This window comes from Glandiceps talaboti, chromosome 18 (assembly GCF_964340395.1).
Source record: "Glandiceps talaboti chromosome 18, keGlaTala1.1, whole genome shotgun sequence".
Taxonomy (NCBI): Eukaryota; Metazoa; Hemichordata; class Enteropneusta; family Spengelidae; genus Glandiceps; species Glandiceps talaboti.
Genome location: NC_135566.1, coordinates 17,032,501 through 17,102,500, shown reverse-complemented (window position 1 = coordinate 17,102,500; position 70,000 = coordinate 17,032,501). Strand labels below are relative to the sequence as shown.

The 70,000-nt window shown below is 35.0% G+C and overlaps 2 protein-coding genes across 12 annotated transcripts in view; one reads left to right on the top strand and one right to left on the bottom strand.

Annotated features, from left to right (window-relative positions):
* Positions 1-12,505: 12,505 nt before the first annotated feature.
* Positions 12,506-50,981, bottom strand: LOC144449838 (protein rogdi homolog). Its single transcript, XM_078140412.1, has 13 exons — positions 50,946-50,981; positions 49,503-49,574; positions 48,123-48,160; positions 28,023-28,057; positions 21,877-21,925; positions 21,138-21,195; positions 20,528-20,611; positions 19,358-19,453; positions 18,909-19,007; positions 17,956-18,069; positions 13,448-13,491; positions 12,925-13,051; positions 12,506-12,714 (listed from the first exon to the last, which is right to left on the bottom strand). The coding sequence occupies exons 1-13, from the start codon at positions 50,979-50,981 to the stop codon at positions 12,676-12,678; spliced, it is 891 nt and encodes a 296-aa protein (XP_077996538.1). The 3' UTR covers positions 12,506-12,675.
* Positions 50,982-55,560: 4,579 nt separating this feature from the next.
* The window catches only part of LOC144449162 (uncharacterized), a 66,268-nt gene continuing 51,828 nt past the window's right edge, over positions 55,561-70,000 (top strand). For 10 of the 11 annotated variants that reach the window (XM_078139645.1, XM_078139643.1, XM_078139639.1 and 7 more), the window contains exons 1-3: positions 55,561-55,803; positions 62,217-62,445; positions 64,927-65,000. In XM_078139645.1, coding sequence (XP_077995771.1) covers positions 55,596-55,803; positions 62,217-62,445; positions 64,927-65,000 — 511 coding nt within the window. In that variant the 5' untranslated portion in view covers positions 55,561-55,595. Of the gene's footprint in view, positions 55,804-62,216; positions 62,446-64,926; positions 65,001-69,675; positions 69,826-70,000 lie in introns of those variants that run through there. The other variant, XM_078139647.1, reaches the window with a different exon arrangement.

Sequence of the window (70,000 nt, the reverse complement as noted above, 5' to 3'; positions counted from 1 at the left end):
CATCTATTTTTCGATTATGAAATGAACATGATGTGAAAATGGTGGTTCGTTGTACCTGATTATAAACATGCCGACATTCGTTATGATCACGTGACCATAAAAGGCATGCACGTTGTCAGTTTCATGCAAATACGAGGATTTATTCGGAAGAGCTCTAGAGATTATGATTGTCTTTAAAAGCTTCAGATATTATTTAGATAACACTTTATCACTTTGTCTGGGTTTATAAAATCGGTGCGGTTATTTTATCGGCCATTTTTTTTCAAGCAATATATTCGTTCATAAAATTGAATTTCACATCTAAATACAACTACTAACAGGTCATGTGTTTTCCTGTTGATTACTTATTTTTCGCTGATACATAGTTGTGTAATACATTAGCTGTATATAACAGTGATAACAATGACTACACATACAACACACGTATTCTTCATCATTTACATCACTAATTTCTTGAATCCCACTAGGATGTTGCCATGGTAACCACGGATGATTAAACCAGGCTCGTTATTTTCCTTGAGACGAGTTCTCTGTTGGGGATTATGCTGTGTTGCTGTTACCATGGTGATCGTAACAGAAATAGAATAACAATTGTATGATTGATGGAAATGTACATCTTTTAGCGAGAGAGATAATGGTAGCCTGGGGGAATATGTATGGTATTATCTAAAGCATTACTACCCATAACACGGAGGAATTTTTATTTTGCCATCAGGGGTATTTTTCTCCGATGAGTATTTGTCGACTGACTCACGTCTTCGACTGAATATGATACTATTAAAGCTGGCTGTAACTGAAGTAATTTTTTTATCAGACAACTAACAATATCGACTTCGCTGAAAATTGTTAAATTATACAAATAATTAGAGACATTGTATATGTTAATTAGATTAATTGGCTATAAGTAGTATAGTAATAAGTTGAAATTGTGATTCATTTGTGGTGACGATGTTTTCTTTGCGTACCCCAAATCAATTTGATTGTACCATATTTTGTGTACTGTTATATACAAATACATTTACCCACATGTGATTCAATACTGTGCAGGTTGTATAATATTTCAAGTAAGTCATTGAGTCTAACAAAATAGTTTCAAAACCGTTTCAGTGGCCGCTAGTTCAGCTTTGAAGGTGGATAGGATTGTGGTTTATCCTTGCATATCCATGACCAGGAACAGCCATTTGAGGTTTTGCTTATTTCAATCTTGTCTTCCTATATATCTTTATCAAAATTGGACAAAATTGCGGAGAGAAGTAACATTCATTATTAAAGCAATAAAATGCGATCTTAGCCCCTCGTCTTGGATGTAAAATTTATATTTTAGCATTCTTAACTCAACTATATTTAGTACCAATACAATATGAACAATCCCTCAAATCAAATTGATGAGCAAGTGATCGACATTAACTTGTAAATAGTAATCTATTACTAAGAATACTTAGACAGAGAGACAGAGATATGTGCGACAGACAGACAGACAGACAGACAGACAGACAGACAGACAGACAAACAGACAGACAGACAGACAGACTTCGTCGTTATTCGATCTTTATTGTACGTGTGCAATGATTGGTACTCCCTCTTCCCCCGAACAAGGTAGGCCATTTCTGATAGTCCAAAATAGTTCATTATTACATTATCAGCGAATTGTTACAATTAAATTAACGATACTAGAAAAGATGACAGGGTTGATACCGAAAATAACTACATTATTTCAGTTTAGCCAGCAAAACTGGCTGTAATTGTATCGACCCCTCTTCAAGTAGAGTGTCGAATTTTTGCGGCAGCGAATATTTAGCGATGATCTGAAACGCACCATGTGGTAATCGTTATATTTGTTGTGCCGATGCCCAGGAAAAACAATTATCCGACTGAATGACGAAACATTTAGTAAATACTTATTGTAATTTGTACTGTTTGAGGGTTTTTTTTACTCAATGTCGTATTCATATCAACAATTTGTTAAAACGCACGACATCAGAAAAGTAAATCCAGAATGAATGTCGGAATTTTATCCCATATAGACGCTGAAGGAGACGGGCATTTACATTGCGCGTTTCAACAAGAATCAGCTATTACGGGAATGTTATGGACAAGTGGACAGAGAACCTGAACAAATACAACAGAGTGCATAGACCGGTGTTAACTTCTCACGCTACAGTAAATATCAAAATAAACGAATGTCACTAAATACACAATACTTATTGTGTATTCGAATTTATCCACGATGTCTCTCATGAATTTTATACACAACTATTGAGGACATTTAAGTTTATTTTTTAGGGCTACGCGCGCTATATTGATGTGCATATTTTTCACTCTGTCAAATACTAACCAATATGGCGTAAATAGGGCGAATAGTTTCCCGCTCTGAAAATTGACACTTTTTTAGGCGCGGAGGTTTTTTGCCACTTTCCATTATTTTATTTCATATTCTAATCTCACTACAGGTTATTTTCATCAAATAAATTCAAAATTATTTTGATATTCGCTAAAATTTTGCTAAAATAATGAACAGACTCTTTCGTCAGAAAAATGGAGGGAACCTGTCTACGTCTGAAATCGTCAGAATTTACCAGTCTGACAAAGATTAGATATTAAATGTTTATCTATGTTGACAGACATATGATGTGATACGAAGATTAGTAAAAACATGCCACAGACAAACGAAGTTTTTGTTTTTTTTATCGTTCACAAGTCCTTCTGACGGTATGATAATCTCCCCGTCGTCTGCAAACGACACCTACAATACAATAACGCATAGCAACCTCTCTCTCTCTGTACGAGCGTTGACGGACAGGTGCCCTATATTCAATTTTATGACGAGTGTATTTATCCAATTCTCAATAGTGAAGTACTTCTTTTTTGTTGATGTCGCTCATTCACAATGCAATTATTCTTACAGCGCCAACAATTCCCCCTCGACAAAGAACACGGTCTGCCATGTTGCCTCCACAAGTATAGAGCTATTATACAATGATAATTGCAACACAACTGGCTCAAATAATTGTAACTCTCTGTTGTGTTGCTTAGCAACACTAGACTGAACGCAACGGTTCATTGCTTGACCAAATCGAAGGCTCTCGGCGATGCTCACTGTTGTTAATAACATGAACAATATTATTGTTAAAACGGCGAAGAAACAATTCTGCTGTTGTCATTTTACCTTATTATATCCGCTTGCTTGTCTTTTGCACACTTTCGATTCGCTTAGTAGAAAAAGAAAGAATGACATATACGCCGTAGAGGGCGCTCACACGTTCACTTATAGAAATTACAAGGAGTACCAGTTTTCGAATTGACACTTTAATTGTGATATATATACAAACACAGATGCCTTTCAAAGATATGTAAAACTGTCTAAAGTACAACACTGAAAGTACAGTCATACAAATATTGCTTCTTTTTGACATCATTTTATCTCGATAATGAATATCATACAAGATCATTAACTCTATGGCGTATACATCTAGACAATTCCTAAAATGTATGTTACAAATTGACTACAGTTTTCTTTTTATGTGTGTGTGCAGCACATCAGGAGAGTAAATGACAACAATTATGTACATCTTGAATCAGGGTCAAGTACAAAAATATATAACACTATACAGTCCCACTCTTGGTCAAAGGTCAATTTCATCACTGGGTGAATAATAATGATGCTGACAAAAAACTATGAAAAAGCTACCACAGAAAAGGTGGGATTCTGTTACTATTATCTGTGTGAAATACAATACTGGGTATATATATACATACATGCATTATGACTGCCTTTATCAATCCTGCCCAAACTGATTAAAATTTGAACAACGAGGCAACTCAATGTGTTTCCTTTACTAGTCTGGAATCCTGTCGTATGTGGATTATTGTTTTTGTTTTTTCCCCTACCACACCTAGTAGCACTTCGCTAGCAGCCATGTACTTTAATGAAACTACAGAGAGAAAACATGTGCATATTTTGATTGGGGTTTTCATCCTTCCCACTGTGAGATGTCAACAGCATTGTCACCACATGATTAGAACAACCTGGGAGAGAGTTGAGATGTATGATTAAAAAACATGATTACCATTTCAAACGTTGCTGCAGGAAACTAATTTTTGGCTTGGATATAGCAAAATGCCAGGCGTGGTAGCAGAAAAGTGAGAGCAAAACCCCCATGACTGGATTCTAGGCTATACATTCAAAGTCTACTCGGACTGTCTTCTTTTGCCATGGCATTGACCATCTATTTTGATTAGAATGGTTGGACAGACCAGGAGTCATCTGGTCCACATGCACACGCAAAATTTTGTTTGCGAGCAGAAATTGAAATGAGGTAAAATTAATGAAAGGGACTGTGTCGTCTCTTTGATCATATTTAATCAGATTGGGCTTCTGTCATGCAAAGTGGAATCTGTACCTAATAACCAGCAAAAGTACCTAGCAACAAATAAATGTGCCTAGCAACTAGAACATGTTTCTCTATCATTTACTATTGGTTTTCTGTACACACAAGAATAGCCCAAATCTTATGTACCTAGCAACACACAAAGGCACCTAGCAACTAGAACATGTTTATCATTTACTGTTGGTTTTCTGAATACTTAAGAATGTCCCAAATCTTACTTGATCACAAAATTATGCAGGAATAAAAGTACAAAAGGTTGCACTATTGCATTTGGAGTTAAATCTTCAGACAGAAAAAAAATTATAAATGTCGGGAAGACAACCCTAGTGTTCTCAAAGGTACAAGGTAAATTAAAAATTGCAGACTGGAATTTGCACAAAGTGGCACTTCTTTTAATACTATCTATACATTTTCAGCTTCATATGAAAGATATGTAAGACAGAAACATAATGTGAGGACTTCGACTCGACTGATGAGCGTCTGCATCGATACCGACACATTGTCACTGACTCCAAGGAGTGGTCAAACTAGAAGTTTATGGTGTGCTGATTTGGGAGTGCCCTGCCCAAGCCTACCTGTAGTCTTGAAGGACTATTGCGATTACACTATTTCAGCTTAGATTTTCACTCGTCCTCCAAGTCTACAAACAGTCTTTATATATGGCTGTATTTAAAGAGGTGATAGTTTGGCTTATTCAAATGAAATAAACTTGTCTGTATATATGCAGATGTTGCTTGGGAACCCAGAAGGGACTGTTTGTATATATATATGCAGACATGGCATGGCATTGTAAGGGTTAAACACCATCATACCACAACAACATGTGCAAAAGATTAACAAAGAATGTAATGTTGCCCATAAAACCTCTCATGACATTTAATCATGGATTCATCATGTGACCTGCTTATGCAATTTAAATGTTCAATTATATATTCGACCAATCAGCTTCTGTGCAGGGATGCTATTCTTGACTAGTAGATCTAAAGAGTGTTTGCAGACTTTAGGAGATGAATTAATGTTCAAAAAAATCAAAATGGCAGATTTAGGATAGCTGAAATAATGAGGTAACATTAGTCCTTCAAGACTACAGGTAGGCTAGGAGTGTACTGGTGTGTGTGTGCAACTTTGACAAAATTATCAAACTGAACACAAATAGATTTATCCTTGTTGTCTGTGTGTGGTTGTGTCACTTATACACTCTACATTTCAAAGTATGAGAATACCGCCTCACAAAGCCGAGTTCACAATAGTTTAGTTTTGAAATTGCAAAACAAGGAATGTATAGTAATATTTACATACATACATAATCACTGCACTGATCTACTATATAAGTTACTGTCTAAACTGTATGTTTAACTTCGCATTATACACGAACCAAGTTGAACAAAAAATATGGAATTTATATTCTGGTCATTTACGTCATGATAACGAGTGTCTACGTCACTGGTTTTTCTGTTTGAAATATGAGTCACAACGTTCAAAATTGCTATATTACTGGTGCTGGTATAATTATATTATTCCCCAATATTTTTCTTCATTCAGCCAGAAAATACTCATGACCTAAAGGTTGTCACTATGAGTCACTAGACGAGTAGGGACAAAGGCCCCTTAGGTCACTCATATTTTCCTTGGCTGAACGAAGAAAAAAATATCTGGGAATACGTGTACCCAAACATTTCATTTCAAATTCTACTTCACAATCGCTAAAAACTTCTCGGGCAAAAAAGTTATCTTCTTGCATTTACAGTTGGTGATATTACCCGCGCAGTGAAAAATAAGAGAGTGCTACAAATGCTTCCATGCCAGCATTATTACATTGTACTTTGTACTTTGTGTATTTGTAGCATTGGGACTATGAGGAAAGACCTGATATCACAAGAAAAATAATGTAAACAAGCTTGTGTGATTCATCCAGTACTTATACCATTGGATGCAAACGCACAGTGTTAGTAAGTAGAACAATAAGACATCATCATTATACAAACAGAAATACTGACAAATGTGACTACAGTTAAATATTAACAACTGTGTCTTGAAATCTGAATTCTGGATTTTTACAAATAAAACAAACATAACATACCTGACAGTCCTGTACCTGTGATTTTGAATGAAACTACAACAGTGGAAACCAAGCTAACGGTTAGCTAAAGATAGACACACACTAAAACTACTGTTGCGACATGTGAATGGCACTGGTTTAATTGTAGTCACAGTAGGGTGGCATTTCTGATAACTTCTATTATCTCACAGTGTACATTTTTTTGTGACTTTCAGTGACTACCTTAATTACAGGGTGATTACATTTAGAAAACAGAACGCAGGAACCCGCTATCCCCAACTTGTGAAATCTGCCACACAGAACAGCAATGGTTTTAGTGTGTCTTTATCTTAGAAAGCTAGAAGCTTGGTTTCTGCTGTAGTATGATCAAACACTACTACATTTCCAGTAAGTACTTTTGAATCATAGAATGTAAAGATATTAAACTTGTAGGCTAATGAGTTAAAGGGACATGAGCCACCTTCACACTATTTTTTTTATCGAAGGCTGTGTTTTTATGGCATCGTTTTCAAATAACTATGCTACAAATCAATAGCACTGTTTTCATTTTAATGCATGTCCATGTGTTTACACTATTGACTGGTAAAAGCTTTTGACCATTTACATGTAAATGCAAAGACAGAACACGCCGAAAAGGAAGCTGTTGCACATGCCCAAACACAACGACAGCATTTAAGCAAGTGGGGAAGTATGTCATTGAAACTTCAAGGGTCATTCCTGAGGTCAAATATGTGTGTTTTTGAATCATTGCATTTTCAGTCATTCACATTTTTTTATTCTTTCTTTTCACTTGTTTACAGACTCTGTTTTTCAAATGAAAATGGATTATTTTGAAACGATCACTTCTGACAGCATTTTCAAATTGTTGCATTTTCATATGCGTTTTTGTCGTCTCTGTACAAACACAACAAATAGTTACACTTTCATTTGAAAACAGCATTATGTAAACAGACGCTACATAAATGATTCCGATAAAACTTATCTGGTACATTGTATTCAAATTGAATCAGTGCCTTTAAGTTAATCAGTCAGAAATCACTGGCCTGCCAATGCTCATTGCAAGGTCTGTAGAGCAGCAACATGCATCGCCGAATTCACAGATCATTCATGTGAAAATTTACTGTTCAATTGACATGAAACTTTGAACACAAACTTAAAAATACCAAGTGAATCGATATACAAAAAAATATTGGGCGAGTATCAAATCTCTTTATACCATTGCTAGGTTTATACACGTGCGTTTTCTCTATGATCCTGATGTTAACGTTCATTTTGAGTATACCTAAAACTCAAATCATGGAGTTGTTATTCAGTTTTCCTAACTGTTATGCTGTAGATCTTACAGCTATGAATGATACTCACATGTTTTACCTAGAGCACAACATATACGATTCTTCGCAAAAAAATAAAAATTCACAAAAAAATGTTCCGATTTGGCCCATGTCCCTTTAAGATTAAACCTGGTGGTTTGAGATCATAATGAGAGAGGTATACAGTTTGTATATGTTGATATGTAATGAAAATAAACCATACTTTATATGGATGTCTTGAATTCATACACTGAAACGATATCTCTTTCCTAAAAACATTAAATTGAATTTGACTGTCTACTAGAGTGTAGTAACAATATATGGTAAATGTATGTACATGTATTTAGGTCCTGAAATAAATAAATAAAACTATATTGTCTACCAACATCAGCCAAGACTTGTCATTTTCTTGTCTATGTTAAAGCCTGTGATCAGTGTGTGTGAACCTTGTCATTAAATATTCATAATGAAATGCTATGTGGAAGTTGATTGGTCAATGCATACATTACATCATATTATTCAAATGTGAACAGTTTGAAAACAAGCTATGCAGAAGTTGATTGGTCAATATATACACTGCATCATATTATTCAAATGTGAACAGTTTAAAAACAAGTTCTGCAGAAGTTGATTGGTCAATATATACACTGCATCATATTATTCAAATGTGAACAGTTTAAAAACAAGTTCTGCAGAAGTTGATTGGTCAATGTATATATTTCATTATATATTTAAATGTGGATGATTTGAAAACAAGATTTACCACACTTTACTGTCAGCTGCATAAACAGATTAGTTTACATAAATTTAAATATTTGTACACATGGTTTTCAAACAGCAAACTTTGCAAACTCTGAAATGTGACCATACACCAAGAATGCTTGGTGTGAAGAAAACTGCCAAAGATATGCTTAAAAAAACCAAGATTACAAAAGTTGAAAAAAGTTAAGGTATTCTTCATGGAAAATATAACTGTCTACATTTACAGTAACATTTCTACATATCCACAAATGTTTTTCAGATTCATCTAAAAGTACATCTATAAAATATGCCATGTCACGCTGCAATGGCACATCAGCCAAGCCCTCTCATGTCTGTATTAAATGGGAGTCATTCCTAGCATACTGCAACCAGTTATGGTTGCAGCCAATCAAATATAGTTATGAGGTAAAAGGTGATGACATCAGACTTTTTATGCTAATTCATGTTAATTATACTGGTCATCCGCTCTATAAAAGTGGCCATATGGATGAGGATTGGGTATTTCTTTTGTATTTTTACTTTATAAAACAATTTTATCATAGCGTCGTACTTGGAAAATCAACATGAAACAACATACATCGTCTTTGTTTGTAACTCAATAAATAGCAAAACGTTAATAAATGTGTAAAATGTTTGTTATTGTACGTACAGTACCAACCTTTATATGTTTTTGTAGGTTTTTGAAATGTATGGAGTTACAACCTCAGACTTGGTTTGAGGAAGTTTCACATTAATTCTTCACATAGAAAGCCATGATAAAATTGTTTTATAAATCCAAAATCCAAAATAAATACTCAATCCTCATCCATATGGCCAATTTAATGTACTGACCACTCACCCTCACTTAAATGAGAGCCGAGTAGGAGTAAACAACACGATGTATCTTACACTGTATCTAAATGTATGCAGACATATTGATGGCTCAAGTAAAGGAAGATATGTGACTATGTTACTATACTGGCAGACTGGAAGAAACGTAATCTTGGTTACCCAGACTCTCACCACTGGGAGCTTTGCCTACAACACCTCCCCAAGTGAGAGTCTGGGGAAACGAGATTCCAACTCGCCCGTGCAGGAAGTAGCTATTAGAGCAGTGCATGCTGGGGAATATGTCATGTCCAACAAATGTAGGCTAAACGATTTAGGTATTTTTGTGACAAGTTATCACTTCTCAAGCGAGTGATATCTAAATTACAACAAACAGGCCTCATAAGGCCATTCTTTATGACTTGGAAGAAATGTACGGTGAAACTCCTGGTGTGGGGTAGTTGAAACGTGGTTTCCCCAGACTCTCGTCTGGGTCATCTCGTAAAAGAGCCCTCAGTGGTGAGAGTAACCGAGACTAGAAGAAACGCAGACCTTCAAATTACTTTGGTATCACTATTGTCTAATATTTACCTGAAATAATGTTCATGGCTTTCAAAAACATCATTTTTTTTCCATATGAAGAAATTGATGGAGTGTGGAACTAGTTCAAGATTCAAGCTGTTTTAGTATTCATTAAAAGAAAATTGATGATAACAATTCTTATATCATGCATGAGCCAGGTTCAACAAAAAATATGGAATATATACACTGGTCGTTCTATGCCACAACAACACATGTCTATGTGTATGTCACCAACAATGCATGTCTACATCACTGGTTCTGCTGTGTTCAAAATATGATAAAATCAGCATTACTTTCCCAGATTTTTCTTTGATGTTACTGGCACTGGTATAATTATGTTATTCTCCAATATTTTTCTTCACTCAACTGGAAAATACTTGAGAATAACATCTAAATGTATAATATTAGGAATAGTGCGATTCTGATTACTATCTATTTCTGTGAAATAAACCAACATAAAAACATCTCGATGTAAGATTCTCAAACATGTCAACAAAAATATCTGGTACTCTTTTGCATGAAATGGTGATGTTTTTTTGCTGACAAAAGTATTTACAAAATCAACAAAATATCATCCGTGTTAACAAAAAATAAGTTTTCTTTGATCATTACAAATTGTGTGATCAGTTCAGGATAAGTATCAGTACGACTACACTTCTACAAATCTAACTTTTGAATTTGTTGTTGATGATTAGAGAAGTTAAGTGGAAATATCTTGGATCTATGACAGAACATACTATTTTACACCTCCAAAAGTAGACACCCCCCCCCCCTCCCCCCAACTGACACGATGTTACCGTAACAGGATCTGGATATTAGTATCAGGATAAAAATTGCATCAGCTTTGTGAAAGAAAGCATTTTCTTGATAATAACAGAACTGAAAACAAATTTATGAAAAACAAAAGTTCAAAGACAACTAGGTCTCATGAATAAATGCTTGGGGTTTGTATATTTAATACATGTAAAATCAATTTCTAAATAATTCCATATTTTATGAAAACTATTCTCTTCATTGAATAGAAATATGTATCTTGTGCATGTGTACCTAGCAACTAGAAAGTGTACCTAGCAACTAGCAAATGTACTTAGCAACTAGCAAATGTGTCTAGCAAATAGAAAGTGTACTTAGGGACTAGAAAATGTACCTAGCAACTAGCAATAAAGTACCTAGCAACTAGAAAATGTGTACCTTGCAACAACCAGGTATTTAGGCTGGAAATAGTTGAGTGTACCTAGTAATGACAGTGTACTTAGCAACTAGAATATGTACCTAGCAATCAGAAAGTGTGCCTAGTATTAATGACAGTATACTTAGCAACTAGAATATGTACCTAGCAATCAGAAAGTGTACCTAGTAGTGACAGTATACTTAGCAACTAGAATATGTACCTAGCAATCAGAAAGTGTACCTAGTAGTGACAGTATACTTAGCAACTAGAATATGTACCTAGCAATCAGAAAGTGTGCCTAGTATTAATGACAGTATACTTAGCAACTAGAATATGTACCTAGCAATCAGAAAGTGTGCCTAGTAATGACAGTATACTTAGCAACTAGAATATGTACCTAGCAATCAGAAAGTGTGTCTAGCAACTAGTAAATGTTTATCAAGACACTGCAGTTATTATATGCTCACTACCTGCTTATAATACCAGATAAACTGATGCAATAAAATCACTTTTCCCTCATGTTACATCTTTAACTTAGTACTGTGCTTTAGGTGGCATTTTTTGTGGCAGTTTCTGACTCATATACATTGCACTATTAGGCCTAAAAAAAAGAAAGAATTGTTTCTGGTCAGCGCGTGCATCGCACCAGTCTTTTTGTGTGTGTGTGTGTTTGTCCAGCCAATGCAGTCTGCAGAGCCGTGGGGAAACACAAAAATAACCCTCCTACTTCAGTGAAGACAACTGCAGAGCCAACCATGAACAAGCAAATCACATCTGCCCCACATACACACTTGCTCTTGAGTGACAGGTTTTTTGAGAGAAAAAAATAGCGCCATTGCACCATTTTAGACAAACTGTCCTGACCAGAAACAATTCTCTTTTTTTGGCACGGTATATAATACCACACTAAAACTTAAAAATAATCTTTTCCCGCCACTAAAATTATTCATAGTATAAATTGCAAACTTCTTTTGCTGTCTTCCTTTTTTCAGTTCAAATAGATCGGTACTTTACGCCTTCTGAATAGACTGTCTAATTTTAACAAAGTGACAGAAATAACGATATATTAAATTCATTTTTATTCACAGTGGGAAGAAGGTAATTTTACTTGGAGGAGTAAAATGGAGTACTTATATTATAATACTATATGATAGTCAAGAGGAAGTGCATTTCAAAGGTATTAACTTACAATATTTCCGACAGACAAAAAGTGTCGTACAAGTAGTTGTACTGTTAGTTAGTATGATTCATAATCTTCTACATTACATGTTGTATAATTGCTGATTTGTTAGTTTTGATACAATTAAAGTTGACGAACCAATCAAAATGTAGATCACAACACCTTATTGCATAGTCACAATTGCTCCAGTTGCACTGTTTCTATGGTAACACAATCATGGAAGAAACACTCTAGAGACACCTGAGATATACATTTTTTTTTTTTTTTTACAAAACACATCACACTCTTCTTCCTCCCTGTTACTTCTACCTTGTGCAGCTGCCTATAGGTTTCTTGGTGAACCAGTCAGCAGCCATTCCAATCTGAATTGTATTTTCAGTCACCACAACGTGGCTGCTTTCTGTTGCACACAGTCTTCATAAAATGTCTGCGCCATAGGCACCAAAAACTGCTATCTGTGAAAAATATGCAAAGGGACTAGAATGAGATATAATAGTGTTGAGGGCGCCCTTCATTTTAAAAAAAGAAAAGAATTGTCAGTATAAACAATGAGGGCGCCCTTCCCAACCAAATCTTCAGGCATGCTATGGTCCAGTACATAAGACACATTTGAAAGAAACACTACACAACTGTATTGACAGTAGTTTGTGAAATATATCCTGTACCTTGTCCTTCAGTTGTTGACATGTTTGTAACGCCACAGTGAATAGTGTTATGACATCATTTAACCACGGCACAGCACACTCCACTTGATACTGTGCTGCAACTTCATATCTATACTGACCAACCTCACTAGAACAAAAAACAACAAGAACTCTGTTACTAAAATCAACAAGAACTCATTACTAAAATCAACAAGAACTCGTTACTGAAATCAACAAGAACTCATGACATAATGACCTTTTTATGGACTGTCAAAAAGATGAGAATGTGTTTTCATGTGAATCACTCGCATACTACGGGATAGGAGAACATCAAATCTTGGCGTGTGACAAGAAATTGCTTAGACTGTAAGATACATCATGTCATGCCACCCTCACTGGTCTGCTCTATCCAAAGGGGTTGACCGATGTGTGAGGGCGCCCTGTCATGGCATACCTTACAGATTAAAAATTTGTGTACATCCCTTTTCTTTAGAGGACGCACTACTGATGTACATCTATTAAAGTCTTATCAAGTTCTACTTACAATGTTGCTCCAAGCTTAGATTCTATTGATGCAACTGGTGGCCTCTGAATAAAAGATGAAAACAATAATGAAAATTAAGTTGTTAATCACACAATTCTATCAATTTAGTTCATAACAGAAGTTCTGAACATTTACATTTTTAATATTTAGGTTACTCTTTGTCTTTTTATAAACTTCACTTAGGTCTAAGAATTATATTACTTGTTCTCGATTAATTTCATCACCACGTCTGCCTCTACACAGAGAGATTGTAATTGTGTACACTCCTTTACACCTCATATCTGTATCTATATAATACCAGCTAAACTCCTTATTATGGATATCACATGCTGTCGCTAGATCTTCTCAATTCTTACAATATCCTTTTACTAAGTCTGGATCCCAAATGGGGGAAGTATATTCTGAGATACCGTAGAACGACACATTGATATGCATGCTGTTTCATGTAACTTTGGTGGACAGTTACGATGGTTTCTCATAAGAAAGACCAAGGTAGGACGAGCTTTAGAACAAATATTTGTGATGATAATTTTCACATATACATATATACCAATTAATCACAGGATAATGATGACACTTCAATGTTTATGGTACGGTTTGGCAACCTCAAACTAGATCTTGAAAACTTAGTAAAGCATATATTTAATACTAATGTTGGTTTCTATATAGCACTTTCCTACTCTGTGCTCAAATCACTTTACAATTATTACTGCTGGCATGGATCTAAAGCAGCACAACAGCCCTTTACTTCCTCAACTCCCTCAATCCATTTAATTGCAGCCTCTACAAGCGCATAGGATTAAAGCATTCACATTGCAACCTCTATCCTACCAGGTACCATGTTCTGTAGTTTGGTCTATAATTTTGGTGTTGAAACCCAGTAAAATAGCTAGGAGTCTCACATACACTTTACTTACTTACTTACTTACTTACTTACTGCCCTAACAAAGGAAGTACGTTGATATTTATTGATGTACATACATACATACATACATACATACCTGTGGTCTGATGCCTTGTGCAGGAGTTAAGTAGTACATTGCTATTTATTGATATACATACATACATACCTGTGGTCTGATGCCCTGTGCAGGAGTTAAGTAGTACATTGCTATTTATTGATGTACATACATACATACCTGTGGTCTGATGCCTTGTGCAGGAGTTAAGTAGTACATTGCTATTTATTGATATACATACATACATACCTGTGGTCTGATGCCCAGTGCAGGAGTTAAGTAGTACATTGCTATTTATTGATGTACATACATACATACCTGTGGTCTGATGCCTTGTGCAGGAGTTAAGTAGTACATTGCTATTTATTGATGTACATACATACATACCTGTGGTCTGATGCCTTGTGCAGGAGTTAAGTAGTACATTGCTATTTATTGATGTACATACATACATACCTGTGGTCTGATGCCTTGTGCAGGAGTTAAGTAGTACATTGCTATTTATTGATGTACATACATACATACCTGTGGTCTGATGCCCAGTGCAGGAGTTAAGTAGTACATTGCTATTTATTGATATACATACATACATACCTGTGGTCTGATGCCCAGTGCAGGAGTTAAGTAGTACATTGCTATTTATTGATGTACATACATACATACCTGTGGTCTGATGCCCAGTGCTGGAGTTAAGTAGTACATTGCTATTTATTGATATACATACATACATACCTGTGGTCTGATGCCTTGTGCAGGAGTTAAGTAGTACATTGCTATTTATTGATGTACATACATACCTGTGGTCTGATGCCTTGTGCAGGAGTTAAGTAGTACATTGCTATTTATTGATGTACATACATACATACCTGTGGTCTGATGCCTTGTGCAGGAGTTAAGTAGTACATTGCTATTTATTGATGTACATACATACATACCTGTGGTCTGATGCCTTGTGCAGGAGTTAAGTAGTACATTGCTATTTATTGATGTACATACATACCTGTGGTCTGATGCCTTGTGCAGGAGTTAAGTAGTACATTGCTATTTATTGATGTACATACATACATACCTGTGGTCTGATGCCTTGTGCAGGAGTTAAGTAGTACATTGCTATTTATTGATGTACATACATACATACCTGTGGTCTGATGCCTTGTGCAGGAGTTAAGTAGTACATTGCTATTTATTGATGTACATACATACATACCTGTGGTCTGATGCCTTGTGCAGGAGTTAAGTAGTACATTGCTATTTATTGATGTACATACATACCTGTGGTCTGATGCCTTGTGCAGGAGTTAAGTAGTACATTGCTATTTATTGATGTACATACATACATACCTGTGGTCTGATGCCTTGTGCAGGAGTTAAGTAGTACATTGCTATTTATTGATGTACATACATACATACATACCTGTGGTCTGATGCCCTGTGCTGGAGTTAAGTAGTACATTGCTATTTATTGATGTACATACATACCTGTGGTCTGATGCCTTGTGCAGGAGTTAAGTAGTACATTGCTATTTATTGATGTACATACATACATACCTGTGGTCTGATGCCCAGTACAGGAGTTAAGTAGTACATTGCTATTTATTGATATACATACATACATACATACCTGTGGTCTGATGCCCAGTACAGGAGTTAAGTAGTACATTGCTATTTATTGATATACATACATACATACCTGTGGTCTGATGCCTTGTGCAGGAGTTAAGTAGTACATTGCTATTTATTGATGTACATACATACATACCTGTGGTCTGATGCCTTGTGCAGGAGTTAAGTAGTACATTGCTATTTATTGATGTACATACATACATACCTGTGGTCTGATGCCTTGTGCAGGAGTTAAGTAGTACATTGCTATTTATTGATGTACATACATACATACCTGTGGTCTGATGCCCTGTGCTGGAGTTAAGTAGTACATTGCTATTTATTGATATACATACATACATACCTGTGGTCTGATGCCTTGTGCAGGAGTTAAGTAGTACATTGCTATTTATTGATGTACATACATACATACCTGTGGTCTGATGCCCAGTGCAGGAGTTAAGTAGTACATTGCTATTTATTGATGTACATACATACATACCTGTGGTCTGATGCCTTGTGCAGGAGTTAAGTAGTACATTGCTATTTATTGATGTACATACATACATACATACCTGTGGTCTGATGCCCTGTGCTGGAGTTAAGTAGTACATTGCTATTTATTGATGTACATACATACCTGTGGTCTGATGCCTTGTGCAGGAGTTAAGTAGTACATTGCTATTTATTGATGTACATACATACATACCTGTGGTCTGATGCCCAGTACAGGAGTTAAGTAGTACATTGCTATTTATTGATATACATACATACATACCTGTGGTCTGATGCCCAGTACAGGAGTTAAGTAGTACATTGCTATTTATTGATATACATACATACATACCTGTGGTCTGATGCCTTGTGCAGGAGTTAAGTAGTACATTGCTATTTATTGATGTACATACATACATACCTGTGGTCTGATGCCTTGTGCAGGAGTTAAGTAGTACATTGCTATTTATTGATGTACATACATACATACCTGTGGTCTGATGCCTTGTGCAGGAGTTAAGTAGTACATTGCTATTTATTGATGTACATACATACATACCTGTGGTCTGATGCCCTGTGCTGGAGTTAAGTAGTACATTGCTATTTATTGATATACATACATACATACCTGTGGTCTGATGCCTTGTGCAGGAGTTAAGTAGTACATTGCTATTTATTGATGTACATACATACATACCTGTGGTCTGATGCCCAGTGCAGGAGTTAAGTAGTACATTGCTATTTATTGATGTACATACATACATACCTGTGGTCTGATGCCTTGTGCAGGAGTTAAGTAGTACATTGCTATTTATTGATGTACATACATACATACCTGTGGTCTGATGCCCAGTGCTGGAGTTAAGTAGTACATTGCTATTTATTGATATACATACATACATACCTGTGGTCTGATGCCCAGTGCTGGAGTTAAGTAGTACATTGCTATTTATTGATATACATACATACATACCTGTGGTCTGATGCCTTGTGCAGGAGTTAAGTAGTACATTGCTATTTATTGATGTACATACATACATACCTGTGGTCTGATGCCTTGTGCAGGAGTTAAGTAGTACGTTGCTATTTATTGATGTACATACATACATACCTGTGGTCTGATGCCTTGTGCAGGAGTTAAGTAGTACATTGCTATTTATTGATGTACATACATACCTGTGGTCTGATGCCTTGTGCAGGAGTTAAGTAGTACATTGCTATTTATTGATGTACATACATACATACCTGTGGTCTGATGCCCAGTGCTGGAGTTAAGTAGTACATTGCTATTTATTGATGTACATACATACATACCTGTGGTCTGATGCCCAGTGCTGGAGTTAAGTAGTACGTTGCTATTTATTGATGTACATACATACATACCTGTGGTCTGATGCCTTGTACAGGAGTTAAGTAGTACATTGCTATTTATTGATGTACATACATACATACCTGTGGTCTGATGCCTTGTGCAGGAGTTAAGTAGTACGTTGACATGATAAGTTTGTTGTGATGAACATAAAAATTGATGATAGAGTCCACTGGTAGAGGTGGATTAAAAGCTCTCTGTAAACAAAATCACAATTAAAAAATAGACAGTAGGTTAATTTATAAGATACATTGTCTTCTGGATTTTCTATTGATTCAAATACTGCTTACGTGGCTAGGCCAAAAAAAGAAAGAAAAAAGAATTAATTGTTTCTGGTTAGGACAGTTTGTCTATTATAAAAGTGGTGCAATTTTTTTTTTTTTTTTAAAACAAACCTGTCACTCAATCTACTATTTATGGCAGTTACTGTTCTTTTTATTCAGTACTTTAAATATCTGACTTTTCAACACCAAGTTTGCAGGATGTGTGGAGAGAATGCCTGCCAGATTGACAATCCAGGCAACTGTACACCCTACAACTAGTAAAACCTTCTGTACTAGCCAGCTAGAAACAAGGAATGGGAGAAAAATGTGGGTCATAACCATTATGATTTATAACTGGGGAGAAAGATACCAACTTAACTCTGAACACATAATACGACAGAACCCCATGACATGAATGCGGGTATTTGCATGAGTGCTTATACTGTTCTCTGTGGTCATACTTCACGAGTGTAGCGAGTGAAAATGCAGCAGAAAACACTGTAAGCATGAGTGCAAATACCCCTGAGTACCCACACTAGCACTCATGCGGCATGGGACTCTGTTATTATTACATATATGTTCCGAAACAACAAATTTCCATAAAAATGACACTATGCGATCACATGCTTTCATGTAGAATGAACGACCACATCCTCATTTGCATGCAGGTATGCAGTAATGTTTACAGTATTGCACTGCAGTGCAAATACCACTTGTGTGTGCATGCACTGGTGCAAGTAATCTCTGGTATATATGTAATAAAGTTTACTTACCATACTTTTATTTCTATAAAGTTCTTCTAGTGAATACTTTCTAGGAGATAATAAACTACTTCTTGCCCATTGTAAACAAAGTATCAATTCATCCATTAGCTGTCAAGTCAACAAAAAATAATTAATTAACTAGGCCATGTATTTGATTGCAGCCAACAGTCTCAACTAGAAAGTGAATCTATAGAATATTGTCAGAGCATCTGATAAAGTTTATATATACTGTACTGTACTGTTTTGGATGTGCATGTACATGTATGGCCCATATAATGGCTACATTGATATGTTCACTTTTCATTCTTTGAATATTTTAAGGGATGAGGAGCAGATATTCTTATTTGTCTGGTGGTGATGTAAAGATGAACACAGTATGGTGTATGGTGTGAAGATGAACAGATTTCAACCAGTTAGTTGGTGAACAGATGTAAAGATGAACTGAGTACATTACTTACAGCTATTACCTCCTCTGCCGTCTGGAAATCATAATGATCACCTTTGCTAGCTATAAAATCCATGGCACACTGTAGATGATTACCAGCATCCTGTACCTGCAAACAGAGAAGATATTATACAACCAATGCCATGCAGGCAGTAACATGGAAAGTAAACAAATGAATTGGGTTTAATAACAGTTAACAAAGCACGTTGTAACTATGGAAACATGTATAACATTTCATCATTTGATAAGAACGGTTTTATGGCATTCCGAAAACCAGAACTTGTGCGACACATTGAATTATGGTCTTTCTGGGTGGACATGAAATGAAAGAATGAACTGAAATTCATGATTGAATGTGAACTATTATGTAAAGAGGCCATGCAGCTATTCTTATCAAATGATGAAATGTAATACAAGTCTCTGTACTTTCAAACGTACTGTGCCAAGTGTTATTAATCCAATTTAGTTGCTTACTTTCCAAGTTTGTTACAAGTTCCACTTCTTACTGCTTGCATGTCAACAGTTGTAATTCAGTTTAAATTATATCAATTATATTTTAAATGATCGTACGTGACGAAGTGAAAGTACAATTTCAAATCATCCATTTCAAAGAACTGTCCCTCATTTGATCTGCATCTTCTCTTTCAGACAATGCAGGGGTTTTTCAAACTTCAAGTAAGAAATACTATATTGATGCAAAAAATCTGGGTCTCTGTAAATTTCGAAATGTTTCAAATTCAAACTCTTCAAACCAGTCATACTTGTACTGTCCTCAACTGAAAAAAATACTGCGGGGAGTCTTCATTTGGGGACTTGCAAACCACACATATTGAACAATCTTGAATGATGCATCATGGGAAATGTGGTATCATGCCATTGATATACATTAATCCATCACTTGTAAACAATCTGCCAAATTGAATAGTGCATCATGGGAAATGTGGTATCATTCAATTGATAAACATGGATCCATCAATGTTGTAAACAATCTGCCATATTGAATAGTGCATTATGGGAAAAGTAGTATCATGCCATTGATAACTATAAGCAATTTTATCACATTCCTAAATCCATTCCAGGTATAACTGCAACTCCAAGTAATCCGACACTAATCCAAAAGTCCTCTGTATGTGTGCGAGTGAAGTTTGGATTGAAAATAATTGGCTATCCCTAAAACAACTACCTGTTGTAATTTCCATGGAATGTCTTCCTTTATAAATGTTCTATATATTTGAGTTGCATGCCGATGTAATCGTATTGTGATGTCCTGGAAATGAAACACAAATAACATCCTTAAGTAACTACAAGACTCTTTGTTGGTATGTTAAATCATATCTGGGTAGATCTGTATGGAATACACTTGTTATTTGCCCACTATCGCAAACCTACAGTCTTCTACACCATTTTCTCTAAATAGCGCCCTCATGTGGCATAAAGTTATACTGTTTGAATTCTGTCACCCAGATGCTAATTACGAATAAATTCATTTGTATTACACTGTGACCCTGCAATGACTAACTCCTTTACAATATCACATCTGCTACATCATAGCTTTACAGTGTCCCATTACATGTCAGCTCTCCCACTGCCAACCTCACCCACCCTGATATGAAATGTGACCTCAACAAATGCTTCACAACAGTTCTATAAAGACGTACAAGAATTATGGCTGTATTTTTATAGCAGTCCGTAATTAAATGACACCTTTTTGAATCAATTTACTTTATGAATACATATAGTATGTGACTGACCAGCACACCTTTTAGGGTAGGGAGAACCCTGATTATACTTACAGCTTGACATATATTATCACCAAACACGGTGATAACGCCTTTAATGTTATCACTACCACTGTAAGAAATGAAAATAAGAAATCAGGCATTGAATTGTAAATATATAAGTGTACAAAATTCAAGTACACATGGAGCTGTGATATTATGTGCCTACTGAAGCTTTATAATGCTCCCGTAGGCATACATGTGCTAACATGTATCTAAACCTCTCTCTATTGTCAGACTTTCCAGATTCAAAATATTCCCTAAGTAATAACCTGCACCAGCTGTACCTGGGCTAAAAATCCAAAATAAATACGCTTTCGTCATCCAAGTGGCCACTTTAAGAAAATTTGTTCACTGAAATTACATGCTCATGCTTGTGAAGACTTTAACCTTACAAATACAAGTTACTCCAATACTGTCAAATTTCTTGTCATAGGACATTTGATGAACTCAATGTTATCTCCTTGTTTTGTTATTTACCCACAGACAACATAAATACCCTTTCGCCATCCAAGTGGCCACTTTAATCGAATTTGTTCACTGAAATTACATGCTTTTAAACTCAGCTTGTGAAGACTTTAACCTTACAAATATGAGATACTGTAATACTTTTATATATCTTGCTATATGAATTGATAAATTCAATGTTATCACATTGTTTTGTTATTTATCCACAGACAACATTTTACAATTTTGTTTTCTGTTCTACATTCTGTTTATCTTGCATTTCAAAATACTTGTACAATATACTTACTTCGTACTGGATAATAAAAACTTCTCAGGTTTCACTAATGGAGACTTTCCTGAAAAAGAACAAAATATAGCAATATTGTTATGGTATTGTATCATACTAAACTATACACCTTGTAAGACATGTACACTGTCATTGGTGCCTGGTGATGCTCCTGCAGTGCGTTCCAGGCATGTAATATAGATTGTGATGTTTTTGCTAGAAGGATGGGGAACTGTAGTAACAAGGAAGCCTTAGGGGAAATCTGTCAGAACTGGTGTACAGTTTCCAAAACACTGTACCATAATTTTGTGTTGGAAACCTAGTAAAGTGCCTGGATGGATGGGTGGTAGGTAGGTAGGTAGGTAGGTACATGTTTTGTAGGTAGGTAGGTAGGTAGGTAGGTAGGTAGGTAGGTAAGCAAGCAGGCTCTGGGGATTACTTTGATATAAATGTTGCATAAAATGATGTGGTTTGGTTTGTGGTTTTCATTTTTTCAAGAGTGTCTTGAAATCACAAGAGGGCTTGGCACACTTGTTACCTTGTACTGAGAGAACACTGAAAGACAATGTAGTAATTTTATTGCCAACCAGATCTAAACTAAAGGTGCTCCCTTGGGTTAGTTTCTCAACATTACGCTGACTTTAAGTCCAACAGAATTTATACCACTAAATAGAATTATGAACTCAAAAACAGAATCTCTATACCAAAATTCAGGGTTTTTTAAGATGGACATACATACATACATACATACATACACACACACACACACACACACACACACACACACACACACACACACACACACACACACACACACACACACACACACACACACACACACATACATACATACATACATACATACATACATACTACAGATACCTTGCACCTCTTAAGCTCAACCTTCAGGAGCTAAAAAGAGAAAATCTCTAAATTCAACTTTTCAGCATTCATAGACTAGTATTTCACTAGATGTAGTCATCTAGTCACCAACTATAGCTATATAATTCATAACATACACAGATTACACTGAGACTCATACATAATGCATAGTAAGATCTGTAACATTTCAATAATACATATGTGGAAAGGTCATAGTAAGATAAAGACTAGTTCATATCGGGACCGTGATTTTTATTATTGAAGATGTATCGTCAATGGATTACTTTATCATCCACGTTGACTCTACTGATTGATATGGGAGGGTATTGTCTCTTGGCACGATTAGTGACTCTCAGCAATGTTTTATCATAAATGCCAATGTTCTATCATACATGTCTCATAGCCTGTGTCTACTAGCATGATGTGACTCTCAGCAATGTTCCATCATCATAAATGCCTCATAGCCTGCCTACTTGCATGATAAGAGACTCCACAATGCCATATAATCATCACTGCCTACATTACGACTTCATCAAGTCCATCATCAGTAAGATAATCATATACAAGAAATTGATTGGTCGAGACAAAATATGGTTACATTATGTCTGAGTACTTCAATATGCAAATTTGGTATTTATGTAAAAAACACAATGTGTTTGACAACATTTATAGTAATTTACGCTAATCCTATCAAAGTCTTTACATACAGATATTCTAAGAGTAGCCTTTAGAGGGATGTCCACAATAAAGGTACTTCTGAAATAGAGGCTATTAGTGCGGGGGCATATGGCAGATTTTTGGGTTTCGTGTGAAATTCATGTTAATTTTTGCCAACATATATCATTGTGTTCCCCATCATCTGAGCAATTAAAAAATATATGTTGGCAATTTTTATTTCAATATTAAGGGTAATTTTTGCAGCAATTTCATAAATGATGTAAAATCATGGTTTTTCTGTATATTGATGGCAAATTAAAATATGTGAACTGTACGATTGCTTTATATCTGTATAAATGTACTTATGGGCATCCTGTTGACGATAAACTTGTAGACTGTTGTATAATTTTGCATTTTAATCACAATATTATAAATTCTGGCTTATTTATTTGCATATCATTTGCATATTATGTATGATGCTTCAGGTTTATTTGATTTCCTGTATTGTTTGATGTTGCTGATTGCTATTCTTTCAAAAATGTACGCCAACCATGAATTATTTCAGTTACTTTGAATACTCTGGTTGGTTTAGGGAGCCTTCAGTATTTACAGGGGGCGGAGGAAATCACACATGGTCTGTTAAGAAAAACATGACCCTCCCCCCCCCCCCCATTCTCCATTCGTAAAAAGTGACCCTCCCCTTTGTCCCATTTTGTAAAACATGACCCTCCCCATGACAACTGCATATACTGAACGTTAATCAATATTCCCGTTATATGTATACATACACATTAAATCATTTTGACGCTGTATATTTGTACATATACTACCATTGCAGGAGTTATATAGAAACGCCTGTGATCAGAACGAAATAAAAAGTCTACTTCTTATCACTATCAAACTGACAAATATTGGTACAAAAACAACACCGGGCACGCCCCTCTGTTGTAGGTTCATGCACATACATGTACTTGTCTGTGGTTCACGCGACTCTTTTATCGGTTTGTCTGTGCCTGTGAACGTTTGTCATGTTGTAACATAACATTTGAGTGTAAGCTTATATAATGCGACGTAATAGTCTGTCTGGTCCTAAAAATAAACTTTCAGTGTATAGATTATATGTTGAGTTTTGGGCGAAAAATCGCCAACACACATGACAGTACAACAAAACATATACTAGTACACGACATTCAAATCTGCAATGAATACTTACAACAGATGTGATCGTGGAGTTTGTAGTTTAGCAACTCCGCTTGTGTACGGTCCTTTTCGAAATCTCTTGAACTGATTTTGAAATCTAAACGACAGAAGTCGCTTGTTATCAAGTGTACATACACACATTAAAAATATTCCTTTTCAGATCTGGCATCTGGTTTTAATACGTATCTACACATGTAGTATTGAATGCTGGACAGGTACATTCTACACAGGATATAGAGTCCAAGTTTAGGTCTACACAAAATTTGAAATTTTACCTCAATATTAGCATACAAGTTACATAAATTGGACCTCCTGCAAATATTAGATAGAAAAGAAACATCACTCAGTAAAACACCTTTAGAAACCTTCAGAATGTTTCACCCCCACTTTTGATCAATTGAGATACATTCTAGAGCAATGGAAAAAGTAAATATGGCAGCTACTTTAGAACGTTTTTGTTATTTGTTCTGTATTCTATGTTCTGTAGAAATATCATGTTAAAAAGTAAATGAATCGTTGTTAAAGGCATTTCATGAGGGCTCATTAATTTCCCACTTTGCAATGGTGTCAAAATGAGATAGACTTAGTCATCAAGTTGGCATGTGACTACTTATTCCCAACAATAAAGGTTATTTGTGTATGAGAATTACCAAAAGATGTAGAAGGGTACATTCCATGTTGTTTATGTTGAGGATTTGAATGTCAGATTTTATTTGAGTAATAAAAAACTTGGAATGATGGCTAACAATGCAATAAAATTTGATTTAAGATACTATTTTCTGGTGGGTTGGTGGTTGGGGTTGGGTGGTACATTAGAATGTGTCTCTGCTGTTACTTTCAACCTTTATTCATGACTGACCAAGAGAAAGTTCGTTGCGTAATCGAATGTAAGAGTGCCTTCACGCTGAATAACTAAACTAAATATGTATATATTCATATTGTTCCTTTGAAATATTAGAAAAGATATTCTTCAGATACTGAATTTATCATCTTTATTTTATGCTGTTTATCCTGTTTTATTTTAGAATTTCGATGAAATAACGTAATCAAATGTAACAGCGGAGAACACATCTTTTCATGTTGTTCCCTTGAATTGACATGTAACTCCAACCAAATAGCTACACTAGTAGAAACGTAGACAATGCATACGACATAATGGCGTGATTGAGAGACTAGACAGTAGTTTTGAATAAAAATAATTGGGTCTATTCACTCGAATACATAACTTTGTATAGTAACGATTCAATTGATGCTATGCTATTGATCAAAAATATGTTTATATCAGATGTAAACTGAATGCCTTCAATAAAGGCAAAACTTCAGATTGCTGTTCCTTCACGCCTTGTCGAAAGAAAAATTCTGCGCTACCAGACATGATATTGCATATCCATTAGTTACTACATCAATAAATAAAACGTAGCTTTGGAACTTATTGTTCATATCCTCTTTTGTAAAAGTTGAGTTTGGTGTATTTTTAACCCGCTGTAAATTTCACTAGAGTCCACCATGTTAGTTTCACTATACGAAAAGTCATATTTGACCATGTCTTTCCACCGGGGTAAATCTTTAGCAGAGGATGTGTAAATGTGGTGAGTATGAGATGAAGTGACACCTTTGACTTAATTCACCCCGGTGACCTCTCCCCTGGGGGCTGTGAACAGTCAAAAGTGTCACTTTGTCTCGTACTACCCCTTGACAGAGATGGTAGTTAGGTGGGTCACAGGTATGGTAAAGGTTGGGTCGTGCCAGTAAAATCAATTTAATACTAGACAATAATTTTGAAAAAAAAATAATCAGGTCTACCACTCAAGTAGTTGTTTTGTCAACTATTTTTTTCCTTGTTACCACGTCTACTCAAATAAAACCTACCTAAGAATACCCATTCATTCTCATTCAGGCTACCAGCCTACCATCCACAGACACCACCACACGATCTAGGTTAGTGTAATCTGTTCACCTTAAGCTTATGAGATTCGCCAAGTTTTATTACAAAAGGGCGATGGATATATTCACTTGTTTCAAAGATGGTAGACTGTAATTTGCTAGTTAAATTTCAGTAATTGTACGTGTATTAATGGCTTACAGCTCGATGTAGTTTTAGTGGAGATTCGACTAACCCTGGGCTTCGCATCACTGTTTCATAGCTGACCCCCACCGGCTAGCTGTTCCGAATATATGCATGAACCGTTTATTGTTTCGATACTGAGAGGTATGACATGCCAAAATATACATGTACTAGTATAGTGATATTTTCTCTATTTTATCGATTAAGTATAATATCTATTGCAATCAGAAGTGCATATTTTTAATCAGCTCACACATCCATATAACACCAGAGGATGAGTGCATTCTTAAGATCTAGCGTAATTACTGAAAATCCCTAATTATGCAAATAACTCATTAAAATTACAAGCTATAAGGTATTATCAAACTTTATGACACATGCACTTTGTTATCATTAATGTATGTACTAAATTACTTCGATTCATAATCATATTTTAACATTCTGAATGACTTAGAAATGGCAAGTAAAGTCAGAAGGAACATTTGAACTGTTTGTTTTATTGAATTTGCCCAAATTTCAGCGATAAAAAATAATTTTCATTCACTCATGGTTTTCCTAACCCTGCCATATAGGGCGTCGATTTAATTTTTTTTCATCTAATTGAAGACATTTAGGGTCGTTTGGGTCATGAGAAACAGAATTAAAGCTGCCCTTATATATACCTACCAATTACTGTTGTTATCTTTACAATATACATAATGTTCTGACTGTTGCTATGGACATGGTCTTGTTGATAGGCATATTTCATACATGTTTTGATATTTTTTTTGGCCTGACTAACCAAAAATGTTGTTATCTTTGCAAAATATACTGGCATTAATGGCTGTTGCTAAGGCCATATCAATGGAAGTTGACTATAATCACATGGATTCATGGGTTTTCATTGCCTAACCAATGGTTAAGAATAGGGTCTTGGGGCCACATTTTATTTTTAGCCCCCTAAGACTAATTTTGAAGATAAAAATTGCCAACATGTATTTTTTTATATGTGGTCCTATAATGAACGTAACCATATATGTTTCATAAAATTAACATGCATTTCACACGAAAACCCATATGCCCCTGCACTATATGGTCGTAGTTGTTGATGATGCAAAGAAGCGGTAATGTTACTTGTCATGCCAGTAGCTTCGGAGGGTATAGAAAAACCTGGAATCATAACCATCTCTAGCACACATGACAAATTGTAGATCTTATTACAAATCTATGAGTGACTTCAATATTTTTTGTCAGATTTTTTACAAAAAATACAAGCTATTTGCATTATTCTACTTACTGAAAGTTGTCTGTTATCACTTACTATTTGTGACATACAATATAGTATGAAAGTCAGGCAAACTGAATAAATGACTCCATGAAGCACTCTTTCGGTGTACCCAAAAAGTGTCACCAACATAAATATTGCAGAATAAACGAACAATGTATAAACTTTTCGATCAGTGTTTTTGCTAAGGTTAGGGAACTATGGTAACAGAAAGGGAGAAAAGGGTAAAAATGGTAGTGTTTCCCTATAGAGTCTATGGTAATTTTGTTTGGGAACCCAGGTAAAATGACATGGGAACCCCAGTAGATTTTACCTACTTATCGCCCTAAGCAAAATCACTGTTGATGCTATATCGATATTGCATGTTCAATTCAGGGCAAAAATCAACATGAATTTAATAGAAGATACGGTACTGTAAACCTCGATATTTTCTCCACTAGAAAATTTTATGCTTTTACAGTCTTCAGCTAGTATTGAAAAGTTTACTAATTACCACATTGGTTTATTGTGTTCATGTACAAGAAGACATTTTATATTTAGTCACTCTTTTTTTATTTTTTGTGTCTTTTTGTTATTCAGCAAAATAAGCGAAAATAAGTCTTTAGTGAAAATTTCTAGGTTTACAATAGGTAAGTCTTCAAATTTGAAAAAAACGTGACTCAAGTTTGACGATTTGCCTCTCTAAACTGACTACTCACATTGTTGTTTCATGGCAGATTTTAATCATTGATAATTTTATTATGTTGAATGTTTGTGCATATTAAAATCATACACTATAGGCTACACATGAATACAAACCTAAATCAATAACCTACAAATAACAGCTACATTGGATTTGTCGGCTAGTAAACGCACTACTTCATGTCACACAGATATTATAGTCCTACGTAACCTTGGTAATTTTTGTACCTCAAAGGACTTTTTCAAGGAGTTGGTAATTTAACACATTATTTGCCAGTTGGGAGAGAGAGACATTAACGCTGAATAATTAAATCATTGTGTGATCAACGTACGCAGTAGATGGATAGAAACATCGTATTCATTTCCAATTTACCGTTCCAAAGTAACTATATTGTATTGTCCTATTGATTCTTGGAACCATGAACAATATATTCTCCATAATTTAACATTATACATTTTCAATAATGAATTATACATAGAAATATAATATGATTAAAAATGATGAAAAACTGGAAAATATTGAAAATGATAAACTAACGATATCAGCCAATGTTTTATATTTCCCCTTTTAACTTTCAGACAAATCCCTAGGTCATATTAATCAGATAATTACACGTTATTTTTATATTCCCAAAGACACATCTGTTTAATTTGACCATGAGACCATTGTGTGTTAATAGTCAACAATGAAATTCTAGTCTTCCATGTCTTGGACAACGGAAAGCTGATTGTGATGGTGGTTACTATGAAAATAATTTACTATACAGTGAAAGCAGCATATGATGAGTGTTAAGATGAAATATTCCATAAACTAAACACAACATACATATACTTAGTCGAATGAAAATCATTGCCTCTACAATTTAAATACAGCGTATGGTATGAGTGCTAAGATGAAATTAAAACTGTATATAATAAAACATATACTAATGAAAATTATTGACCCTTCTATTTAAATACAGAATTAGACTGTGGTTTCCGGTCCTATCATCCTCTTTGCTAAGGCTTCGGAAATCTAAGGATTCTCAGAACTGAGATGGACTAGAAACCTAATTAATACAGCATATGATCTGAATATTAAGACACAAATTTACTATAAACTGTACACAAATAAAACATATGTACACTGTACTAATGAACATTTCTACATCATCAGAGATGTACTACTAATATGGGTTGTTCGCATGTGTCTAGGAAGACAAATTTGGAATACAGAAACGGCTGGGTCTTGAAAATTTGGGATTCTCTTCCAAGAAATGTTTTGACTAATAAGTTTAACTAATAACCATGAACCCAGAGTCTATGAATATACTTTTCATGTAATAAAAATATACTTTAACTGGTGTACATGTAATAATTTGCTGTTTTGTATAAAAGATAACATTTTCTGTCCTTGTCAAAGACTGAAGTGATCAGTTTAAAATACACATAGAGCCCATGCATTTCAAGCAAGAGTTCACCTTTATAAGAAAATTTTACCAACATAGATGAATATTCATTTGAACATGCAATTGTATTTGTCATGTGACATACTATAGGCAATCAGCATGCACTTGAACTTAACTTTTTCAGTTGATTTCTTACTCATTTACTGTATTCACCTTGAACACAACAAAGCTGTTACTACAGACATCAAAACCAAGGTATTTCCACACTTTACTTTTTATGCAATAAAATGAAATGATGATTTGTCCTTTATTCCTTTTACATGGGTCTGTTCTTCACTAAAACAAGCTATATCACAACCTCTAGTACTATATTGTATTATATATATACCATTACTTGCATGTGTGCATGCTAGTGGTATTTCCAAAGCATTGCAATACCAAAAACATCTACATACATATATGCAAATGATATGCAAATGGTCATACATTCATATGCACTCAAAATTGTGTGATCGCACAGTGTGACTTTTTATGGAATTTTGCTGTTTCAGATAAAACACATTATTAGCAATAACAACAAAACCTATGAGTGCTAGTGTGGGTACTCAAGAGGTATTTGCACTCGTCCGTGCGGTGTTTTCTGCTACAATTTCACTCACTACATCATGTATACTTGTGAAAGTAACGACGACAGAGAACACTGCAAGCACTTGGCAAATACCCAGAGTACACCACACCTGTACTGGTGCATCATGGGGTTCTGTTATAGCCTTTGTAAGGGCAAGTAATTCTTCCAGCACAATCCAATCTTACTGGTACATTACTCACAGATAATGCAACTTTGAGTTGGGCTATTCTCATTTTATTAATGCATATTATTTTCCATAAAGAAAATTATCATTCAAGGTGACATGGGGCCCTGGAGACAGTTGTTTGGTTTGTGCAAACTCGAGCAGAATTTTATACCTGGGAACAACGATGTGAAATAGCAATTTAAAATTAATACTGTTACAGTATTACAAAGGACTAAGCAGAAGACAAAATTAACATATCCAAGGTTATTCCAAAGGTGGGGTTTTGTAGTTCTGTTTTCCTGGGATGTGGGGACCCTGGAGACAGTTGTTTGGTTCGTGTAAACTCGGGCAAAATTCCATATCTGGGAACAATGATGCGAAATAGTAATTTCAAATTAATACAAAGGACCGAACCTAATTCAGGAAAAAGATATAACCATTTTCTAGCATCTGGGATTGATTTTTCTCTCAATATTATCTGTGAAAAGCTTGTAAGTGTGAAATGAACTCCTTTCTGATTATAGTGGGTGTTCTATTCACACCACTGCACTCATAAAATCCTTTTTCACTGTTGATTTGTTTTCAATGGTAATGTAATAAGCTCCACTACATCTGATTATGCTGGGGGCAATTTCTTGAAAATAACATTAATGATAAGGAAGTAATGAAGGTTATTTTCGCTTTTTTGGTTTACTCATTCTAATTCCATATCATAACAGAACACCATCATGTGCTAATGCCAGTGCAGCGTGCTAGGAATTTCGCATATTAAAGTGCATTCTCTGTGTGGCAGTGCCTTCATGACCAAACTGACAGAAAACACTCACAGAAAGCATGAATGCAAATACCCTAGTCATTTAAATTCATGTACATTTGCAGTAACACACCATGGGGTTCTGTTATTATTACACAAGTTTATATGCAAAGACTTATTAGAATCATTTTGTAAAAATTATAAAATGTGTCTTCATTTGGGTACATATGGCACGTAAACGACTTGCATGCTGATTTGCATATCATAACAATGTAAATTGTATGGTCTTGCATTCTCATACATAAAAACAAACATGTATGTATAATTATATTACTAGTAATATTCCTTCATTTAAAATATTGTACACTCCCATCGACATGTCATGGGATGCTGTTATTATTACATAAATTTATGAAGTGGAGAATTAGATATTATTCCCCGATATTTTTCTTCGTTCAGCCAAGGAATATATGAGTAACCTTAAAGGGGCATTTGTCACTATGAGTCACAAGACGAGTATAGTGATAGTGACAACCCTTAGGTCACGAGTATTTTCTGGATGAATGAAGAAAATATTGGCGGAGAATAACATAATTATAACAGTGACAGTAATATCAAAGAAAAGTCAGGGAAAGTAATGGCAATTTTGAACGTTTTGTCTAGTGACATAGACACGCACTGTCACGATAGACAATGACCAGAGCATGTATATTATTATATACCATATTTTTTGTTTAACTTGGCTTATGCATAGTATAATCATGAACATATATTTTTCGGTCTTGCATTCTCATATGCAAAGCAATACAATTAATTATACCCTAGAGTTTTCATTTATTTTACCCGTACACTTGCTTGCAGGGTCCAATTATTATTAGTACATAAGTTAATCTAAAATGCTTAAAGTAGTATAATTTTATACAAATATAACTAGGTCTTCATATTTGTGTGCATATGGCACATAGAAAACTTGCATACTAATGTGCATATAGTCGATAGAATCTTAGAATACTAATGTACTGCATTTTCCAGTATTGCATTATCGTATGCAAATGAGCACTACAGTGTAAATACCTACACTGGTTTGAATTGATGCTGTAAAAACTAGTGAAAAACTCTAAGCGATGGTAAATCTACATGAGCACTAGGTTACAGATATCAATCAATTGATTTTATACTCTCTCAACATAGTACATGTACATTGTAACATAAGACTTAGTATTATGTCCTCAGGGAAAATTCACTCAAGATTGTGAGTAATGTCTCACTCTAAAGAACAAACTACATAGGAAATTTGATCCATCGTGATTTCATGATAATAAGTGCCAAAGATTCAGACAGATATCAATTTTTGGCACATCTAAACTCTACTTATTACAGCAGTGGTTTTTTTCTTAACGAGAGACAAGTCATAAAATATATACATAAATATGTACTATTGTTCCAAAGGCATTATAATGATGTTCCACATCAAACTTATACTAAAATACAAGGTGTGGAAATCTATGAAAATCTTAACTCCCACCTTCTTCTGTTACTGGTGTTTGATGTTTGACATCAAAATTACATACAAGGTATGGCCGCCCCACCAAATTTATTGTACAAGGTGTGCAAGTTTATGACAAATTATTATCAGACCCCTCCCTCCACAGTTTCCCTCGTTATCAATGTCCTCAATTACATTACGGTGCAAGGTAATGTAAATATATACAAATTTTACTACATCCCTCCCCTCTGTTACTGGTGTTTTTGATGCATTTGAAAATTATGGTACATGGGATGGAAGTCTGTTACCAGAGATTCCCCCTCCTCTATCTGTTAATTATTGTACAAGGTATATAATATATGCAAATTTTATCAGATTTCTCCCATCTGTTACCACGGTTGCCAAACCTCAGCAAAAATACTACACAATATGTACAGAACATTATGCAGTCACCTCATGCTGTGTGATTAGTGAGTCTTTCAGTCAAAACTAACTAAACAGATGTGGACACTCTGCTATTAGGGAATTGTTTGTTTCAGCACAGATGTTCTCTCTCTTTGAATTGACATTACACTTACAGTAAACACTCTTCAAAAGCTTCAAATGCTATGAATTTGATCAAAATACTATTTAGGAACATTATCTTCTTAAAAATTTACAGGAAATAAAATTCATAAATTATTGAAACATCAATCGAATTGATCAATATATTTTTAATGGTAATTTGCTAATTTAGTGATAGAATATCAATTAATGAATTATAAATTGACTTCCTAATTATCATATCTAGGTATATAATATAATCAGTTAGAGTCACCATGAATAATTAATTAAGTAACTTCATTGTAGTATAATTGCATAAAAGAGTTACACCAGGGATGTAAATAAGAGCCAGTAGCCGGCAGAATTAACCAGCTATGCTACAATTTCATGCCGGCTACTTTTTCAGGAATCTGTGTTTCGAAATTCTCAATTCAACTGCTATACGGTATATCTATAGTTGGGCATATTCATTGGTCTTTCTCATAGCTTTTACCACCTACTTCTCCAATTTTATCTGCTACTTTTAAAATTAGTAACATCTCTGTACAAACATGTAGCTTTAGATTTTTGCATATGATATATTCTTAGATCTGTACTTTCCACGCATGAATACAATTTGACTAATTTGCAGTTTAAACTTTCGTGGATACACAATGTTCATGACAGGAATTTGAATTTCATTGTATTGTCAGAAGTGGTAGATTGAGAGTCCCCTGTACACATGCTACAAATAGTTGATCATTCCATAAGCAATATGATCCCAATGAAATGATTACCAGGAACTGATCTTGTTACCGTTTTATCTTTTTCTACGTGATAGAGAGCTGTTGAGTTATATAGTTAGACGGTGTGTTGCTATTGTTATTGTTGTTGTTGTTGTTGTTGTTGTTGTTGTTGTTGTTCTAGTATTTTTGTGTTGTTACAAGTTGTATATTTTTTACGACCCATAACAGTGAACACCAAAGTAAAGCATTCTCTGCAAGTATCACAATTGTTTATATCATCTATATCAAGTGTAAAAGTATACTGTATCATTCCCTAATTGACCACATCAGAAAGGCTATATGCTAGGCTTGTAAATATACCAATTGTATAGTATACTTTTACACTTGATGTGAATGCTATAAATGGGTATAGCACATAGAGAAAGTGCTTTACTTCAGTGCTACTTGTTACATATATTCTGACTTTTTAAACTTTTGAAAACTTAAATATTTCTACTCTACACCAAGTACAGCAAAGTCATAAACACAATCTAGTTAAAATACAAGTAAATTTTTTAAATTTTCTTTATTATTTCATTTGCATATTTTTACGTTTTTTTAATTTCTAAGTCTGAGTTTAGAGTCTTACTAAAGTTACTGTATTACTGCATCAGATCTTGACCAGGTAAAATGTAACGCATACATGCAAATATACGCACAATTAACAAATATAGTATTATTAGTATGCCCTTGTAATGTTACTAAATTACTGATCAAAACAAAAGCAATCTATATTTATACTATTATAGACATAATTTGATCATATACTGGTATGGGCGTGGATCATTTCATCTTACCAAATAATTCCACTCTGTAAAAATAGACTGTCCATATGTTGATTACAGTCGTTTATTTCATAACAAACATGTCCTGATTTTAATTATAGTTCAAATTTGTTGTTGTTATAAAATCAATTTCCAATTTGCATAATTACACTATGCCTAATATATCAAGATTAATTTTTATATTTGATAATTCAAAATTGATAATATGCAGGAGGATATTAAAGTGAAACTCCACTCTAGGAAATACAGGCATTTTCATAAACTATGGGTTCTGGAGAGTCATTTCATGATTTTACATCACATACAATTACTTGCAATTTCAAAAAAAACATCAAGTTGCCTGTGTGCCTTTATAGGGCACACTTGTATCTTTGCTGTGGGACATTGCATCATGGGAATCAGCAGATATAATGCATTCAAGTTGCACAATGAATATTCATGAGAGCTGTTTTACACTGAAGGGTATAGCTACTCAGGACTCATGAATATTCAGTGTGCAATCTACAAAATATAATCTTTTTTAAATTCTGATTTCTGATTACGATTAAAATTTAGGTCTGAAAAATGGGTGTCTGGCAAATCTAAAGAAAAGGCTAGTCCAGAATAAAAGTAACAAGTATGTAACCACTAATACGACAATGCTAATGTGGGAACCTGGGATTGAATTCACATCCTCTGGAATACATACCACTGTCTGTTTTATTCCTTTTCCTTGTGAAATGTCCAACAGGTTTATTATATTTCAAAACCATGCTTATTTTCTCATTCAAATGTTGTTGAAAAGTGTAATTAAAATCTCAGTTAGTTAGTTTAAAAATATCGAATTCAAGAATTAACAAGCCTTTAATCGAACACATAATCCCCTACTTGTGTGTTTTATGGCAAAGTTATAGTGAAATTTGAAAGGTGTCTCTAGATACAAACCTTCACAATTTATTGACCAATTTGCTATTTGACCTTGAATGTGGAGGTCAAGGTCAACGGATAACATACTAAAATCCTGTTTGTGAATGCTGAATTCATTACCGTCTTTTCAGCTAAAAGAACTTTACAGTCAGTCTATGTTATCATATGAATTATCACCTATTTTGAATGATAATAAAGTTAATATAAAATTAGTTTTTGTGTCAATATTTAATCACATGCCTTGAAAGCCACCATGTGTGACAAAGGCACAAAAGATAACAAACATGTCAAACGAGAAACAAGAAATACATGACCTACATTAGTGGTAACTGAAGCATTTTTTAATTAGAAAATCGACAGAAGAAAATCATTCAACAACTTTTAATAATATTGCACCTTTTCAAAAGGGGTCATTTTTATCCATACCTAGATTGACATGTTGACAAAATTTGGGCCAAATGCCCAAGCCCTCCTAATTTTGAGTCTTGACCCCAAATTGTAGTACCCTGGTAGTTGAGCCTTTGGTTTTCTGAGATAGACCACAAGCTAAAACTATTGTTGCAATATGTTGATACAACAGTGATAAGCTTTTGAATGGATGTCGGTTTTATAATTATAGTCGCAATAGGGAGGCATCTCTGAAAACTAGTTTATTCAGAGTTCCTGATCTTGCAGTGCTGTTTTGGAACTTCTCGTGTTTACACTATCTTGCTCACAGGGTGATTAGAATTGCACAAGTATCACTCACTTGTGTAATCTACCACACTGAAGAACAATAGATTTAGCTTGTATCTATCTTAGTAAACCGAAGGCTGGATTACCAGAGTCAGTCTTTTATGTTTACACTGTTGCCTAATGTGTACAGCTACAAATACAAATTTACATGCAAGTTGTTCATTAGTTTTCAGAATCTAGAATATACAACATAAAGAGTAAGTCTACTATGTGCAATAAAATGTCCACCACCACCCCCCCCCCCCCTGCCCCCCATTCAGTTACTGCTTATAAAGGTTTTTAATTTGTTGTCATATTTTGTATCTACAATATCAAAAGAGACATTTATTGATTTATTGCTGTATTTCTTTTTATAAAGTGTTTTTTTTTGGCAGCCTGTGGAATTCTAATCAGGCTAATAATGATACTTATTTATTCTCTGACATATAGATTATATAAGATATAGTGTACTAATGATAAATGATTGCGTGATACGGTCATACCAGGGAAAGCGGATTAGAGGTAGATGACTAACACCTAACGCCTGTGAACATTTATCACATTTAGATGAAATACAATATCTGGGCTTTCAAAGCTGTTCCAAGGCACTCAGTTAAAATACAAACTGGTATGTATGGTCATGACTGAGATTAACTCTGTCATGATGCAAATTAAAGATATTCCACAATGGTACGTATATACACACATACATGTATAGATTGCGATTCACTTCATCCCAATTTCAACTCGTCCCATTTCAACTCGCCCCATTTTCAACTCGGCCCATTTTTAACTCGTCCCATTTTCAACTCGCCCCAACACTAGCAAACGTTTATCTAAACGATACATGGACTCGAAGTACGGGGACCGAATAATTTATATGATTTTACCTACGTGGCCAGTTGAAGCGTAGCTACTGTAACATTTCATAGCAGAAAGTGGTGTGGGTTTTGTAGATCTTGTAGATGTGTTTTCTAGATCTAGAACTTATACTAGCACAACAACTTTCCTCAGTCATGGAATATCACTTTTCACATTAGGACTTAATGTTTACAATGCAAATAAGAAATAATAATGATAATAACCAGGGAGAATATCAGTGACTGACACGATTACGACTTCCGCGCGTACGGGTTTTGGAGACGTGTCTCCTCTCCCTAGCAACTAAGTATTGCAGTATGTGTTTACAGCTCAAGTGGTACTTCATTAGTGGAATACGAGATACCACATTGTATTGCATGTATTATATTGTATTTTTTTTTTTAAAATCATACACATTGATTCGAGTGCCTGTGCCACAGACCCTCCAAACTGAGTACTACTAGCTTCGATTTCATATATGCTCAGGTAAATTATATGGTAAAGAGTTGGGGCGAGTTGAAAATGGGGCGAGTTGAGTGGGACGAGTTGAAATGGGACGAGTTGAAATTGGGACGAATTGATCCGTCACCCATGTATATAGACACACATACACAAGGGTACACATACATACATACATACATACATACATACATACATACATACATACATATGATACATACATACATACATACATACATACATACATACATACATACACACACATACATACATATACATACATATACATGCACACACACACACACACACACACACACACACATACAAAGTGAGACCACTATTTCACACGCAATAGTAATATTTTGTATAATTAGCATTCTACAAGGTCCTTTGCAATGGATGATAACACTTTTTGCAGACATCAGTAAGTATAGTCACACTCCCAGTGAAATTCTTAATAACATACGTACGACTAGTACTAGGTAATTTCTGTCATAACGAGATTTCATATGGCACTTTAACGAGCTATAGAGTCACCTCATTCGAACAGAGATCAACATCAGAATGGATAATTACCATTAATTGCATAGTAATATCAGTCAGGAAATAGGCCATTAGTCTTAGTTTTTAATATAATTTGACTGAAATAAATGTTAATTATAATCTATTCATCACCTTGAAAAACCCACTAAATTATAATAAATTTTATATAATTATCAGGATAAATCTAACCAATATTTATTCAATATTATGAATTTTAACGTTTGATATTTTCATCACCTTACCAATATAAATTAGAAATGTCCAGAGAAATTGAATATTTATTCAATATTATGAATTCTAACGTTTGATCTTTTCATCACCTGATACCAATGATTATAAATTTAAAATATCTGGATAAATAAAATATTTATTCAATTCTAATGTTTGATCTTTTCATCACCTTACGATTGATTATAAATTTAAAATGTCTGGATAAATAAAATATTTATTCAATACTATGAATTCTAACACTTGATCTATTCTGTTTCTATATTGTGTACAAATGTAATGTTTCACCATCTTGAAAACCAATTTTAAAATTAAGTCTTTATTCCTTATTATGTATAATAAATACAATGTATTTTGTGATATTTTCACTACCTTGAAATCCAAATAATAGTTATCAAAATATTTTTGCATGTTAATTATTGTGATTTGCATAAGAATGCAAGTATTTTCATGTCATATGCAAATTTGCTATATAATTATACATATTACTAATTTTGCAGTTCTGTCAAGCCAGACACCAGCTTGCGTAAAAAACACCTTCAACACTGATTTAATGTACCACTAAATTTTTATGATGACTATTCATGCTAAATATTTCATTTTCAACTGTCTATTTTTTTTGTATTTTTAATATCTTTTTTTTTTTTTACATCGATGATAAAAATTTCTCTTTTCAGAAGATCAAACTCATATATTGCTCAATGTAAAGCCCTCCATGGGGTCTTGTTTCGTGAGCAAGCAATGAAAATTGGACCACATAATCACTAGTTTGTAATATTCATATAGATCCTACCATGACGCTATCATAAGTACAGGAATCACATGGGATAATGGTGAATTTTCCTAGAGTAAATGTATAGTGTAGTATTTTATGTGACATGAAATAACATGTATATCAGCCGACAATATGTTATGAAGACAATCACCAATTAATTTAAATTTTCAACGCAATGAAACCATAAATTATTCTAAGTTCTTGTCTTGGTAATTTTAAAATGCTGTCATCATAAATTCCATTTTTTTAATTGAATCCTAGCATCATTTATTACTGCAATCTAATAATTATGTAAAAGGAAAACTTTAACTCAACTATTGTGTGCACACTATGCATGCTAGAAAAAAATTATATTTCGACCCCTGGGCTTGTAACGTAAGTTTGGGATTTTACCATGGGGCTTATCATAAGTTTGTGATTTTACCATTGGGACTTGTTTCATAAGTTAGGGATTTTACCATTGGGCTTATCATAAGTTTGTGATTTTACCACAGTAGCTTGTTTTATAAGTTTGGGATTTTACCATGGCGGCTTGTTTTATAAGTTTGTGATTTTACTATTGGGACTTGTTTTATAAGTTTGGGATTTTACCATGGCGGCTTGTTTTATAAGTTTGTGATTTTACTATTGGGACTTGTTTCATAAGTTTGGGATTTTACCATAGGGCTTATCAATATCATATGTTTGGGATTTTACCATGGCGGCTTGTTTTATAAGTTTGTGATTTTACCATGGGACTTGTTTCATAAGTTTGGGATTTTACCATTGGGACTTGTTTCATAAGTTTGTGATTTTACCATGGGACTTGTTTCATAAGTTTGGGATTTTACCATGGGACTTGTTTCATAAGTTTGGGATTTCACCATTGGGACTTGTTTCATAAGTTTGGGATTTTACCATGGGACTTGTTTCATAAGTTTGGGATTTCACCATTGGGACTTGTTTCATAAGTTTGGGATTTCACCATTGGGACTTGTTTCATAAGTTTGGGATTTTACCATGGGACTTGTTTCATAAGTTTGGGATTTTACCATGGGACTTGTTTCATAAGTTTGGGATTTTACCATTGGGACTTGTTTCATAAGTTGAGATTTTACCATGGGGCTTGTTTTATAAGTTTGGGATTTTACCATGGGACTTGTTTCATAAGTTTGGGATTTCACCATTGGGACTTGTTTCATAAGTTTGGGATTTTACCATGGGGCTTGTTTTATAAGTTTGGGATTTTACCATGGGACTTGTTTTATAAGTTTGGGATTTCACCATGGGGCTTGTTTTATAAGTTTGGGATTTTACCATGGCGGCTTGTTTTATAAGTTTGGGATTTTACCATTGGGACTTGTTTCATAAGTTTGGGATTTCACCATGGGGCTTGTTTCATAAGTTTGGGATTTCACCATGGCGGCTTGTTTTATAAGTTTGGGATTTTACCATGGGGCTTGTTTCATAAGTTTGGGATTTTACCATGGGGCTTGTTTTATAAGTTTGGGATTTTACCATGGGGCTTGTTTTATAAGTTTGGGATTTTACCATGGGGCTTGTTTTATAAGTTTGGGATTTTACCATGGGGCTTGTTTTATAAGTTTGGGATTTTACCATGGGGCTTGTTTTATAAGTTTGGGATTTTACCATGGGGCTTGTTTTATAAGTTTGGGATTTCACCATGGGGCTTGTTTCATAAGTTTGGGATTTCACCATGGCGGCTTGTTTTATAAGTTTGGGATTTTACCATGGGGCTTGTTTCATAAGTTTGGGATTTTACCATGGGGCTTGTTTTATAAGTTTGGGATTTTACCATGGGGCTTGTTTTATAAGTTTGGGATTTTACCATGGGGCTTGTTTTATAAGTTTGGGATTTCACCATGGGGCTTGTTTTATAAGTTTGGGATTTTACCATGGGGCTTGTTTTATAAGTTTGGGATTTTACCATGGGGCTTGTTTTATAAGTTTGGGATTTTACCATGGGGCTTGTTTTATAAGTTTGGGATTTTACCATGGGGCTTGTTTTATAAGTTTGGGATTTTACCATGGGGCTTGTTTTATAAGTTTGGGATTTTACCATGGGGCTTGTTTTATAAGTTTGGGATTTTACCATGGGACTTGTTTTATAAGTTTGGGATTTCACCATTGGGACTTGTTTCATAAGTTTGTGATTTTATCACATAATACACTGGTAGGATAGACTTGATGAAATTAGCAATGATTATATAAGTTTAGTGAATTCATAATTGTTTTATTTGCATTTCAAGGCCTCTAATCAATACATGTAATGATGCTAGCATTTATATAATTGAAAGTTAATCACTCCTGACTATCAGTTATTGAGATATGCAAGACCAAAAACCTAAACATTCAATGTACACTCAAGCACTGAAATTTTTACAACTCATAATTGCTTGGCATATAAATATGTGCAAATTCCTATTGATTTCATTGGATGTTAACAAGTGGTAAAATGTACAAGCATTGGGATGCACAAAACACTTCAAAAACTATAGGATGTGTCTGATATATAATATTATCTTAGACTAAGGTTACTAGATTCTTCCATAATAGAGAAATATCTTAATATTAAAATCACAACTTTATCATCACAATGAACACAATTCTTATTGTAGTTGCTATTTGTATGGTGGTTGTGTTGTTTATGATTCAACATACTTCAGTTTCCATAACATAACTTCAAAATTATAACTTTAATATTATCATGACAATAAATGAATACAAGTCTATATTGGCAACAGATGTACTTTTGTTTTTTTAAACCAATCAGATTGAATCTTGAGTGCTTCACATCATCAGACACTAATACATACAGTGCATATACAAATTATATGTACACTATTAGTCACAGATGTTGCAACTTGCCACACTTTTGTTCATATTTTTTTTGTGTGGGAGTTGTCTGTTCAATACAGTTTCATTTTTGTCATGTCTCTACATACATACTAATATAACGGCGTGTGTGATTTACCTTTACAAGTTGGTTGCATACATTTCAGTAGTAATTTATACTTTCACTGTGTGTAAAACATTTCAAACATATATCAGATTTCTTTGTCTGACAGAAATGGGATGAATACTAGTTTTATATGACAATGTACACATATTAATAAAACATATACAATGCTGTGAAATAACAAAGGCAATGCTATCAACAGGTAAAGCAAATGTATGGAACAGTTTAATGCAACGATTCGGGTGAATTCCTACTGCCAAAAAATACCCCAGGTAGTTTAAATGGATACATTTCGTCAAAGTGACAGTATCTTAAATAATTATTCAATTTATCTATTACTATTTTCATTTCAATATAAAATACTTCCTGGATAATTCACAACATACATTCCAGGAATGATTTTCACTCACTTAAGAATACTTTTAGCACGTAATGAATTGCCTTTACAGTAAGAGCTCAAGATCTGGGTGTGGAAAGGTATTGAACAAAAAAAGGCAAATGATACCTCTGTTCACATTTCCTATGGAGCACAGGTACATGTAGATGAATGATCTATGGTCACTCTACGCACGATAATTGCTAGAGGGTCTAACAGCTGGACTACATAATGTATGTACTTAGCTTACAATTCTTGGAAATCAATGACATATGATATCATTAAACAGTTTAATATAGCCTAGTATATTTTACGACTGAACTTTAATCAATAAAATACACATGTAAAAAGCTGTTAAGATAAAACGATAAAACGTTTGGTCCAATTAAGTTAAAAATAGCGAATATTTCAGCATTTAACCCTTCCAAGAGCTGAATAAGTAATGACACCACACTCTAAGAAATCTAAGATTTTGAATGGACTAAAGAAGAAAAAGAACTATATAGCAGTTAGTGCGTGATATAGTTAGAATCAATGTATACAAGTTATGGGCTATAGTGACCTTTAACCTTAAGATGAGGTGATATAGGTTTGATTGTTTGAGTTTAAACCATTTATTCCTATTAAATACTGAAATATCTACATTACATTTGAGCTGATATTTACTGTTAATATGATTTATTAAGGTAATTTATGATATCCAGCGAATTTCCCAATATCATGCAGCTTTTCTGTTTAATAGAACCACACAGAAACCAATAAGAAACTGGATATGCTACACTTTAAGATAGCAAGATTGAATGAGTACAGTTTCTTGCTACATTTTGTGTATATGAAGTGCAATGACCTACACATACAGACATCATATGAACATCACAAAGGACATTGTATGCCCCTTAAGCTTCAGCGGGTGTTTGATACTAAGAAAAACATTGGCACCTGATGTCTGCATGGATTTGCAATACATGTAATTTTTTTTTTCATTTAAACTTAATGTAGCAAAACATTCGATATTGCTATTGAAGTGTGGCATATGCAGTTTCTTATTGGTTTCTGCATGTTTGTATCAAACAGAAAAGCTGCTCGGTATTGTGAAATTCACTGTGTTATGTTACAAGCCATCACCAGTTTCTTATGTGGTCATCGACTAGACACTAATTACCTGTAAAACCAGAGAATTGCTTCGTGCCATCATCTTCCATTTCCTCTGAAAGCATTAAGGCATAACACATTTACATCACAAAGACATGGCTAAATTTAAATCCCCTTGTTTTTTGATTTGTAATAATATAAAAACACTCAAATCAAGAATATATTTAAGTGACAAAATAAAACACTCAAGTTATAATGTGTGATTTAGAATCAATTTAAGAATAATATTTAAACGTGATTAAAGTGACTATATGGATGAGGATTGGGTATTTATTTTGGATTTTAAATTTATAAAACAATTTTATCGTGGCTTCCTACTTGAAAAATCAATACAACATAGACCAAATCTGTGTTTGTCACTCAACAATACATTCAAAAAGCTAAAAAAAAAATGTGCACTAAAGTTTGTTACTGTACGTACAATAACAAAGATTTTACACATTTTATTAATCTTTTGCAATTATTGAGTTACAAACAAGGACTTGGTCTGTGTTGTTTCGAAACCATGATAAAAAATGTTTTATATAAATTGTAAAAATCCAAAATAAATACCCAATCCTCATCCATACAGTCACTTCAAGAAAATAACAATTCTTTGTAAGATAATAAAAAATATTAGTGTCAGTAATAGAAAATCAAAGCTCTGATGAAATCTACTATTATGTGTAATAATAATGATGACGATCTATTATTTAGTTTTTGCAGAAAAATATTTTCAGGTGACTATAATAGTTACATCATAGACATTGGAGAGAAACTTGAACAGAAAGAACATTCCATTTATATTAATTATTTGATTTATTCAGAGATTTCAAAAATTTAATTAGTATTCAAAGATGATTCTAGAGGTTACTCTATACTATCTTAACTGAAATAATTAAAAAGAATATCGCATGAATTAAGAGAATACCATTTTGTATTTATCAAGCAGATGAGATTCTCAACAAGAGTGCAGCTGGTTTGTAAGTCAAACACTTTTGATGGAAGAAAAGTCTAGTCTTAATCTACAAGTACAGGAAATGTACAAAAGTATTTACAGTTTCACTCCATTATGGCACAGACAATAACAAGACGACTACTCCCCTATAGTGAATAATGTCCATATATTGTAACTTGTAATTGTATGTGTGCATGTATATTTGTATAGTAAAATGACACAAGCTGACTTTGTTAAGCTTTTACTTAGAGTAATGTGTACTTATATATTAACCTCAATCTATTCAAGTAGATTATATGCATACCTTTGGTGACATTAAAAATCATATCCTGGCATTGTCAGCACAGCTGCTTGAATGACCAGGTTGGAGTAGTGCCAATACTAACTGATAGTTAATTACACTTTAGTAAGTAGCTTATTACAGGTAAATTTTAACTTGCAGAGAAAGGTACCTCCCAAAGGCATATAAACTCAGCTTGTGTCACATCAAACATACATGAATGAATTAGAACAGATGGTATCTATTGAATTAAGCTTTCCGTATCATACACAGGGACATATGTACAGGCCTGACAGACGTGTTTTTAAGTGTATTGGCATGACAGACATGTTTCATGTGGACTGGCCTGACAGGCACATGTTCAAGGCCTGACAGACATGTTTACAAGGCATGACAGCACACAATCTAATTTCATAATACATCGTAGACCGCACTATAGAGTCTATGGTTTCTTCAATGGAATGCAAAGTGATCTCCACTGAAATATTTTTAATTTTCACAACATAGGATATGTTTCCTTAAGTATGTTCATCAGGATGTTGTAAAACATAACAACAGGTTTAAATAACTTATGAGTAATGTTACCACCTAGCATTAAAGCCAACAAATGGACATTTCAACAAAACCTGTCAACCTGAACAAGCGAAATGTTACTCATACCTAATTAGAATATTGATACAAGAACTAATTATTACTATGGTGTTTGTATAAAGGTAAAAAAAAAACTATCTACAACATTGGAAAAACATGGAGCTCTACTCTATTATGTCTTATACATGTAATCAGATAGCTTAGCAACTTTATTGTGACATGTTGGATAAAAGCACCAAATTTGGCATAAGTGTTCCTAAGGACCTACTTATCGATTTTAGCTTAAGAACCCTCTTGAATATTTGCATAAATTTGCATAGATCAGTAAAATTAAAAAAGGTTGCCATCAACCATGAAAAATCATATGTTTCAGCAAAATATTAGGTACTAATTTTGGCATGGACCATGCTATAGATTTTTTATCGCTTTTATCCTTGAAGCTTTTTTAGAATATTTGCATATATTTATTTATATCAATAAAATTCACAATGGCCATTATTGAAAACTCCTATAATTCAGGAAAATAATTTACATAAAGGTGCCAAATTTAGCATGATGGTTCCTCAGAATCTACTAATTGATTTTAGCCTAGAAGCCCTCCTGAATATTTGAATAAATTTGCATATACCAGTAAAATTAAAAATGGTGATAAGCCACCTGACTATATAGGCACATTTGGAATTCTGTGGTGTACATTTAAAGATACATTTTAAAAGCACTGAATATCCCACTAAGTTCATACATTGATTCTGATTTGCTGACTGTAAAACAAGAATTTGAAATGTTTTTATCCAAGAAAAAACTTGATAGTTGGAAAACATTACAAATGTATGTCGCTTTAATATATTGGTTATATCTATGTGTTTGTTTTATTTAACGTTTTACTACAATAAATAGCATGAAAGATCCAGGTTTTCCTGTAGCTTATATAACACACTCACTCATTCATTGGGGTAGCAAGTGTGGTCATATAAGTGAACCAATGACTGAAGCTGTCTGACTATGAAATAAAGTACATCAATGAAACCTGTACAGTTGCTACCGAAGCAATACAGTATGAATCATGAGTTGAGCACAGGTATGTAACATTATACTGGAAATCAATTAAAAGGGAAAAAAACAGGGAAATTACATTTATGCAATTAACTCTACCATGATAATCAATACATGTACTTTAATGATTAGTACAACCCAACATACATGTACATGTGTGTACATACAATTCTAGAAGGCAAATTTGCAGTATTTGAATGTTGAAAAACGTATGTTCAAATCACTAACATTATGGTGAAATGTATGATTGATATGTGAGGTCAAATTTTCCCAAAATCATTCATCAAAGTGTCAGAGATTATATGTTGACTGAAGTACAAAAGGGCACAGCTCAAGTCAGAAAATGCAAATTACCAAAAATAAGACTAGGACAAGAAACTGATAATATATCCAATTAAATTGATTTTTGAGTCCACACCCAAAAATCAGAACCCAACAATCACGATTTTAACTCACTTCCATACTACTTTAATAGAGAAAAAATAGACCTCTAATTGACATGTACAATGTCTAATTATTGGTATTTTGAACAATTTTCAGTAAACATATTTTTGGTTGTCTAAACGAAACAATAATACTCCAGTTACAGGTAGTGCAGTTTTAAAACAGTGACAAACATACAGACATGTATAGACACACATCAAATTTTCACAATTCAGGCATCAAAAGATATTAATCATATCGACTGTATACAAACAGATACAAATGACGAACAGTACTTGCTTTACCAACACAGCCTTTTAAAATAAAAATAGAACCATAAAATCATTATGGAGTCGGTACTACCTACATGTACAGATTTTAAGGAAATCACAACTCACTGAAGCATGACTGACCTAGAGACTTATACTACATGTACATTGCAGAGAGAAAAGATTTCAAAATCCCAAGTGTGATTGTTATGGGTATTTAATACAGCCATACACTGTGTACACATCTTACAAGGTAAGGACTCAGGAGTATCATCACCACACAGGAAGCAACCTTCAGATCTCACCGTATTAAGATGAACGTGATCTATGAGATTGGTGATATCAATGCTGGTGAGGGCAGATTTCAAACTGTGTACTGTGTTTGCTTTCTGAATGGAAATGGGTACAAGATTCCATTGTAGACTAGTGTATATTAGAAGTATTCCTAGCCAGTACATATCTCATCAAGGATTAGGTCTTACCTGAGGTGCGTAGAAGAAATCTCTTGGAGCACTCCTACAAAAACACAGAAATTTAAACACAATATCAAATATTTATTCCAATGACTATAACATCATCTTGGTCATCATTGATGTTGCCTTGTTGTAGTTGCCCTCATCATCATCATTGTCATCATTGATGTCGCCATCGGTGTCATCATCATCATAGCAACAACAACAACAACAACAATAATAACTGTTCATTTTCACATACCACATTCCTACACTGAAAAAACTCTACAATTACATTTATAATTTACAATCCCTTGCATGGACTTATAACAGCACAATGGCCCTTTACACTACCTCAATTCATTGGGGAGCATATAATCCTCGTTGCAGCCACTGTAAAGGTATAAGCCCATGTTTTGTTCAAAATTTAGCTTCACATGACATAATCAGATCTCAATTTTAACTTCTACACTGGCTAGTAAGATTTGACCTTGTGAACTGTTTCAGATACAATTTTACATTGATTTCCATTGCTCTAACAAACTACTACCTTATAAATTTGGTAGTCTAGATACAATGTTTAGTAGTCTATGTATCTTGGACTACTGCTAATTTGGTAGTCTAGACACAATGTTCTATGTACCCTGGACTACTGCTAATTTGGTAGTCTACATACAATGTTTAGTAGTCTATGTGTCCTGGACTACTGCTAATTTAGTAGTCTAGATACAATGTTTAGTAGTCTATGTGTCCTGGACTACTGCTAATTTTGTAGTCTAGATACAAAGTTTAATTTTATGTGTGCCCTGGACTACTGCTAATTTGGTAGTCTAGATACAATGTTTAGTAGTCTGTGTGCCCTGGACTACTGCTAATTTGGTAGTCTAGATACAATGTTTAGTAGTCTATGTGCCCTGGACTACTACTAATTTGGTAGTCTAGATACAATGTTTAGTAGTCTATGTATCTTGGACAACTACTAATTTGATAGCCTACATACAATGTTTAGTAGTCATTGTGTCCTGGACTACTGCTAATTTGGTAGTCTACATACAATGTTTAGTAGTCATTGTGTCCTGGACTACTGCTAATTTGGTAGTCTACATACAATGTGTAGTAGTCATTGAGTTCTGGACTACTACTACTTTTGAGTCCATGTTTAGAACTACTGACTTCCAATTTAACACATAGGTTCAGTAGTCAGATGTAGCCAAATGAACTGTTTTAGCTACAATTTTCAAAGGATTTCTAGTCTAATAGATTACTACCTTATAGATTTAGTCATGTACATACAATGTTTAGATAGCCTATGTGTCCTGGACTACTACTAGTAGTACTACTACTACTAATTTTGAGCACCTGATAATCTAAGTTGTAACTTCAACTTATATTTGAAAGTTACTCACCTGTAGGATTTGTTGTAGATGCTGTAACACAGAGTGAACTTCTTCCTTGAGTAGCCATTGAAATTCTTCTTTCTACAGGTAATATATGGTAGATACACCCAAGTGTTAAACCTAGAGTATAGATTTATAACCCCCAGTATGTATATCTGTAGTTAACAGAGATGAAAATGTATACAGATAATAGATACTCCACATGCAATCTACGGTTTGTTTCTGAACCTACGTCCCTCTGTTACAATATAGGGGAACACCACTCCAGGAAATATACAGTGAAGGTTCTGAACTTTGGGTTCTGGAGAGTCATTTCATGATTTTTGACATCACCCACATCACATGTGAATTCAGGAAAACAATAAATTGACCTTGCGCCTCATATGGGGATTGTTGCTGTGGGGCACTCTGCCTCATGAGAGTCGGCAGAAATATATACACAATTAATGCAGCAAATTTTCAAATCTAAGTCAACATCTATTAAACTTAAGTGAAAAGTAAATAAATTGCTAAGACTGATGGAAGATAATTTTAACGAATTCCCCCTTTTAGGTTTTGTACATCATGTACACATAAAAGTGTTGATGACTTCAGGCAGGCCTAGAAAAAAATTAATATTATATAATAAACACTGTGATACTCATAGTGATCATTAGAATTATACAGAGAGAAAAAAAAAGTATATCGCAACCAAGCACAGGAGGGGTAGAAGGGGTGGGAACATGAAAGCCAGGAGGGAGGAGGGTCCTTGCTAGGCTATACTCCCTGGAGCCTGGGGGGGGGGGGCACTTGTAAACATGTAAATTAAGACTGTAGTAAATTATGTCACATGGAATTGATAAAAAAACATATTTCTTAAATCCTCTCTAGAAAACAATTCGTATTTTTTCAATTCTATTAATCTAGTCGTGCAAATATATTCAACGTCATACACTGTGTGGTATAGCACGTGACCATAAATCAATTCACTGATGTAAATTTGAAAGTGTTTACATGCCGTTTACATGTTTACATTGCTCAGTATACAGAGAAATAAATGAGCTGTCACTTCATGTTATGTTGATACAGAAACTTTAGTTTCCTGTGACATAGTGGTGTGGACTATTTATAAGAACAGACACTGGTGCACATAGACTGGGTGAGTGACAGAGTTCGTTTCAGGAGAACGGTTCGTTTATCTGCACGAGTGGACCTTGATGTTGATAAAATACTGTCTGAGGTCACGGTAGGCGTGCTCGTAAATCGCGATAACAGAGTTGTCTCTCGATGGATAGATGGATTGGACTGTACTATCACAGTCGAGGACATCGTGACATGAGGTTAATAATAATGTAAAACTCTACACTTTCTTAGAATTGTGAACAACAACTGAACAATCATTACATGTGCATGAAGAAAACGAAAGTGGGAGTTTACAGTGAGGTTGCAGGTCTCAATTATCGGCACACTTACCAGTATCGCAACCTCCTCTTCTTCGTCGTCCGCCATGTCTAGAGTTTAGTGTATCATACCATTACATAGGCATTATGGGTATCAGTGAATTACAGAGGGCGCTATACAGGTTGGACTGAGGTCAAGGATTGGGCATGGATATGTCATCAGTAACAAGGCGACCCGGGATGGTGTCAAGGCCGAGGCCCAGGTCTAGCCTGTCGGGACAGGAGGTTGTCGTCGATTGGTTTCCCGACATAACATTCCGATAAATCATTCTTTGACATGTTGAGTACTTGTGATGAATACGAATTACAGTACTTCTCACACTACGATACCATGGGAAGAGGTCGTATGATTTTGACAGACTACTGCATTAATACTCGTAAATTAATTAGCGCTAATTAGCTATCTAGATGGAGGGATGAATGGATGGATGGGTGGGTGGATGGATGGATGGATGGATGGATGGTTGGTTGGTTGGTTAGTTGGTTGGTTGGTTGGATGGATGGAGGTGTGGATGCAGGGATGGATGGATGGAAGTCTGGGTAGGTTGGTGGATGGATAGATGGAGATAGATAAGTAGGTAGGTCAATTTTGTTTGGTCTGAAATGGGGTCCTGGAAGAACCACATAATAAATTCTCGACTGGTTCGAAATTTCTGGGAATTTCCCTTGGGATCCTCCTGTTATTTCGCTGGTTGACATTTTCATATCGGTAATTATATATTTAATTTTGGTCTACAATGGGGTCTTATAAAATTTGAATGGTCTAAAATAGTATATTGGTTTTTGGTCAAAATGGGTCTAAAATGGGGTCTTGGGTTGACAGCATTGGCCGCAAACCCCTATCAGATCTGGTCAGTGGTGTAAACCCCCCCCCCCCCCGGGCTGTAGGTGTCTGTACCGATAACTATATGAAGAGTGGCAGATCTGAGCTATACCTATATAGCTATTTTGTATGCATAGTACCATCAAGTTAGATGCTATATATAATATATATGTATATATGTGTACGTATATATATATATATATATATATATATATATATATATATATATATATATATATATATATATATATATATACATGTATATACATATATAACTGTCTGTGTTATCCTTGCATTTTACACGAATAAATACATCCCATAATTGGAAAATATGGTGACGATAAGAATATGGGTTTCTGGTCTTCCGGGTCCATCTATTACATGTAAGTACATGTGAAGAAATATGACTCGTGGCACTAGTGAACCGCTTAAAAAACATCGTCCATAACTTTTGTATACTAATTGTGATCCATGTATGTAGGAATTTATAATGTATATATGATTATCCTTTGTTTGTAGTGAGTGAAGCTACTGTTACACAATACATGTTGAGACTTGCAGTGATCATGTATACCATTCCCACTAATAACGGAAGGGAACGTTTACTATTGTTTGTATTATTTCCTGTTATTTTATGTTGCAAATACACTGACAATGTCCTTTGTTTCTTGTATCACATACACACATATATATATATGTATAAATTACACATGGAGCAACAGATAAAAGGAGTATTGTACCTAATACAATTGCATAGTGGCAACAAGAACAAAGCTATTCTCGTCGCGTATGTTTTCATTAACTTCATCCTGTACTATTTGTAACTGGCGTGTCTTTTTTTTGATCAGACACAACCACAATATTTTTACTGAAAATTGCTAAAACACAAATAATTAGCCATTGTAAATGTTGATCAGTGGTTGATCTTATTTTTACCCAAAAGCAGTTCAGAGACAGGTTAAAATCATGATTGACGTTGAGGGCGCTGGGGCGCTGATACGCACCCAAAACCTAAAATCAATTTGATTTTATATATTGTGTATAATGAAATTTTGAATGCATACCTCACATAAAACCCCGCCCACTCCCGGAACAAAAAAAACGACAATAAACGAAGGAAATTGAAGTAAATAAAGAAATCGGTCAGTCAGTCAGTCAGTCAGTCAGTCAGTCAGTCAGTAATCTATTCCAATAGTCAGTCACGGGTGGTCCGTCAGTTACGATCACTCAGCTAGTCAGTCTGTCTAGTTAGTCAGTCATACATACATACACACACACACACATACATACATACATACATATATACATACATACATACATACATACATACATACATACATACATACATACATACATACATACATACATACATACACACACATACATACATACATACATACATACATACATACATACACACATACACACATACATACATACATACATACATACATACATACATACATACATACACACACACATACATACACACACACATACTTACACACACACATACATACATACATACATACATACATACATACATACATACATACATACATACATACAGTCAGTCAGTCAGTCAGTCAGTCAGTCAGTCAGTCAGTCAGTCAGTCAGTCAGTCAGTCAGTCAGTCAGTCCGTCCGTCAATCAATCAATCAGGTGATCCTGCCAATCCGTTCGCCAATCAACCAATGATGGTAGTCACCCCCCCCCCCCCTCAGCCAACCCACTTTCACTGACAAACTTCTATGCAATACTACGATTTGTTTTTCCCTATGAAGTGTGTCTACTTGCCACTGAGCAAACATAAACCTGTACATGTCTCTACTAGGTACTACTTGTGTAATGTTAAAACAAACAGTGTTGTCGTACACGTTGTATAACTACAAAAGATTCGCTAGGTCGTTCTCATATCAGTGCAACGACCTAGCTAGATCAGGTGTCCATATACCATGGATACATTATCAGTCTGAATGGCCGAACACATAAACCACAGTCTCTTTAACGGCAGTATCGCGGAAGAAATAACAGCTCTGGTTTGCGACAATGGGTCGAACCATACTATATATCAGGCCAAAAACTCACAGACACAGTAAATGCATGTATACACAACGTGTGTCTTACTTTTACCTCGAGTAATGTTTTTTTTAAAGTGTGCAACGAACGTCTTTTTAGAGAGCAATGGCCTTTGTTTTTGGCAGCGGACATTCAGTTGAGTCATCATTCAATTAATTGATTTATATAATTGATATTATTTCTATTGTTCTGTTGCTATTCATTCTGAAGTTTAATTAACATATATTATTTTTTAACTGTAAAATAATATATTATCGAATTAATTCATCGTGTAATTAAGTGTGCCAGTCGACGACTGACCAACTAAACATCCAATCTATTACTTGATTAAATTAAATAAAAACTAACTAACTAACTAACTACCTAACTAACTAACTAACTAACTAACTAACTAACTGACTGACTGACTGACTAACTAACTAACTAACTAGTAACCCTTTGGTTAATTAGTGAAACCATAGTTACATCATCAATGTTCACCTGTAGAACAATACTTCTCTGCATAATAAAATGTATACAAAACAAAGAGAAACTTAATTGTGTTACACACAATCCCGCTAAGTATTGTGACGCTAATCTTTATTCTGGTCTACCGGTTTTTTTCCCACGTCACAGTGTTCGGGACTAAACAGATATATTACTCGTATTTACCGATATGAGAATAACAGATGCATCTGAAACATCACTACCCCCCCCCCCCCCACCCCCCACGAAAACTGGTACCAGTGTACTAATACTGGTATACAGTTAAATTCACCCTCATTTATTTGTGGTTATATTGTAACATATATACATACTACATGGTTTACCAGTCATCTCTAGATTCAGTTCAATACAGAGTTTGGAAGTTAAATCAATGCCAATACGAAAACAACTACAAACACATCCAAATGTATTGTTAACCCAAAGGGTCAACACACCGACTCCGATCTTAGACATTGCCCATTGTGTTGTAGACACATCTATTCAAAAAAGGCCGGGAGGCTATTGTCTGGTCGAAGCCATTTTTGAGGGCGTTTCCTTTCAGCTACATAACTAAGGGACATGCCTTTAAATGACAAGGGGGTGGGTAGCAGCTTCTACAGGCGGACACCTACACGGGGCTTTCCGAGGCTGACTTGAGAAGGGTGAAGTTATCAGAACAGTGCAGTCGATCACGTCGGCTCCAAAACCCGTAGTTTTATTCGTTGCAAGTACACGTATGTTGTTCTATGTCGTCCAACCACAGTCTAATCTTTACACGTGGTAAAGAATGTGATCGGACTTGCTCCAAGAATTGTACTAGACGTTCATCGCCAACGTATATAAGCCTGATGACGTAGGACAATCCGTTGATTCGTTAGTGGTCTGAGGTTGAATTTAAGGGGGAAATTGATAGCTAGCCATTGAAGAGTGTGCGAATGTTGTGTTGAATTACACCCCGACTGTCGTTTTTTTCCCCGGAAATTTAAAGTCAGCTCGGGTTCTAATGATGCCATATTATGATTTGCACAATGACCTTGTTGCTTTACATATCAAATTTTTTTTTCTTTATATGTCTATGAATCGAAATGTTGTACGGAGAAAGATAATGTGTTGAATAAAAATACAATGATCTGTAAGGGCATGTTTTATTGTGCATTTGAACAGAGAATCGGTACAGTTTCAACATCTTTTACCCACCTGTGTTTTAGAATGAACCATACCTGAAACAACACGATTGAAAAGAGACAGTGATCACACCGTACGTACCTTCAGTGGGTGAGCAAATAGTATACAAAGATGGCGGTCACTGCTGTGCGGTGGTTCGGGCTGTGCCTGATTGTTTTCATATACATTCCCGTTAGTAATAGCTTTCCCTCATCTGGGGCTCCAGTCTCTACGTGTGTTTCCCTCGTTCCAGAAGGAGGCGTTCCGGGACAAACATCTACAAGTCCTTACACAATTTCAACGTCCGTGAACAGTTACACGAGCGGTGCATTCATTACAGGTACGTGATAGTCAGGAAAGCGCTTGTGTCAATTACACTCTCACTTTCCGTTGATGTTATACTATACAGGTAAACGTAAGCGTGTGATAGTATGGTCTGTAGTCGTACCAATCCGATCTGATTGAGTGATGTTGGGAAATCGTGATGTGGGGGAAGGGGAAGGGGGAGGGGGGGGGGGTTAAACTCACCATATCACCTGGAAGTGAAAGTGAGAAGAATTATGATTTTGAAATCAATACGATTCGGCGACTATATATTCATTAAACGACCCAAAAAATGCGGCTTTTATAAATAATCATATTTCGTTCTATTAAGTCGTTATATAGAATCCCTTTGTAATTCAAGACAATGTGGATAGTTACCGCATCAACCACCAAGGCAACCGAACAGAAAATGGCATTCCATATTTATATATATATATATATGTACGTACATCGACCACCTGTGACCCGTTCACAGAGATAATATCACTGTTCCAATATAACCCGCCACACAATACTACATTAGGACGTTCAAACATGGACATTTATGTACACCAGTTTCCCGCTTAAAACGAAAGCTTTACACCCGAAATCTACATTCTGGCCTGAGAGGTACACCACGTCCTGGCTAGATTACATTCACCCAGGGATGCAACTTATGGAAGTGTTATGGCTTAGCCCGGGTTAACTCAGACTTGAGGAAACGATTTGCCCAACACAGTTATAACTCTTTACATTATGTCTAACACGCGGAATATTTCGACGGGTATGATTTCCAGAATCGGATATGAAATTTTCGTAAGGTAAGGAGAAAATAAAGCGTGACGTGAAATGGCCTAATCGTGCAAAGTACCTATTACGTAAGTAATTATATGTGAGACCATGGAAGTATCACCCTTCCATGTTGAGACAGTACGTGGCTTTCACTTGGTTGGAGGTATGGTTTATTCTGCGGTATTTGACATCAATATATATTCTTTCAATTCTAAAATTTTTCAGTAAAATTGACTATTTCGAAGTTGCGATTGTCAATATCAGTACAATATTGCATACTCTAATAAGGTGTGGTTGGAGTCAGTTATATATCAGTCTCCATTTCGAGGTGAGTCAACTGTACCACGTGACGTCACTTTTACCTACTATGTATGTATCAACAAGTTCTTTTGTACCCTGCCCTATTGTAGGATCGCTGTGAGAATTGTGCAAACAAAAAACGACTGGGCCCAAATTCTATTGAATGCTGTCGTGTCAATTGTACCATGGGAGAACATGTTATAATCTTTCTTTGTTAAAATTGAGGATCGTAATACGTGTCAATGATAGGTATACTCTACTTTAGAAGTTAGAGATATTTTTATATCTCCGAAATAGAAAGTGACGAGGTTTTTTTTTAATTGTACTTCGCAAGGTCAAAAGTCATATAACTCAGTTATTTAGGTGAACATCATGTATGTATGCAGTTCGGATTTACTGAGTCAGATGATGGACTAAGTACATAGCAATCGTGTCAAAAAAAACCTCGCGACCGTAAACTTCCCATTCAAAATTCTAACGGGTCAAACTGCAGGTCCACAAACACGTTGACATTCTCATACTGTTGATTGAATCAACCACTTTATTCCAGAATCCGACATTTTAGTTTGGAATTCGAACTATCCATCGATGAGCAAGCCACTGTTTACATCAACGTTGCCAGAAAGACTGCTTAAAAATCCCAGGGTATTTATTTTCGCTACGTACACACGGTGGTTATTTTTGGATTGTTACAAATAGCAGTTGCTATTTACCATGCCCCTATACATGACACTGACACAACAGTATGCACTTTATTACAGTAAAAAATAAACAGCGTCGGGGAAACAAAAATGAACTATATGAAATATGAACAAAAAAATAAAAAAACAAGGTCAGATGAAAAAACGTGCGTATCATTTCCCTCTTTGACCTATCAATATATATTACGACGAGTCTGCCGGGGTCATCTGAAAATATGGGCATTGTTCGATGAACCACAGCTTGTAATGTAGTTGAATTTCACCCTGACAGATTGGTTCAATTATATATTTCCTGAAATAGCCCTTTCAGATTGAATGAAGCGACAGCTGATAACTGATGAAACAAATTATTTGCTAACCTGCTTCAATATCGAGTCATTTTCATTCAAATAAAACGCTATAAATGTATTCTACAATCCACCCATATTCTTGTATGTAAATTCACCCTGCGGGAGTAAACATGAATATTCAAATCAGAATGTTTGCATCCATACGGTTGACAGCCAAACAATAAAATTATACACGTACAATGAACCGGTATTAAAAGTGCGTGGTTGTTAGCTTGTCACGGGAATAGAAATTATTATCAAATATAAATTATACATACGAGGTAAATTTGCAAATAGATGGCAGTTTTGATTGGGTGATAAATGTCGTGTCTTTGACATCGAACACAGGGACTATCGTGTCCTCCACAGGAATTTATCCTCTTTTTGTTGAAAATACAACTATGTTTATAGCATCGCAGGTAATATTTAACGCTAAAAGTAACCCATTTGATCCCTAGCAAATGTCACATCTTGTAATTGTACCAGAACATTAATGAGGAGAACATACTCCGATCTCGGGGACTCCGAGAAACCGCTATGCTATGTAAACATACTCCAATACATTGGGTGTTGTGACTTGACAGTCTTGTATTCGGCTCTGATTGTTAAAACCCAACCACCCAGACATATGGTCCATAAAATAAGTTACACTGTGGTGAACATGCCACCGTACAGTTTATGCTAGTACACTCCCGAGCTGATGAGTTTATAATCTCTTTGACTCGGGTGAAGACACCTACTAGCTACAGAATACCATAATTAAACTATAACTATACGGGTCTAGTATAATGTAATGTTGATGCATGCCTTCGATGGCACTGTAATCGTATTATCACACTTGATAATATAATAGCGGTTTCTCCGATATTTTTGTACGTTTTTATACCATCGAATCATTTATGTATGATTCCTAAATACTTTGATTGAGTTCTGCCAAGATAGGAAGTGGTGGTATGTTTTCATCAACAGCTTAAGAAATAAACCCGGAAAGATATATCAACTCAAATTGTGCTCCTTGCTCGAACATGGAAGAATCACTTCACTGGTCCAAGCTGTCGAGACAGTTATTTCAAATTATGTAACCATAATCGAGTGTGGTCTATAGTTTCTATACAGTATCGTTACCATTTACACCTCCACTCACATATAGTGTAGTTTACACCTCCACTCACATATAGTCTAGTTTACACCTCCACTCACAGTCCCTATACATTTACCTATACAGTATCGTTACCATTTACACCTCCACTAGTCTAGTTCCTATCATTACCATTTACACCTCCACTAGTCTAGTTCCTATACAGTATCATTACCATTTACACACCCACTCACATAGTCTAGTTCCTATACAGTATCATTACCATTTACACACCCACTCACATAGTCTAGTTCCTATACAGTATCGTTACCATTTATACCTCCACTAGCCTAGTTCCTATACAGTATCATTATCATTTACACCCCCACTCACATAGTCTAGTTTCTATACAGTATCGTTACCATTTACACCTCCACTCACAGTATAGTCAAAGTCGTTACTCTAGAAGTCCTGAGATGCATGAGATGCAATTTAAAATTCATCCATAGCCACCCACAAAGTCAGTAACATCATGTCTTTGTTAATCGATCACACAAAATTCTAACCAATTCTTCCCTTGTAAAGTTAGTGTTTATTAGAGCTGTTATGTAATGTCTAAATATGGTATATTTGTCAGCTAAGGATGCTACTTATACACTGTTTACGTCACTGGGTTCACTGATTGGATGAACAAGTTTTTGTGCTGATTGAGGGACTTTGACCAGACGTGATTTAGTTAGAAAGCACGTTGGCATCCAGACTAAATAAAGTGAAGTGAACACCACTTTTACAATCCTCCAACACCTCGACGCGGTTGTAGTATAAACAGTTCTCATTTTATGAACATAACGGTCGCTGATATGTAACATCAGTTTATACAGTTGAAAGGTCATAGTTTCAGACTTCCAATCCCTGGTTATCTAATTCTGACCCCCATCGCCTTTCATTTGATGACCTTGGCTGTAACTCTTGTGTCCACACGACCCCTTAAGGTCAACTCCGACCTATTCATTAACAGTAATAACCATGACACCTGTTGAATCATAGACAGTGTCTATCGTGGAATAAACATTGTTCTGATCTGAGTGTTGTTTTAGCAGTGATGGACGACTACATCATGTCCTTCCTACCGCAATGATTACACAAACCTTTGAAGGTGTCGAGAAATCATTCTCTCATCACAACACAGGTATCAAACCACAGGGGCTTGGGATTGGTCATGTTTGTTTACAAATATTTCTTTTTTGTTTATTGTTTACTTTTACATTTTTTATCATTTTATTTTTTGTTTTTTTTACTTTTTTAAAATATCTTTTCCCTGCTATATAGTAAAGTAATGGAAAGGTATTTTCATGGTGAGTGGGGATGAGGAAGGGTCAACAATAAACAATATATATATATATATATATATATATATATATATATATATATATATATATATATATATATATATATATATATGTATTTTTAAAAAAGTAAAAAAAAAAGTAAAAAAGTAAACATTAAACAAGACAAATAATTCCAAGCCCCTGTTTTTAAACTGAAACCATTATCGCTGTTTTTTAAAATTGTTAATTGCCTATGATAGGACACTTGTTTTATCAGTAGTGGACAATTAGAACTGACTCTGAAGGTGTCCAGAGGTCTAGGTCTCCTCCTTATCACACGATCACATCTTCACCTAGCCAGCAGAATACAACTTACACAAATACACACATACTGAACACATGTTACACAATAGTTAAATCTGTATTTTTAAACGAATAGCTTGAATTTTTTAAAAAGATATCCTGCTGTGTTTTGTAGTCAAGTATATACGTAAGAAGATTTACAGGTATATCTATTTGGTATTGTGACGGGAATAAGAATTTGTGGCACTCTAAAATCCACCACTGACAAAATGATGTCCCGAACACAACTCAACCTTGTCCTCCCGACTATAGATAGAAGACAAAACACAGTGATATTACCATCCTAGCCACCCAGGCCACCACCATGCTTGTCGACATCTTTCTGTTGTGATTCAAAAGTGTTCTACCATCCTTGAGCTTAAGTAATCTTTTGAATGACAAATATTATCATATTATACTTTCACATAGAGAGAAATGGCTGATCCCAATAGGTCCATGTGTGCACGTGATAAATATACACACGTCAGAATATGTTCCAATGTTGAAAACATCCATATTATATGCTGCAAACGTTATGAAAATTACCGTGTTATTAATATGTAAATTACTATGTAAATTAACCACCATCCTTGTAATCTACCCTGGGGAGAACACGTACGACACAATTTCTATTCAACAACTGTGATGGTAGTAGACAGTGATCTTCCATGACGAGTCGATAGACTCCCCCTATTCACTTTTTCAAAAAGACAAATGGGTTTCATTTGGTTAATCTTAATCCCATGTTTGTTTGTGTTTTTGTGAAGCTATGTTTTGGACCATCAACCGACTTAGTCAACCTTTTAAGGCAACAAAGAAGGAGCGAGAAAACAAAGACAGTAGTTTAAACGCCAAAAATCTATACAATTCATTCTCAGGGAGTAGTGTACTTTCTCTACTACCAATATGAATAATATAGCTTTCTTTGCATGTTATTCAAACAAATCATATGCATCTGGTAACGAAAATAAACAATTTTATAATCAAATAGTGTGCTTGTGTGTGTGTGTGTGTGTGTGTGTGTGTGTGTGTGTGTGTGTGTGTGTGTGAGAGAGAGAGAGAGAGAAACAAGAGAGAGAGAGAGAGAGAGAGAGAGAGAGAGAGAGAAATCATACCATCCACCCATCCATCCATCCACCCATCCATCCATCCATCCATCCATCCATACATACATACATACATACATACATACATACATACATACATACATACATACATACATACATACATACATACATACAGACAGACAGACAGACAGACAGACACACACACACACACATAACATACATACATACATACATACATACATACATACATACATACATACATACATACATACATGCATGCATGCATGCATGCATGCATGCATGCATGCATGCATGCATGCATGCATACATACATACATACATACATACATACATACATACATACATACATACATACATACATACATACATATTATATTGTAGCTCCCATTTCAATGCAGAAAGTAGACAAAATTTGTGTCATATTGCAAATCGATTTATGATAAAGCAATCCCAAATACATTTTTTGTGAATCTATATTATTTTACATTGCAGTGACAATAAATGGACCGAGTTTCATTGCCCTGCTTCTTCAAGCAAGATTGATTGGTCAAACTACGCCAGTTGGAGAGTGGGTTAGCGGAGCACTACCAGATGACACTAAAACCTTACAATGCTCCAATACCGGGGATTCAGTAACCAACAGCAACTACACCCCCAAACCATCGGGCACAGGTTTTTTCTGGTTTGCTTCATCTACCGCTACTGGAAACATATACTTTGTGTAAGTATACACCCATTTACTGGTTCTGCACGAAATGAATCAACAATTGCAATTTATAGTTGCTATATTTTTTTTAAAAGTTTTACCAAAGTATATGACGACCATGTCCGTGCCAATCGATGAAAACGCTGTTACGATTGTTCTAACTTAAAGTTGCACTGGCTGTAACTTTAGTCTTCCTTTTTTTTCCCAATCAGAAAACCAACAATCTATTTATTGAACATTGTTTTAAAATATCCGTATTTGGCGCTTTACATGATGATGTTCAAAGTGATGATAGGTGAGGCTTTGGTAGTTAATTTGGTGTTTTTAAATTTATAATACATTTTTATCATTGCTTTCTACTTGAAAAATCAGTGTGAAACAACATTGACAAAGTCTGTTACTTTTAACTCAATACATTGCAACAAAATAAACTAAAATGTGTAAACAAAATTATTGTATGTACAATAAGTAAACAAATATTTTACACATTTGCAATGTACTGAGTTGCAAACAAGGACTTGGAATATGTTGTTGCACATTCATTTGTCGAGTAGAAAACCATGATAACATTATTTTATAAATTAAAAATCCAAGATTAAATACTCATCCATATGGTCACTTTAGCAGTTAACGTACTAGACAACATCGTAAATTGACTGCACCGTCTCAGTAGTGAGAGAGTTTTGTTTATTAGAAGGGATTCTCCCCAAAACACCAGTTGAATGAAGAACATATTATCTGAACAAGCAAACGAGAGGTTGAATTTATCCATAGGCAGTACAATCGAATACTGAAAAGCCTTGATTAACGTTATCGCCATTAGTGACTTTCCCTTTGTCTATTCATTCCTCCACTGCATATTTTATTTAAAAGAAGCTCATTAAATAAATTAATTGAGGGTAAGTGTAACGGGTACAATTAACCAATTCATCCTATATTACCTTGGCAACAAGGTTTACCACTCCATATATTACGTCAGTCAGGGCGACAACATTAATTGTCGTAAATTGTTGTTCGCTTTACTTACCGTATTGCTTGCGATAATATTGTCGTAAGTACTGCCCTCTTTACGGCATCGCCACCCGATATGATAGTTGCCGCGGAAAAAATATGCTTCCAAAATGGGCTACGAGACGTCAATACTTTGTGGCTACATGTTTTGAAAAAAAACCCACAAATAGTTAGTAGGTTCAACTTTTAAAATGTAGGAAGTAAGGAAATTACAGAATTCAAACACTATTTGTATCGGATTTTATTGGAATATCATCAGTAGTACATATTTTCACTGTCTGTCTGTCTGTCTGTCTGTCTGTCTGTCTGTCTGTCTGTCTGTCTGTCTGTCTGTCTGTCTGCCTGCTTGTCTGTCCAACAATTGGAGAACGTTCTTTGTACGAGAAGACGACATTACTGGTAGAATATCAAAATAGATTCCTGGTCCATCCAGCCAACCCGACGTTATATATACTACCACGGAAATCAAGCTATCGGCAAAGTAACTTAAAGATAGACACACACAAAAATTAGTGTTGTTGATTGTGGTAGATTACACTAGTGGGTGATTGCAGTGCCCCGTAATCAAGGTATTGTACAACTGGTAACAGCCAACTAAAGCGTTTCTGTGCTTGTCAGAATCGTTTGTAGCATCCATAACAAGTGCAATGTCACAAGATGTCTTGGTCTCATTTAGAGTTATAGATAATTGTTATTGTGAAACTCAAATTTGTATTTATTATCTACATGTACGGTCCATGGACATCGATTAGTCATGACATAGAGGCCGATGTTAACTATTTCCATGGCCCTCACCAGAAATGTTCTATCCGTTGCTTTCATAGTTTGTGTATATATTTTTCTCTTCTGGTGGAATAAATTTCAATTCAATTCAATTCAATAATGACATTTGTGGCACTCTCATTACACTGTAACCAGTTTGCCCTACATTAGCTGACAACATTGTTTATAATTACAATTTAAATTCACTACGGTTAGAAAGACAACATGTCAATCTTATAATTAAACCAGTGTTATTTCACAATTGATATGGATGTTATAAATGATTATGGCAAGCAAGGATAAGCGCTTTAGTTCAACTTGAACTGTTGGTTGTTACGAGTTGTAAACACTGGCTGAAATTGAATGAGTTGCAACTTCGCGAAATTTTGCTATCAGAGACGCCACCCTGTTGTGAGTGTGATGACATCAATATCCATTGATATATTCAACAACATGTTACAATAATATTTTCACTCTGTGTCTGTCTTAGTTTGTCGATAGCTTGATTTCCATATACATGCAGTAGTAGTAGATCAAACCTTCTTATGTAATGTTTGTAGTGCACCCCTTCTTACTTGTTTGTGTTCAGACATACAATTGGTAATTTGATTTGCAATTGCATGTGAAAAAAAAACCTTTTAAATCGGTGTGTTTATCGTTATATAACTTGGTCATATTAGTAATTTGTTATTCACGGCATGTATTTCTATTGATTTTTTCTAGTGCAACCATCGTGCAAAGTGAAAATGTATTTTGGCAGAGCGTACTCTCGACTGCTGTCTCCTATGTACCAACAGGTGAGTAGAAAAGTAATTTGTTCTAGAATTTTGTTGTTGTTTTTGTTGTTCGCAAATTGTATGGTCACCCACTATCCTGAGTCGCACACAGGCAACGATTATAAAGTACTAACTATACATAAAGCCTTGGTTTCAGAAATCAAAAAGCAGTAACTTGTACAGTCACCTTAAACCCCCCCCCCCCAGGGTAACTCCTGGAATATTACTTCATAGCCAAGCTAGGCCCGTATTGCTGGCGATCGTAGTTTCCGTGTGCCCCCCCCCCCCCACCAACACACACAATGGAAGTGTACTATAACAATCTAATAACTCTCTGACAACTACTATACTCCCTTCTACACACCAACAGATCTACCAAAATTCCCACACTGTCAAAATTGTGATGCGTTAAATCCCGGAAACATGTAATTGACGTGAATTATTTGGTGCCAAGTATGCGACAAGATCTTCTAAGGGTCTATATTTTTAAAAAAACAGACCACAATAATTATCAGAACTAATTTATAACAATGCAACTTTTAAACAGGTCCACAAGGCTCCCTTAAGCTTTGCTACATACATCGAGATAACCCCATCGTTAACATAGGGACGTGTAGTATTTCTTAGAGCCTGTTTCCTGGTCTACAGGCTACATATTGTAATGTTATTACCTGTCAGTAAATAAATGTTCCCTACTTTTAAGTATAGAGTGTATATTGATACATTTGTAGTAGCAGGATTCGTGTGATATTTTCTTTATGAAACGAACAAAATAATACGTGTCCCTGTGCTCGTAGACCCCTCCCACACCAACATGATTCACATCGCTGTTGTCTATTCGAAAGTGGAGACATTAATATTAGCGGTAAATTGCATAGTAACTCTTCAACTCACTAACCTAATATATATCTATATTGCATACTAGAAGTGCACGTTTTGCTAGTCAAAATAGAACACACGGTAAAACATAATGAAACCAACCGCTTTAAAGTCCCTTGTATGAACGCTATAATGAGTTACATAATTGCAACAACGAAAAAAGCCCATTTTCACTATAATTTTGTATTAGATTATTTTACTGTTGTTATTTTACTCAGACTTTTGAAATATGACTCATTCAAACGTCGACCTAGTTGTGTGTTCTGCCCAAAAGGATTATTTTCCGATATTCAATATTCAATTATCTCAGCCTTTGAGTCAATACACTTAAGTGAACGACATGTTCTGTAAATGCATTTTGTCAATCATCGAAATCGATTCATAAATGAATTAACATGTTTTGCAGTCATTTTTTGCTGACGCCTGTCAACTTACCATAGCTACTAACCAAACATGGCAACTCTTATTACTCCAAGCAACTTGTCCTCAGTGTATGTTATCCTTCGAGTCTATTCAGTACATGCTTTCATTTGCTTAAAAAGGAGCAAGTTTATACCACATTTATATGTATAGATTTTTTCTCCAAATTTAAATCCTCTTTCTGTCAAGGAAAAATATATCTGGAAAGTCGTCTGACAAGTTTGAATAACATAAAAGAGATATACGTACATTACAATTAAGCTTACATGTACCCTACTTAGAATAGAATTATGTTTTTTGGTACATTCATTTTTTTTCTCAAGCTATTACTCGTTCTGCAAAAAAAATTATTCCTTGTTTCAATTGTGGCCTTTCCAGAACGTTGCCAGGTAGACGATATTGAGTGATTAAAATGTGTAAATATATGTAAATTATGGACAATTATGTTAAATATGGCAAATTTGACATTTTTTAAAACTAATATTTATATATGCAGAAAATCAAACAAAAAGTCCAGCTTTGTTGAATAATAAATCCTGAACAATTTATTAGAAAATATGTAATTGTAACAGTTACCAAGGGACAAGTTTCTGTTCGCCAATTGCGCAAAATGTAAGCGATATAAAATCGTGAAATTAATCCCTGATCTCAGAAGTTTACAAAAAATGTCATTATTTCCTGTAGTGGCGGCAGTCCCCTTTAAACTGTTTTAGAGAGTGACTGCTTATTACCAACTTTTGACGAAGATATAAAACATATCAAAACAAAAACAAATATGGTTAAAAATGTTACATTTTGTTGCGTTATGATAGGTTATTTCCATATTTTAATAATACTATTTCCTATACTAATACCAAGTGCGCAACACTGTGCACTGGTTTGAATGCAGTGAATACAGGTGTGCACGTGAAAATGAGAAGATAGGGCTGTACTGATAGGTCACCACGTCACCACACCCCGAATGACGAAGGGGGGCGTGGTAACAGGAGGAAATGCAACTCGGTACTAATGCGCTTCGTTTTATTTCCTTTACTTATCCGGGTTGAGTACTCTTGGCGACAATCCAAAGCTAAGCAAAGCAAAACAAAGCAAAGCAAAGCAAAACAAAGCAAAACAAAACAAAACAAAACAAAACAAAACAAAACAAAACAAAACAAAACAAAACAAAACAAAACAACAGTAATATTTTGACTTGTAAAAAATCAGCTCAAATCATTAGAAGACTTGCTTTGTAACTTAAGTAGAGCTTTAGAGAAGGTCGATTTGTCATACTTAGCATACAAAGTCAGTTGTAAGAAAATGTATAGTGGTATTTGTGAATTCAGGCGATCAATAGGTTTTGTGTTGAATCGTGACGTTTGCTTGAGCTGTAGAATGCGAACAGAAAGACCTTTTTTACAGTCCAGTAAATCACTACTTCGACATCACCACCATGACACAAAATGAGGTGATTGATTATAGCGAAAGTTACCGTGTTAACATTTAACCCCCCGGGTCATTATTTTAAGCTTTCCTCTGTCTGTGGTCTGTGAGGTGTTTGTCAAATAAGCAAATAGAGTACGTTACTGTACTTGAAGACACCATGCTCTCCGTGTCTCGAAATATCGGAACACTCGTTGAAAACCTGCAGGAACTCTCGATTTACTTCTTAAAAGAAGCACGCCCTCGTTTACGCCACTCGTTGAATTAATTGAACACAATGACAAATTCCTTTTCATTTCCTTTATTTTACTTCAACATTTACCTTGACATACAAGGAAGTCATTAGACGTTGAATTCCTAGAAAAAGAGACCTATTAATTTTTAATTCAAGATTATAAGGCAAAGTAATTGTAAACATGCGGAATTTTATTTTATTTTACTTTAATTTTTTAAAAATTACTTCCGAGATAAGATACTCATCGGTCACAATACTTGAGAGAGAGAGAGAGAGAGAGAGAGAGAGAGAGAGAGAGAGAGAGAGAGAGAGAGAGAGAGAGAGAGAGAGAGAGAGAGAGAGAGAGAGAGAGAGAGAGAGAGAGAGAGAGAGAGAGAGAAAGAAAGAGAGAGAGAGAGGAGAGAGAGAGAGGAGAGAGACAGACAGACAGACAGACAGACAGACAGACAGACAGACAGACAGACAGACAGACAGACAGACAGACAGACAGACAGACAGACAGACAGACAGACAGAGGGATGAGGTGTAAAAGAAGTGAATGAAGACAATTAAAAGTTAAGTAGACTAACATATTATGCAGACTGTATTGTCTAAAATACCCGGTTACTCTCTAGAATACGATTTTTTTTAAAGTGCCCACAAATGAGGCAAAGACATGAAGGTGTATACGGAAACTGAAGTACATTGTCACAATTTTTGGCGTCGGGTTTAAACTAGGATCGCTCTGGTTATCGGCAACACACTTTACAAATTTGACCTAATCATCAAATCCTCAAATTCATCGTTACTTATTGAATTGTAGTTAATTCTCTCTGATCAGAAATATCTATAGATTTAGTACTCGTAAACAACATGATTTTATGTAAGGGAATAATTATAGTGAAATCTAGATTTATAACGATGAACAGTAGTTTCTTCTAGAATGCTAATCCACTTGTTACATTTAACGTTATTGTTGTCATGCAAGGTTCATTTAATATGCAGAATATCTTTTACTTCTTTTTGTGTTTGAAACTGTGGTTATAGTTCATTGATCGCATTTAGTAAACAACCCATGACTCATAATGGAGGGTTAACGTTCCTGTCGTAAAATGTAAAATGTCATAAAATTCAACATCAGCGTCTGCGTACCCAAAGTTCAAAAACATCAGAAGAACACGGTACAGCAATAAAACACCTCGAATGAATGGGTCACAGCCCCGGGTCCGACAGCTACTGAGCGGGTTTAAACATTTCAAGAACGTCACCATCCCATCAGACATGAGGCTTATTCTGTGGTGTTACGCATTATTAAGCTTGTTGTCAGAGTCGTCTGGTTTATTTATGAGTTTTCGATCTTCACTTACAATATGTATGACCTTCGCGAGAGTCAACAGACATGCGCAAAAGTGCTTGTGTAAGACAGGTAGCATGGTTCCGCTGTAAGAATGAGGAATGGATCAAAACAAATCGAGATTTAGTCAAAGAAACGCAACATGGATATTCTAAACACGTAATATAGCGTATATTTGCAAGAAAAATTTGTACCGTATGAAGTTTACAAAAAAATAATCAGATTTAGGTGATAGGGGTCACTCAAAAAAAAACAGTCAACGCTAATGGGTGTGTTGGATTTATTGAGAATGTGAAAGTGAGCTTATTCATATGCAAATACACAAGACACAGGTTTGGCCCGACTCACGAAGGTGGTGCACAATTTGACTCACGTCAGCCATTGTGTACAAAACAAGCTCTTGTTATACCTCTGGCCTACCTCATCTCATGGGACAACCAATAGATAATTGACAGCTTCAAAACATTGCAGCAACCAAATGATCTCTTCGCGAATCATGTCTGTACGTTGGACGTTGGCGCTGTTCTTTTTTCCCATTGTCTACGTCCGTTCACAAGGTATGTAACCCGGTTGATAAGGAGTTATCGTCGTGACGCATTTTAGTATTGTCATATACTTACACAATTTGCAAAAGATATTTATGAATACAATAATTACCTTTATATCTGAAAACAACCAGATTGAATATTAATTTTCTGACCAAAATCAAAATATTTTACCTGAGAAATGGAA

What these genes read in the sequence shown, in the direction of transcription:
- LOC144449838 (XM_078140412.1), bottom strand. Translation starts at nt 50,981, where the DNA reads ATGGCGGACGACGAAGAAGAGGAGGTTGCGATACTG. An exon ending in TTTTTGGGTACACCGAAAGA is followed by an intron (nt 21,926 to 28,022) that starts GTGCTTCATGGA and finishes GTTCTTTTTCAG; the next exon opens with GAAAGTCTCCATTAGTGAAA. An exon ending in TTCCATGGAAATTACAACAG is followed by an intron (nt 19,454 to 20,527) that starts GTAGTTGTTTTA and finishes CTCTGTTTGCAG; the next exon opens with GTACAGGATGCTGGTAATCA.